The following is a 72,089-nucleotide window of genomic DNA, read 5'->3' as shown; positions in this document are numbered from 1 at the left end:
ATGTGGAGAAGGATGAAACAGGTGCAGCTGTTGCAAACGCGTCAGATGAAGAGGTTATTGACATCCCAGCCGGTTTTACTGAAGAGGAGTTCCATCACTACGTAGCTGTTGATTACGATCTACAAACAGCTGAAGACAGCACTGATGTTGAGATATGCTCCTAAATGCAGGCAACAATGGCTGATGATGGAACAGATGAAAAAATGAGCAGCGAGGCACATGCTAATGAAATTCAACAACCTCCTGTCACTTTTGCAAGAGCGCTGGAGAGTCTCAACACCGTGCAGGCCTATCTGGAGGCCACTGGATGTCAGTGCTATGACAGTTTTTACCGTCTGGCAGATGTAGACTATGGAACTCACAGACCCAAGAGTGTACAGAGGACTGATTACTTCAAGCCAGCCTAATGTCAGTTAACTGAGACTGTATACTGTACGTATAATAATAACCAGTACTGTACATACGTTTATCTGATGTCAAGCTTCTTTGGGTCACAACGGTTAAGTGCACACTCTGGTTAACTACATGCATTTCTTTGGTCCCAGACCCTTGCACTTAAGCGGATTGCATTGTATATGCTATTTAATCTTATCAACAATACATAATGCTAACTACAAAATTAAACCACACAAAACATACTGTACAGAGGAAATTTTATTTGTCATTTATATTCAGCTTTTTACAGGGAGGTCAACGCAAATGACTTTAAAATATGTGATGTCACCTCAGCAACTGCTATAGAAAACTTCCTTTAAGTGTCAATTTCTAGTTATATCAATAAATAATAGAAAAATAAGAAAACCTACAATGAGCACATAAAGCAAACCTGCCATACCATAACAGCACTGCCAGGATCCAAACAGCACCAACCCTACGTTTGAAAAGGCAGCAATACAAATATTTACATTAGGATCTAGAGCATTAATACATCTCCTATTGAGAAAACAGAACAAGCAGGACTGCCACATGTTCCTACACAGAGATTACATGCTAGCAGAATCCTGCACTTTGATCACAATACAGGATATAGACAGACCCTAATCAAACAGAACAAGGGACCATAAATTTAGAAAAGCATTTCTTCACAATTTACAAAGACATCAGAGTTGCACAGTTTCCAAAGGTGACTTAAAATGTTAAATTGGCATATTTTTCACATCCCACCCCCTTCAACGGGGACTTCCTTTGTGGGCCGGACAGATTGAGTTTTCAGTCACAGGCTTGGACTCAAGACCCCGCACTGCCTCTCTGTGTTTTTGCCACAGGCTGCTGCAGGTCCCAGGATGATGCGTCTGAGGTGAAGCTGGAGCCCTGAGGGTTAGGAATGGAGAGAGGGGACTGGCTAGAATCTGGGGAGGGTGAGAGTGCTGAGGGACTGACACCTCGATGCACTAATTTCCCGATAGTGCACCAATCGCTATTTCCAACTCTGTAAAAATAACAAGAGATGCTTGGAAGAAACGGGATGCAAATGAGCTACTCACAAAAACAGCGAGCAGCTCAATAGGGGGAGCCAATTGGTTTGACGAGCATGCACAAAACAGCCAATCACCAAGCATGGCTGCTCTGTGCATGCTTGATGGGAACCGCAAAAAAATCAAAACTATGTGGAAGTTAGGCAATCGCCTAAGTAATACCAAATTACCTGTTTTTGACCTGCATATATAGATATACACATATCCTAGTTTGTAATGTTATTAGTCCGCTAGTTTAACTGGTGACCAGGCAGCTGCCTAGGCATGACGTATTAATTATTTTAGCTAATATTTTAGCTAATATTAGTAAACTAGTAAAAAAGGCCCGTTTCTGACACAAATGAAACGGGCGCTAGCAAGGTTTTCCTCGGAGTGTGTATGTTTGGGAGAGTGTATGTGAGAGTGACTGTTTGAGAGTCAGAGTGAAAGTGTGAGTGTGTGAGAGAGAGAGTGAGTCTGGGTGTGAGTGTGTTTGTGAGAGAGTGTGTGTGTGAGAATGAGAGTGTGTGCAAGTGTGTATGTGAGACACTGTGAGAGAGAGAGAGTGTGTGTGTGTGGGCGAGAGAGAGAGTGTGTGTGAGACACAGATTCTCTGTGAGAGTGAGTGTATGAGACCAAGCGAGTGTGTGAGTGACTGTGTGGCACATAGAGAGTGAATGTGATACAGTGTGAGACAGAATGTGTGAGAGTCAGAAAGACATTGTATATGAGAGAGAGAGTGTGAGCCCTGCCCTCCCAATCCATGCCCATCTGTCCCCTGCCCCCTCCATTCATCCTTTTCCAGCAATTCCCCTCTCCCTGAGCCCTGCCCTCCCAATCCATGCCCATCCATGCTCCTCTGTCACCTGTCCCCTCCATTCATCCCTATCCAGCAATTCCCCTCTCTCCCTGAGGCCTGCCCTGCAATCCATATCCATATCCATCATGCCCATCTGTCCCCTCCATTCATCCCTATTCAGCAATTCCCCTCTCTCCCTGAGCCCTGCCCTCCCAATCCATGCCCATCCATGCTCCTCTGTCCCCTGCCCTCTCCATTCATCCCTTTCCAGCAATTCCCCTCTCTCCCTGAGCCGTGCCCTCCCAATCCATGTCCATCCATGTTCCTCTGTCACCTGCCCCTCCATTCATCCCTATCCAGCAATTCCCCTCTCTCCCTGAGGCCTGCCCTGCAATCCATATCCATCCATGCCCATCTGTCCCCTCCATTCATCCCTATCCAGCAATTCCCCTCTCTCCCTGAGTCCTGCCCTCCCAATCCATGCCCATCCATGCTCCTCTGTCCCCTGCCCCCTCCATTCATCCCTTTCCAGCAATTCCCCTCTCTCCCTGAGCCCTGCCCTCCCAATCCATGCCCATCCATGCTCCTCTGTCCCCTGCCGCCTCCATTCATCCTTTTCCAGCAAGTCCCCTCTCTCCCTTCCATGAGCCCCCCTCGCATCTATGCTCCTCTCTCTCCCATGTCTCAGCCTGGCCCGCCCTCTTCTCCCCCCCCTTCGCATCCATGCCCCCCCCCCTTCGCATCCATGCTGTCGTTTCTCCCCTGCCCTCCCGCTCCCATTGTTCTACTTTACTGGCCACCCTCTTCTCTCCCCCCAACATCCCTTTTTGTTTTTTTTCTTCTTTTTAAATTTACCTCTGTGGCGGTTCTGGCAGCGAAGCGTCAGGGAAGGAGGCGGTGCTCCCGACGTCTAGCTTTCCCTTCGCTGTGTTCCGCCTTCTTTTGACGTCATCCTTGACGTCAGAAGAAGGCGGAACATAGCGAAGGGAAGGCTAGACGTCGGGAGCGCCGCCTCCTTCCCTGACGCTTCGCTGCCGGATTTGTTTGGGTTTTTTTTTTCCGCCCTCGACGTCATGACGTTTGACGCGAGGGCGGGGCAGAGACGGCTGGCTGGCTTGAAGGCTTCACACCACGAATCCACGAACCCTTCAGCCTGGGAGTGACGTCAGATGGCTTCAGAACGTTGTCCTCAGAACGTTGAGGGTGCGTTTTATTATATTACATTACATTCTGAGCTAAGTTAGAGTAAAAGCCAGATTCCTCACATTCCATCCCGTCTGATAAGAAAAGAGACATGGCATGAGTAAACACAAGGAAGTCTGCATGGGAATAAGCTAACAAATGCATAACCATGCAGTGATTCTGGCATGCAGAATATGAGAGGGGGGGGTGTGGGTAGGGATATAGTAGAAAGACATGAGAGGGTCCATATGAAATATACTGAGAAGAAATAGAAAGCCCTATGCGGTCACTGCTCCAGGATGCCCAGGTTTGCCTTGAACAAAACTCTGCCAGAAAGGTGTTATTATATATTTAATTTCTCTAGCCCTTCCTTCCTACCACTTCCCACCCTCATGCCATGCTGCTTCTCCAGGGCTATCAGAAAAAAAGTGAGTAGTAGTAGTGATGACTGGGAGCAGGGGATGAAAGGGCTTGAGAAGGCAAAGAAAAAGTGGGTCTGGGGACTCCAAGGAGAAAAGCTGAGAGGAGGTGACTGGAGGCAAAGTATATTTAAAATCTTGATGCTCTCTCTCTTTCTCCAGCGCTCTCTCCCCTCCTCATGATGTTGGTTCCCCAGGGCTGGCTGGTGGAAAACAGAGAACACAAGAGGAGTGGCTGGGGGCAGGAGAGGATATGAGAAGAGGAGTTAGGCAGACTCCAAGAATAAAGAGTGAGAATAGGTATCTGGAGGAAAGGCAGATTTTTAAAAATCCCAATGTGCTCTCTCTCTCTCTCCTTTTCCAGCTCTTCTCACCACCATGCTGTCTCTCCCCCCCTTCACCAGCCTTCCCCATCCTGATGTTCACTCCTTCCCAACCCCCCCCCCACCATGTTCCGATGCTTCTCCAGCCCTTCCTTCCACCTTGCTCACTCCTCCAGCCCTGCCCTCCCACCAATGCTCTCTCCTCTAGCCTTTGCTCCCATTCTCCAATCCTGCTTCTCCTGCCCTTCTACTTCTGTAGCCCTCCCACCATACTGTCACCTCCAGCTCTCTACCTCCAATTCCGATTCTTCAGCCCTTCCCCCCACATGCTCTCTCCAGCCTTCCCCCCTTTATACTCCAGTGCTGTTTCTTCAGCTCTGCCCCCCATGCTCTCCTGCCTTCCCCAACAATCCCATACTGCTTCTCCAGCCCTTTATGCTCCCCGTGCTCTACTGACCTGAAGCTGGCTGCAGAGGAAGAGGTGGAGTCCCAGATGGTCCCGCAGCAGTGGCAGTGTTACACAACAGCAGCTTGCACGTTGCTTCTGAAGGAGAGTTCCAGGCAGTCCAGTGCAACAGTGCTGTATTACAGAGGCACCTGTAAGCTGCTGCTGAAGAGGGGGAGGACTGAATAGTCTTGTGACAGCACTCCCGGAAAAGTGGGGAGTCCTCAGAGATTTAACAGCCCGTATGTATTGTGGCAGCAGCAGCAAAGAGAGACAGATTACTGGCATTCGCCATGGTCCTTTGGAGGTGACGGAATAGAGGGAGCAGGAGCTGAATAGTGCAGTTTGACATGTACTAAGCCCATTTTTAGTGTGGCTGTTAAAAAGGGCTTTCTCCCATTTTTTTTAAATATATGGCCATGTGCTAATGTTAGCATTAGAATGTAGCCACTGAAAAAATTACTGTCACAAAATGCCTATCACCCACCTGGGGTTAATCCTGCAGCCACCTGGAGGGTCTGTCCCCAACAGTGCTCAGGCCTGCCTGCATCTGGGAGCGTGCTCTACACTGCACCCTCCTCCCACTGATTGGGTCCTGCTTGCCTCTGGGCTAGTCTCCCACTTTCAAGTTATTCCCCGGTGATTTCTAAGACACAGGGGCCACACTCCCAGGGTTCCCACTGTTCCTAGAAAGCACTCACAGACTCAAAACACAAACCACCAGGATTCTTAGTTGAAGATATCAGAGCTAATAAACTAATGAGTTTATTATCACAGAAATAGAACAGTGGACGATATAAAACAGGTGGAAAAACAACAAGCAATAATAGGTAACTGAATAAGGATCAATATTAAAACTATCTAAACATTTTGTCACTACCTGGGTAGTACCTGAGGAGCTTCAGAAAAATAACTGCTCACAGTTCTTGAACCGGGCCTCAGGGCAGAGATGCTTACCCTCTGCACTCCCTATCTGAGACTGGGGAAAATTCAGTATCTCCTGGCTAGATCTGAATTCCAGGGCCAATCAGAGCCCAGAGCACCAACTTTGAAAGTATCTGTCCAATGGCACTACAGGTTGGCTTCCCACAGGACTTAAACTGAAAAAGAAAACAGTCTTTTCTGCAACAGCTTCAAAACAGAAAACAAACATCACTTGCTGTCCAAACAAGAGAAATACACTGCATGAAAAGTTCACAGGCTTGAAACCCCCGTTTCACCACAATTACCATTGGAGCTCTTACCGCCTCCTAATATAAGAGGTGCTAAGGCACCCACAATATGGACGTGCTAACCAGTTAGCATGGCAGTGATTTCAGCACACTAGCTGATTAGTGTATCTACACCCATTCTCCGCCCCTGACATGCCCCCACCAAGTTTTTTTTTGTAAATAATCACTGCATGCTTAGCACAAGCAGATTACTACTACTTATTTCATAGCGCTACTAGACATGCACAGTGCTATGCACTAAACACGTATGAGACAGTCCATGCTCGACAGAGTTTACAATCTATTTGAGACAGACAGGAGTATTAGGGAATCACTTATTGTGGGAATCATTAAAACAGACGTGGGTACTGAACAGGTGAGTAGGAGTTAGAAGTTAAAAGCCTCAAAACGGTGGGCTTTTAGCCTAGATTTGAAGATGGTCAGATATAGAGCTTAACCTACTGATTCAGGAAGTCTATTCCAGGCATTCGGTGCAACAAGATAAAAGGAATGGAGTCTGGAGTTGGCAGTGGAGAAGGGTACAGATAAAAGAGACCTTGATGGATGGAGTTCCCAGGAGGGGTGTAAGGAGAGATAAGAATGGAGAGATGAGCAGCTGCAGAATGAATGCATTTGTAAATCATTAAGAGTAGTATCGAACTGTTTGTGGAAACAGATAGGGAGCCAATGAAGTAACAAGTAACTTGAGGAGAGGGCTAATGTAAGCATAGTGACACTTGCAGAATATAAATTGTGCAGTATAATTTTGAACAGATTGAAGGGGAGAGAGATGGTTTACTGGGAGACCTGTGAGAAACAAGTGGCAGTAATTTAAAGTGTGAGGTGCCGGTCTTGGCAATTGTGGGGCCCTGTGCAGACCAGAGCAGAGGAGAGAATAGTATCAAACATATAAAAGGCGAGTGTCGTACTCACTCGCAAATGTGCAGTAGAGACTTCCCTCTCTGCCCCGCCTCTGCATCAATACGTGATGAGGGGGGCGGGACAGAGCGTGAAGTCTCTACTGCGCATGCCGCGGACATACTCGCAACCGCTCTGCCCTCCCCCTCCCCGAGGTCACTGCTACCGCTCCCCCACCAGGAGTCGCCGCCACCGCCGCCCCTCCACCCGGCCCGAGCACTGTCTTTCTTATTGAACTTACATCGCACCACGCAGACGCAGCAGGCACATCAGCAAAGCTGCCGTTGGGACAGCCTTCCTTCTCTGCCTGTGTCCCGCCCTCGCCGTGTTACGTCACACGAGGGCGGGACACAGGCAGAGAAGGAAGCCCGTCCCGAAGGCAGCTTTGCTGATGTCCCTGCTGCGTCTGCGTGGTGCGATGTAAGTTCAATAACAGACAGTGCTCGGGCCGGGGGGGGGCGGAGCAGCAGCGACCTCGGGGGGGGGGGGCTCAGACCTCCCCCATTCCAAAACTAGCACGTTTACAGGGCTCAACGGCTAGTTATAAGAATAAACAAACTTGGGTAACATAGTGGATAAGAAGAGAGATGAAACAGTGGAGAGAGTGCAAGGGTCAATAGCCTGAAGATTCCTAAATGAATTGCTGGAGATTGGATGGATGAGATGAGGAGGGGAGGAGGAGGGTGATTAAGTGTGAAAGTTATCAGATGATGGTCAGAGAGGAGAAGAACCGAGGTGGAAAAATTGGAGAGTGAGCAGTAGCCATTCTGGTGAGTAGGGGCAGTGGAGCACAGCTGAAGATTGAATGAGGATGTTAAAGTGAAAAAAACTTAAGAGACATAAGAGTCAGAGGAGCCATTAGATTAAATGTTAAAATCCCCAAGAATGAGGAAAGGAGATGAAGGTTTGAGAAAGAAGGAAAGCCAGGAGTCAGTCATTGAGTAAGGAAGAAAGGGACTTATCAGGAGGTGGATAAATGACTGCTACCCGAAGAGATAATGGAATGACTAGATGGAGTGGATGGCAAAAGTAGCGCAGAACACTTTAACATATCTCTTGTTAAGCCATTTTTACTGCATTCGGTGCTTGTTAGTGCCTAACGCAGATTAGTGAAAGGGCCTCAAAGATAGAAGCATAAATCCTTTGAAATCAGGCCCCTTCTACGAGCAATAATAACCTTTCTGTTCTGGAACATTACTATTTTGCTTTGTTACTATTATGATGAACAGCATGGAATTGGGCTACATGTTGGGATTCTGCCAGATAATTATGACTTGGTTTGCCTATCTTGGAAACAGGATATTGGGCTAGATGGACCTTTGGTCTGAGCCAGTATGGCAGTTCCTCTTTTCTTATAAGCATGAAACCATGGAAATGTATATGAAATTACACACAGACAAGGGGAATTCCTGTCCTGAAGAGCTTGTAGTCTACATGGGTATCTGAGATAAGTGGAAAGAAACTGATTTACAAAGATTACAGCAAGTGTCAGTGACGCAGTGGCGTTCCTAGGCTGGCTGACATCCGGGGCGGATCGCTGATGCGCCCTCCGGGTGCAGCGCGACCCCCACCTGGCGAAATTACCTCCCCCCCGGGTGCATTTTTACCTGCTGGGGGGGGGGGGTGCCGCGTGCCTGTTGGCTCCGTCCGCTCGTTCCCTGGCTGCTGCTCCCTCTGCCCCGGAACAGGAAGTAACCTGTTCCACGCAGAGGGAGCAGCAGGGAGGGAACGAGCGGACTCGGAGCCAACAGGCGCACGGCACCCCCCCCCCCCAGCGGCTTGCACCCGTGGTGGACCACCTCCCCCTTGGTATGCCACTGCAGTGACAGGACCCAATGGGCTTTTTTTTGTTGTTCATATTTGTTCATATGAATAATGTGTTTTACTATGATTTTTATTGTTGTATACTATATGTTTGATTTGAATTGTAAGCTGCCCCAGTGCCCCTTGTTGGAGGAGGTAGATCAAGGGGCTCATTTTTGAAGCATAAAAACATCCAAAAAGTGGCGAAGCGGCAGATGGACATTTTTTTTGCCAAAACATCCAAATTGCTATTTTCAAAACCCATTTTAAAGACATTTTTCTATGCAGTTCATCCAAGTCACAAGGGGGCAGAATTTAGGCATTCCAAAAACTTAGATGTTTTTCTGCCATAATGAAACAAAGCAAAAATGTCCAGGGCTAAAAGTTAAGACGTTTTAATGTAGACCTGTTTCAATCACAACTAAGTCACAAAAAGGTGCCCTAAATGACCACTGGAGGGATTAAGGCATGACTCCCCCTTGAAGGAGTGGAACGCCTAATGCTACCCGAATACTGCTGAACAACAGGACAACCTCATGTTTTTGTGCCTACTGATGGACGTATACTTATGCACTCTACCTCTGCTTTTGGCTGGTTAGCCACACCTTATTACTGCACTGGACATTTGTGCCTTATCCAGTTTTACTGTTTACTAACGAAAGAAGGTTGCTGTTTACTAATGTAAGGACAGAATGCAGGACTATTAGACATATAGCTTGTAACAGTAGTTTGCAAGGCCTATACAAGACCAGCTTGCATGTAGCAACGCGACCTTGGAGGGTGCTGACACCCCCTGCATTCCTGAGCCGAACCTTATCTCCTGTGCTAGAAAGGAGCATTGTGTGTGTATGTGTGAAGAATAAGCTGCTAAGTTTCGTTTTTCTTGCCAGTATCATTTCAGTGTTATGACGTGAGTATGTACTGGGACTACAATTTTGTACTGTAAGAACTACAAATGTTCACTGCGCATGCCAGTGTGATGTGTAAGGGGCCAAATGCGCAGGCCCAGTAGGGAAGTATAAATGTAAGTGTCAGATGATTTATGACACACAGTGTCCCGAGACTACTCGGTGCTGTTCACTTGCTAGCAATAAAGTTGCCTTGTTTGGAACCAAAGTTTGCCTTTCGTCTCCTGATTTCCCACCTGTTTCATTGGCGACCCAGGTGGGACAGAAGTAGAAAGGGGAATCGGATTATATTCTTCCCCTCCCCCACTGCGGTCGAGTCGGGTTATCGATCCCCACCCGAGAAGGTGGTGAGTGGCCACCGCTGATTTCAGCGTCCATCTCCCGGAGGAGGGTCGATCAACTCCGCCTGACTGTAGAGGGGGCTGTGTGGTTCCGGCAAGGCACCTTTTCTATTTCAGAAAGAAGCGTACGACGGCGCAGCCTGCGACCCCGGCGGACAGGCGAGTATACTCTACGTAGTGACCGGCCCAGTAAGGACCGAAGAAGAGGCGTGATCACCCTCTTTTAGCCAGTGACTAATACGGACTATTGGTATACGACTAGGTCCCGAAACTCACTAGGCTCCGGCGACGAAACCGAGCGGCGAACGGGAGGGTTTCTTGTGGCGTATGAAAGTGTGTGGATGGGCTTGCAGTTCCAGGCCGGGCGACCGCGTCCTGGTCAGGCCGAGTGTTGACCCTTTTGTGTCTGGTGGAACGAGACCCCTTACTCCTCCACCGCCCCTTCCCCCTTTTGTCCGTCACCTGTCCTTTGGCACTCAGGTTAGGATGGGCGGGGGTGGGTCTTCACCGTTAGACTTAATGACGGAACACTTTAGCGAAGTGTTCGACCAAGATAAATGTAGCAGGGCCGGGATGATACAGAGATGTCAATTTATGTGGCCAGGGCTAGGAATTGCCGAATGGCCCCCGGGAGGGTCATTCGAGTATGAAAAAGTGGCGGCGGTCATGAATATTGTTATAGTTGAGGGAAACCCAGGCTGTCCCGAGGACATCCCATATATAGAAGCGTGGTTGGATGTAGTCCGGGACCCGCCGGCTTGGGCCCAACGGAAGGTAGAGAAGGCCGCCCTCATGGTGGTAAAGCAGAGAAAGGGCCGGAAAACTAAACTTAAGGCCCTGCCGACCCATGCCTTCGCTCTCCAAAGCTCGGCAACCGCTGCCGTTCAGAAGGCCGCAGGGACCGCCCCCATACGGCCTACCGCCCCTAGCGCTGAAGCCACTGAGACCACGCCCCCTGCTACCATTGGTAAGGTAGGAGCTACGCCCAGTACGACCAGCACACTTTCTAGAATGAAACCCCCAAAGGAAACCCTAGGGAAAGTTCAGGGGTTGCCCAAAAAGAAGCCTCCAAAGGCCCCGATACTTGCTACGGCGGAAGCATACGAAGACGACATCGCGCCACCACCGTATGCCCCGATATACCCCGACATCGCGAGCCTGGAGGAGGGCCCGGATAACGCTGAGGCTTCCGGGTCAGAGTCGGATGTCGGAGAGATGTCCCGTCCAGACTCACCTGAGTCACCTGGCCCCGCAACCATACGGAAGAGTAAACGGGTTGTGAAGAACATTACTCGGTTCCCCCAATCGAGTCCGCGCAATGCCCTCCCTTCAAGCAGGAAAGAGGGAGCCACTAACCTATTCCCAGTTCGACAATCTACCACCTATACCCCTAACCCGGCGGAAGGGGGGGGGCCAGCCCATTGAATCAACAGTTTATAGCCACGTTCCCTTCTCGAGCGCCGATTTGTATAACTGGAAATTGCATGGGCCGTCCTACGACCAGAAACCCGAGCAGTTGGTGGAGCTGGTGGAAGGCATTTTATACAGTTATAATCCGACTTGGGGAGACCTTAGGCAGTTGAGCGCCCACATCCTGACCACTGAAGAACGCCGCCTTTTACAACAAAATATGGAGCAAGCTGTCCGGGATGCGAACCCCACCCATGCCAACTTACAGAATCTAATAGAGACGGAGGCGCCCCTCGCTGCTCCTGCGTGGGACTACCGAACCGCTGAAGGCCAAACCCTTATCCGCCGATACCAGCAGGCGTACCTGGCCGCCTTAAAGAAGGGGAAACAGAAGGTTACCAATATGGGGAAAATTCACAGTGTAGTCCAACAAAAGGACGAGAGTCCGGGGGATTTTCTGGAACGGCTTATGGAGGCATTTAGAAGGCACAGCCCGATAAACCCCGAAGACCCCAGGAACCTCCCAACCGTAGTTATGAGTTTTGTTAGCCAGTCAGCACCGGATATACGAAGAAAGCTACAGAGAACGGAGGGGTTCGAAGGGATGAGCCTCAGCCAACTGAAAGCTATAGCGGATCGCGTATTCGGATATCGCGACCAGGAAGAGAAGACGGAGGCCCGAAAGGAATCGACCAGGCGGATGCGGGAGAAGGCAGATGTGTTGGCCACGGTGCTGGAAGAACGGATGAGGTCTAGACCAAAGGGGAGGGGCAGAAGAACAAGAGGAACGCGGTCCCCCATAGGACGTAACCAGTGTGCAAATTGTCGACAAGAAGGACACTGGTGGGCTGATTGTCCAGAGGAGATACGGGACAGCCCGAGAGAAGAGGAACCATGGGACCGGCAGAGAGAGGAGGAGACGAGCGACCGTACAGGGGCCCCCAGACGAGGCCGGGGAAGGGGCCGAAGAGATAGAGGACGGGATGACCGGAGGGAATGGCAGATGGCGGTGGACGCTACCCGAGACAGCACAGCATGAAGAAACCGGGAGGGCAGAGTCCCCACTGACCCTCTGGTGGAAATTCGGGTGGGGACAGAGTCTATGAAGGCCTTACTAGACACGGGGGCCCAGCGATCTGTTATCACCACCGCCATAGCCCCAGCCACGAAAGAAACTATACCAATTGTGGGAGCCTCCGGGAAATCCCTTGCGGCCCCCCTCCTCAAGGAGCGCCAAGTCCAGATCGGAGGGACGATGGTGTCTCATCAGTTCATACACATCCCTGGATGCCCAGTCCCCTTGATTGGTCGAGACCTGCTCTGTAAGCTCCAGGCCACCTTGAAGTTCAAGACCACGGGTGAAGTGGAAGCTCGCTTTGAAGATCGGCCAGTAACACTTATCTGTCCAGTAAGAGAAGAATGGAGACTACACGCTCCCTCAACTGTAGGACCTGGCGACTGCCGTTACGACCAGAATACCCCTTTTGCCCAGCAGAGGCGAGCCATAATGGATGAAGTGCCTGATGTATGGGCAGAAGTGAACCCCGGAGGACTGGCCGTTAACGCTATCCCCATCTGGATTGAGCTCAAACCGAATGCTCAAGTTGTCAACCAAGGACAATACCACGTCCCCTATGCTGCCCGGCATAGTATGCACACTCATCTACAGAAACTTCTTCAACAGGGGGTTCTTAAACCAATCAGATCCGCATGGAATACCCCATTGTTGCCCGTTAAGAAGCCAGGAACATCCGAATACAGACCCGTCCAGGACTTGAGGAAAGTCAACAACCAGGTAGCCGACATAGTCGCCCTCGTACCAAACCCCTACTCCATTTTAGCCCAAGTGCCATCCCAGACCAAGTGGTATAGTGTCATTGATCTGAAGGACGCCTTCTTCTCCATCCCCCTTGCTGCCGACAGCCAGAAGTTGTTTGCCTTCACATGGGAAGACTTACAGACGGGAACCAAGCAGCAATATACATGGACCCGGCTTCCTCAGGGGTTCAAGAACTCCCCCACCCTCTTTGGTGACCAGCTTGCCCAGGACCTGAAAACCTACCAAGACGAGTACGGGCCGGTCGTCCAATACGTGGATGACCTGTTGGTGGCCCGTGAAACGTACACGGACTGTGCAGAAGCTACCCTTTACCTCTTGAAAACCCTGGAAGCCCAGGGGTACCGGGCCAGCCGCAAAAAGGCCCAGATATGCGAGATCGAAGTCGAATACCTGGGTTTCCGCCTCCGAGAAGGAACCCGAAGGCTCGGTACCCCCCGAACCCAAGCTATCCGCAACCAACCCACTCCTGCAAATAAGAAGGAACTACGGGCACTCCTCGGAGCCGCTGGATATTGCCGCATTTGGATCATCAACTTTGCCATCCTGACCCACAGTTTGTATGCCAAACTGAAAGGACCTGAACTCGAGGGCCAAAATCTCCAGTGGGAGAAACACGAACTGAAAGCCCTTCAGGACCTCAAGGATGCCCTTGCGGCCCCACCAGCGCTCGGACTGCCAGATGTGACTAAGCCGTTCCACTTGTTCATCGACGAAAAGAAGGGATTGGCACTTGGAGTCCTCACCCAACTGGTCGGCACCTGGCAACGCCCTGTAGCATACCTCTCCAAGGGGATGGACAATGTGGCACGAGGATGGCCGGGCTGCCTCCGAAGCATTGCGGCGGCCTGTCTGCTGATACACGAGGCCAATAAACTCACGTTTGGCCAGACACTCTTTGTGACCACACCCCACACCATCCGCGGCCTACTCGAGAGCCACGGACCCAGATGGATGACCAACTCCCGATTGGTCAAATACCAAGCCCTCCTGTGCGAAAATCCGGAGGTGTGGATCCTGGACACAACCAACCTTAATCCTGCTACCCTCCTTCCGGCCCCTGAATCACCACTCCACGACTGTGAGGAGGTAATGGCCACTGTGCATTCTAGCAGACCTGACCTCAAGGACCAACCCTGGCAAGGGGGCATCACCCTGTTCACCGATGGAAGTAGCCAAGTAATAGAGGGAAGTCGAAGAGCTGGCTATGCTGTTGTATCTGAGGACCACGTGATCGAGGCTATGGCCCTGCCGCCCGGAACGTCAGCCCAGAAAGCGGAGCTGATCGCCCTCACCAAAGCCCTCCTGTGGGCTGAAGGGAAAGTTGTTAACATTTACACTGACTCCAAATACGCCTTCCTCACCCTCCAGGTGCATGGAGCCTTGTACAAGGAGAGGGGATTCCTGACAGCTGAGGGAAAAGGACTTGCAAATGCCACTGAGATTTGCCAACTGCTCGAGTCGGTGTGGAAGCCAAAGAAAGTAGCTGTAATGCATTGTAGGGCCCACACCGGCCGGACGGACCCTATTGCCCGCGGTAACCAACGAGCGGATGATGCCGCAAAAAGGGCAAGTCTGCTCCCTTGCTCTACTCACTCTTCTGATCCTGTACTCGTCGTCCATCTCCCTACAGAAATCCCCATCTACACCTCCCAAGAAACGGAATGGGCCCGACAAGAAGGCCTGGAGTCACGAAATGGCTGGTGGGTACTACAGGATGGGCGCATATGGATACCCGAAGCCTTGGCCTGGACGGTGGCCAAGGAGGCTCACGATCGCACCCACCTGGGCAGGGACGCCCTGGGGCGCCTACTCGAGAAAACTTACTACATCAACAAACTGTCCCTGTGGACCAAAAGTGCTTCCAGCCGATGCGCAACTTGTGCCCGGAACAACCCTCGAACGGGGCCCGGTCCTATGCCAGGACATGTTCTCCAAGGCACTAGCCCTTTCCAAGTCTGCCAGATTGACTTTACCCACATGCCCCCGGCCCGGGGCTACAAAACTATCCTCGTCGCCGTGTGTACCTACACCGGATGGATTGAAGCCCAGCCCACCAGAACGGAAATGGCTAAAGAAGTCACCTCCCTACTGCTTCATCAAATCTTACCCAGATACGGTCTCCCCAAGCAGATAAACTCCGACAACGGTCCTGCCTTTGCCAGTGAAGTAACTCAACAGCTCAGTACGAGACTGGGCCTCGATTGGAAGTTACATTGTGCCTGGAGACCCCAAAGCAGTGGAATAGTGGAGAGAGCTAACCGTTCCCTGAAGAACCAGCTAGCCAAGCTATGCCAAGAAGCCAAAGCCAAATGGCCCGATCTGCTTCCACTGGCCTTGCTACATCTTAGGTGTACCCTCAAGGCTACCGGCCTTACTCCTTACGAGATGATGTATGCTAGGCCACCACCACTACCCTCTTTTCCCGACTCCTTGCAGATACAGGGCGAGAGTTCCTTAGTGAGACAGATGAAAGCATTACACGAGGTAGTGCAAGACATCCAGCAATACACTGAAAGAGTAGCCCCCTTGGTTCTCACCAATCCCACACATCGGTTCAGGGTAGGAGATGAGGTCTGGGTAAAAGAGTGGGATGAATCTGACTGTCTAAAGCCCAAATGGAAGGGGCCCTCCCTTGTTCTCCTAACGACCCCAACCACTGTTAAAATTGCAGGAAGCTCGGTGTGGATACATTGGACCCGACTGAAACCTGCCGCTCCCACTAACAGCTCCCCGAAGCGTTGGACTGCTCATCACCATCCAGACGCTCCATTACGGCTGACCTTAAGAAAGACGTGAACCACCAGATTCATGCCTGCCCAGCAACAGGAACTCAGCTTCTGGACCCACTGCGTTTTTGGCTCCCTGTTTATCGCAGCCTTCATCGTGGGCCTCATTATCTTCTTGCTGCAAAAGCTCGGATACCTCCCACCAAATCTATAATGCTGAGCATCTTCCTTCTCCTGTGTGCAGTCCCGAGCTATCCTACCACCCTGAGCCTGAACTGCACTGAATGTTTGCGCCTGGTGCACCATCGTATAGAGGGAGGATATCACCTGGTTACCACCCTCATTCACCAGACGCAGCCCCCGGAAGGCGATTGCCGGCTTCTCCCGACTTGTGCCCTCATAACCCCGAATGGCCTCCAACAGTTCCACAGATGCCTCCAAGGCAATCTCACTATCTGCCATAGCCCTACCAAGCCAAGATACTACAATGTCACCCTCAGCGTAGGACTCCCTGCGTATGTGGCCGGACCTCCGGGAGTCGAGGGAGATGGCATTCTGTATTACATAAATTCCACTCGCATCCTTGTCGGTGGCATCCAAACGGTAGCAACCCTAACCTTCGACGTTTGTGTCGCCATGGACAAACACCCTTGGTCTCGCAAATGTGGCAGCCAGAGTTGGCGTAAGGCATATGTGAACGACCACAAGTATGTCTGCCCCTTCAGTCCAGACGTGAGATGCTGCTCTCCGTGGGTTTGGCTCCCATGTGCCGGTGACACTCGAGCCTCGGGCTGGGACCGAGTATGTGCTTATACGGGTGGAGGATATGCCGGATGCACCGGCCTGGGCGAGTTTCGTCGAGGTTCTGGTAACTATGTGTCCCTAGACTGGCCCATTCGAGGACACGATATGCCATGGAGAGGGACGTGGGGCCTTGGCATTGACGGAGGAGGAATGGATCCGTTGACATATATTACCATATATCAGAGCCTCGAAACAAAGCCTCCTACGCACTACCAGACTACTGTCGTCGGCTACCAAGAGGTATTCGATGAAATCGCTCGTGCTGAACAGACCGAGACTAAATTCCCTATTTCCCCAGAAGCCCGGAATATGTTCCTCAACTTGGCCGAAAACATTGCCCTCTCCCTGGGAATTGCCAACTGTTTCATCTGTGGAGGCACCGACATGGGTGAACAATGGCCCTGGGAAGCGAGAGAGATCCGACAGCAAACATGGGATGCACTCAACACCACTAACATTACCTTTCCCCAACGACCGAAGCCGTACGAATGGGCCCTAAGAACAAATATTATAGGTACCCTCTGCGCTAGTCGAGCGCCATCGAAGCGGTACTCTATACCAGTGGGAGATTCTGCTTGCACGGGGGTCCTTCAGTATAATGGAAGCCGGACGACCTGGTGGCAAACGGATAACCTGCCCGCCCCGGAGCCTATCTGGACAGAACCCACCTTGAACACGACATGGACATACGGAGGAAACGCCTCCCTCAAGTGGGTAGCCCCGGAGGGCTACTACTATATCTGCGGGCGCAGGGCCTACGAACAGCTCCCGGCCCGCTGGTACGGTACCTGTCTCTTGGGCACTGTTCGACCTAGCTTTTTCCTTCTGCCCCTGCGAGTTGGTGAAACTTTGGGTATCCCCCTATACGTGGAAAAGGGGCCAGATAACCCTGCCAGACGTAAACGGTCCTTTCTAGATACCAAGCCCAAAGTCCAAATTGGAGACTGGAAAGACAACGAGTGGCTGCCAGAACGCATCATTCATTACTATGGACCGGCCACGTGGGCTGAAGATGGTACATACGGGTACCGAACCCCTATCTATATGCTGAATCGCATTATTCGCCTACAGGCCGTGCTCGAAATCCTTACTAACGATTCGGCCTTTGCCCTCAATATCCTAGCCCGACAAAACACTAAGCTCATTACCGCAGTTTACCAAAATCGCTTGGCTCTTGACTACCTCCTAGCCCAGGAGGGCGGGGTGTGTGGCAAGTTTAACCTCAGTAATTGCTGCTTACAGATTGATGACCAGAGCCATGTCATCAAAGAGATAACTGACCGGATGGTCAAACTAGCCCACGTCCCCGTCCAGACCTGGAACAGCGCGTGGGACTGGACTTCCTCCCTAACCAGCTGGTTGCCAACCTCCGGGAGCCTGCAAGGCCTCCTTGTCATGGGTGGCCTGTTTTTGTTGTCCTGTTTACTAATTCCTTTATCTCTTCCCTTTGTTTTCAGGTGTCTCCGCTCCACCATGGAGAACATCGCTGACCGCCGGGCTGCTGCCCAGCTCATGGCTCTCCAGATGTACTCCCCCATTCCCCAGTCTGACGAAGCTTACGATGAAGCACCTTGTGGCTGATGTGCACTTTGAACCCCCTGAGTCACTTCATGGGCCATTACCCTTGTGCCAGCAGAAGACCGGCTACAAAGGGGGGGGGATTCCTCTAGGGACCCTCCGTCTCAACCCCGGCGAAGCAACCAACGGCTGCGCAAGGGCTTAGGGCTCGCTTGTTGCCTCCCTCGCTGACTATCCTTGTCCTTTCTTTCCTTTTCAGGGTTCATGGAGGTGATACTCTCCACCAGAATGGATGTTCAAGTATCAAAAGGGGGGAATGAAGGAGTGGAACGCCTAATGCTACCCGAATACTGCTGAACAACAGGACAACCTCATGTTTTTGTGCCTACTGATGGACGTATAGTTATGCACTCTACCTCTGCTTTTGGCTGGTTAGCCACACCTTATTACTGCACTGGACATTTGTGCCTTATCCAGTTTTACTGTTTACTAACGAAAGAAGGTTGCTGTTTACTAATGTAAGGACAGAATGCAGGACTATTAGACATATAGCTTGTAACAGTAGTTTGCAAGGCCTATACAAGACCAGCTTGCATGTAGCAACGCGACCTTGGAGGGTGCTGACACCCCCTGCATTCCTGAGCCGAACCTTATCTCCTGTGCTAGAAAGGAGCATTGTGTGTGTATGTGTGAAGAATAAGCTGCTAAGTTTCGTTTTTCTTGCCAGTATCATTTCAGTGTTATGACGTGAGTATGTACTGGGACTACAATTTTGTACTGTAAGAACTACAAATGTTCACTGCGCATGCCAGTGTGATGTGTAAGGGGCCAAATGCGCAGGCCCAGTAGGGAAGTATAAATGTAAGTGTCAGATGATTTATGACACACAGTGTCCCGAGACTACTCGGTGCTGTTCACTTGCTAGCAATAAAGTTGCCTTGTTTGGAACCAAAGTTTGCCTTTCGTCTCCTGATTTCCCACCTGTTTCACCCTTACTCCCCCAGTGGTCACTGACCCCTTCCCACCCCCAAAGATGTAAAAGAAACAGTACATACCAGCCTTTATGACAGCTTCAGATGTTATGACCAATCATATTAGAGCAACAAGCAGGTCAGAGCAGTTCACTGTAGGCCCATATCCCACTCTACCTGTTACACTTGTGGTGGAAAGTGTGAGACATCCAAAATGCACCAGAAACCTACTGTACCAACATATAGGTGGTATACAGTTGGGTACAGAAGGTTTTTGGTAGGTTTTGGAGGGCTCACCATACAATATAAGAGGTTAATGGTGAGATGAGGTACACATCTAATTTTATGTGAAGTTTACTGAAGTGGCCTCTAGAGTGCCCCCACCTACTAAGAATGCTGGTCTCTCATACATCTTAATGGCTTGTTTTTATGCATTTTTCCCTTGGACTTTTTTTGTTTTACACGAAAATGGTCCAAAAAGATAGACGCATCGAACACAAAAATGGGTAGCAAATGGCCATTTTCAAAACAAGAAGACATTTTTCTGGTTCGAAAACTAAAAATCAAGTGGCAAACATAGCGGTTTTCAAACCAGAAAATTGTCTTTTTGTTTTGAAAATGGCCATTTGCTACCCATTTTTGTGTTCGATGCGTCTATCTTTTTGGACCACTTTCGGGAAAAAACAAAAAAAGTCCAAGGGAAAAATACCCCTTGTATTTAAACGTCATATCAAAAATGCCCCTCAACATTGTAAAAGCCCCTGGCCTTGCAGGGTCTTTTTCTCCTAGGCTCAGCTCACAATCTGAAGGACCTCTGCTAACACACAACACCTCCACACTCGGTCAAACCAAAAAGATCCTCTTTATTGTAGTTCACACATTAACTGGTGTCACCCAAAATTCCCCCCCAAAATGCACGTAACATAGTTCTCCTGTGCCCCTAGAAAAGGTGTAATCCAGAGCAAGAGGAAACAAGAAGGAGTTTAGGGCTGAAACTTAGCTCCCTCAGCCAGTCAGTCAGTTAATCCCCCCCAGAGAAATTATCCCCCTCCTCAAACAGAAAAAATGCTCTGGGACAGTTCTCTTTTCCCTTTCTTTATAGTTCAGTCACTTATGATTTACGGTTCAAGGTTACAGTTTCCTTCAAGTGCAGTTCACCTTTTTCCCCCCAGCCAAGAACCTTAGCACTTTGGTTCCCTGCTGTAGCAACGCTCCCCCCTCTGCACAATAACAATCAGTCTGTGGTTACCCACACACTTCTCTCTCCAAATACAGTTCAAGACGCTTATCGTTACTCATTCAGTGTCCATTTGTTCCTCAGAATGCGGTGCAACCGCTTAGGAAGGCTGTAGGCTCTCCTCCCATTCCATCTCTCCTCTCCCTTCACCTAGGTTTACCATATGTCCGGATTTACCCGGACATGTCCTCTTTTTGAGGACATGTCCGGGCGTCCGGACGGGTTTTGCCAGTCCACCCGTTTGTCCGGATTTCTGGACAAGGGCAGGCGGCGGGTCTATCCTAGCCTCCCCTTCCCTTACTTACTATCTACTGCCCTGGTGGTCCAGTGACCTCTTCGGGGCAGGAAAGAGCCCCCTCTTTCCTGCCCAGAGCACTGCCCTTGCCCTGCATCCTGTTGTTGTGACTGTCTCGGGATTCAAAATGGCCGCCGAGAGTTGAAGTGAGACTTCAACTCTCGGTGGCCATTTTGAATCCCGAGACCGTCACAGCAACAGGATGCAGGGCAAGGACAAAACTCTGGCCAGGAAAGAGGGGGCTCTTTCCTGCCCCGAAGAGGTCACTAGACCACCAGGGCAGTAGATAGTAAGTAAGGGGAGGGGAGGTGATGGGGGGGCAGGGGAGGGGAATATGTGACAGGGGGTGGGGCGAGGATGCGAAAGGGGTGTGGGCCATGTGTCCTCTTTTTGAGAGGACAAAATATGGTAACCCTACCTTCACCACAGATATCCTTCAAACCTCTGTCCCTCAAAGTCTTGAGGAATGCAGCCTTCTCCTCCTCACAGGTGACAGGGATTTTATATTGATTCTTTATCCAAGGGAACTGGCCCTTCTGGCTCACGCTCCTCCTGCTGGCCAGTGGTGAGATTTACTTTCTCTCTCTGCCCCTGCTGAGACCTGCTCCCGGATAAAGAGTCCCTGGCTGATTTTGACTCCCGTCCTCATCCCTGATGGATTCTGGGTAGGGTAGTTCTGGCTCCTGAAGCTTCTGGGGTGGCATAAGGGATCTGGTCTTATTACTTATTACTTCCTGAGCCCCTACGTCTTGCCCCATCCTTGGCCACCTTTAAATCTAGACTGAAAGCCCACCTCTTTAACTTTGCTTTTGACTCGTAACCACTTGTAACCACTCACCTCCACCTACCCTCCTCTCTTCCTTCCCGTCCACATTAATTGATTTGATTTGCTTACTTTATTTATTTTTTGTCTATTAGATTGTAAGCTCTTTGAGCAGGGACTGTCTTTCTTCTATGTTTGTGCAGCGCTGCGTATGCCTTGTAGCGCTATAGAAATGCTAAATAGTAGTAGTAGTAGTAATTACATAATGTAATACATGGACATAAAGTGAAAATTCAGGTGTATTTGTTTACCAGCCTGTGCTTTAGCCTCCATTTCACACCTCTGTCCTGCTAGGGCAGAGCCCCTTTCCCTTCTAGTTGTCTCTCATGTGCCAGTTAGCTGAGTCTAGACACCGAAGCTGGGTCAGAACAGCGGGCAGAAGCCCTACTGAGCCATTAAGCCAGTTTGGGACAGAAGCAAGTGGTTGGGAGTATTGCAGCTTTAAGTGGTGTGGTCTGATTGTGTGTGGGTGTGAACAACAGCAGCATTTTTCCACTTCAGCAGTAAGAGGAGAAGCTTGCCTAGGAATGGCTTGTTACAGTTCTTTGAAGCCCTTCTTCTTCGAATATGAAACAGATAAAGTTGTAATTTTCAAAAGCCCTCATCTAGGCATTCTGAAATGGATTATACAAGTAGGAGTGTTTATCTGTATTTGGTAAGTTCCATTTATTATTAAAATGTTATTACTGTATAGTTATATGTCAACACACGCACACAGGAAGCCGTACAAAGCAACTATTCTGACTGTTGTATTAATAAATGTGTGTTTTGAACTGCAAGTACATTTTTGTTTTTGGTGTGCCAGCATGAACTTAATTATCTGGGTTATGCCAGAAAAATATAACCAGTAAACGATATTTGGATTTAAATCACAGTTGCAGCTCTTTTCTTCTATGTATCCACAGGGAGCTGAGTTATGTTTGTGATATCAAAAAAGAAACTGGAAAATGTATAAAATGTCCTGACCTGGGGCGCAGGCTAAAATCCCTGTAGTTAAAAGACTGGGGTGTAGATTTGGATTTTACATGTATTGTGAATCTTTCCAAACAGAGCTCAGGGGGAGTTACATATTCAGGTACTGTTGTGATACTGCTGTGCCTTTAACAGCTAAAGCGGCTCTATGGAACTTGTTTGGTGGTGAAAAGATGCAAAATCTCAAAGATTATTATTATTACATTTGTATCCCACATTATCCCACCTTTTTGCAGGCTCAGTGTGGCTTACAATTCATCGTGGATACTGGAAATAGAAAAGAATGTGCATTTGGTTTTACAGCGAGTTTTGGGTACATGATGGTGAAATACATAATATTAGAAATAGAAAAGAGTATACATTTGTTTTAGCAGACGTTTTGGTTACATGATGGTAAAATACATGATAGTGTTAAAGCCATAGACGTTAGGTGCATGATAGTGTGAAAGCAGAAGACATTAAAGAACATTCCTGGGTAACTTAAAGAAAGTAGAGTTACGTGTGTTGTTCTTTATGATATATTTTGTCGAAGAGATAAGTTTTCAGGAGTTTGCGGAAATTGGTCATTTCGTAGATCGATTTCAGGTTAGAGGCAAAAAGCAAATTATCGAGAAATGAATAGAGAATGAAACAAAAAATATTATGATGCCTCTGTATCTCTCCATGGTGTGACCACAACTTGAGTACTATGTGCAATTCTGGTTGCTGCATCTCTAGTGGAATTTAAAAAGGTACAGAGAAGGATGACCCTAATGATTAAATGACTCATATCAGGAAAGGCAGAAGAGAAGAGATGGCTGAGGGGAGATATGATAGAGGTCTACAAAATCCTGAGTGGATTGGAATGGGTAACTGTTAACTCTTTCAAAAAGTACAAAGACTAGGGGACATGACCAGTGGCTTTCCTTGCCTGTGGGGCGGGTCACCGCTGTGCCCCCCCCCCCCCGGCACGTCACCCTCCTCCGAAGTGCATCACCAGACCTTTTCTCCCAGCAAGGGGGTGCTTGGAGCAAGCGCATGGCTGTCAGCTCTGCTGGTCCCCTTCCCCAGGACAGGATGCAACGTTAGAGGGGGCAGGGGACCGGCAGAGCTGACAACCATACGCCTGCTCCGTTCACCCCCTTGCTGTCTACACCCAGGGCGGACCGCCCCCACTGCCCCACCCTTGGTATGCTACTGGACATGACATGAAGGGGCCCTTTTTATTTATTTGGATTTTGCTCACGCCTTTTTCAGTAGTAGCTCAAGGTGAGTTATATTCAGGTAGGGCAGATATTTCTCTGTCCCAGGAGGGCTCACAGTCTATGTTTGTACCTGAGGGACAATGGAGGGTTAAGTGACTTGCCCAAGATCACAAGGAGCAGCAGTGGGATTTGAACCGGCCACCTCTGGATTGCAAGACCGGTGCTCTAACCATTAGGCCACTCCTCCACTTTTATCAAACTGTGGTAAAAAGTGGCCTTAGCACGTGCTTACATGGGTCATTCCCGTGCACTAAGGCCATTTTTACTGCATGGGTAAAATGGCCAATATTTCGAGTTTTTTAATTAACGGTCTCACACTAATGTTCCCATTTACTGTGGCCATTAGTGTGTGAGCTTGTACCACCACCTATTTTGTAGACAGTAAGGGCTCACTTGCTAACCACACACTGATCAGTTAGTGCATGGCAATGTTGCTGCGCTAACCAATTAGCCTATACCCCAATACTAAAAAATCAAATGTACTTTTTTTTTTAAAGAGCACCAGTGCCAAAAGTTTCTGGTGCTCCATGGTAAGGCATTTTAAGCTGCAGTAAGCATGCGTTGGCTTACTAAAAGAACCCCAAAGTTACTAAGTAGTGCATTTAAAACAAGTCAGAGAAAATGTTTTTTACTCAATGCATAGTTAAGCTATGGAACTCGTTGCTGGAGGATGTGATAAAAAGTAGCTAGGTTCTTACAAGGTTTGAACAAATTCCTGGAGGAAAAGTCCATAAACCGTTATTAGGGTAGATCTGAGGAAAGGACTGCTTATCCCTGGAAGTTGGTAGCATGGAATCTTGACACATTTTAGGATCCTGCCAGACCTGGATTGGCCACTGGTGTGGGCTAAATAGACCTTTGGTCTGACCCAGTATGGCAATTCTTATGTTCTTAGGTTAAATCCTGCTAGTGCAGAGTCTGGCCGTGCAAGAGCTTTAGACAATTTAGTTGGTGTTATAAAACAAAATTGTAAAAGTAACAGTAGCAGCATTCCACCAAATAGGTGCATTTCCTAGTTTATCTAAGGGAAAGTTTAGACCTGGCAATCTGCTCCTCTCATGAGCTCCAGTCTTCCCAAGAAAATGACTTGGTAATTCCATCCTTTAGACAGATACATATACCATTTTCAGTGTTATCGGGCAGATCTCTGGAATGCCTTCCCACACTATTTACACTCAGACATGAGAAATTCAGGATGGGATTGATCTTTCCAGAGATGCCTTGGATTAATCAAGTTCCTCTCATGCCAAAAGACCTGCCTGCCTCAGTTTGAATGACTGGCGGCAGAGGACACTTTTGGAGTATGTTGTCTACCATACTCTGAGATATATAAAAGTGCTTTTTCCTCCCATTATCCTTTCTCAAAATTGTAATTTCTCTGCATTTTTCTTCTTCCATAAGCTGATAAACTGTAAACCACTGAGATGGCTCCCCGACAGGCAGGATATCATATACTCAATAAACCTAGAAACTTGCATCCATCACCAGTGCATTTTCACCAGGCCTAAAGAAGGGCGACCAAAATGATTAAGGAGATGGAACTCCTCTCATATGAGGAAAGGTTTAAGAGATTAGGGCTCTTCGGGCTTTGAAAAAAGGCAGCCAAGGGAAGACATGATAGAGGTCTACAAAATCCTGAATGGTGTAGAATGGGTAAACATGAATCAGTTGTTTATTCCTTAAAAAAGTACAAAGACTAGGGAACACTCAATGAAGTTACGTGGAAATACTTTTAAAACAAATAGGAGGAAATATTTTTTCACTCAAGGAATAGTTAAGCTATAATTAGTGTATCTGGTTTTAAAAAAGGTTTGGACAAGTTCCTGGAGGAAATGCCCATAGTCTGCTATTGAGAAAGACATTTGGGAAGCCACTGCTGTCCCTGGGATTGATAGTATGGAATGTTGCTACTATTTGGGGTTCCGCCGCTTTGCCTGTTTTTGAAAGGCAGTGTATAAATACCAACATAAACATACTTGTGACCTGGATTGGCCACTATTGGAAGCAGGATGCTGGGCTAGATGGACTATCAGTCTGCCCTAGTATGGCTATTCTTTTTAACCTCCAATTGTTGTGAAACTTTTCCCAAAACAAATTTGAGCCAGATTGTCTAAAATGCTTGGACATTGGGAGACAGGTATTTTTCTAATAGGTGCCTTGGGTCATAGAAATGCACCTAAAAACTATCAGGCTTATTTTCGAAAGAAAAAGGCGCCCATCTTCTGACACAAATCGGGAGATGAGCATCCTTCTCTCAGGGTCGCCCAAATCAGCATAATCAAAAGCCAATTTTGGGAGCCCTCAACTGCTTTCCGTTGCGGGGACGACCAAAGTTCACGGGGGCGTGTCAGCAGCTTAGCGAAGGCAGGACTGGGGTGTGCCTAACACATGGGCATCCTCGGCCAATAATGGAAAAAAGAAGGATGTCCCTGATGAGCACTTGGCCGACTTTACTTGGTCCATTTTTTCTTGCGACCAAGCCTCAAAAAAGTGCCTGAACTGACCAGATGACCACCGGTGGGAATCGGGGATCACCTCCCCTTACTCCCCCAGTAGTCACCAACCCCCTCCCACCCAAAAAAAAACTTAAAATGTTTTTTTGCCAGCCTCAAATGTCATACCCAGCTCCATGACAGCAGTACGCAGGTCCCTGGAGCAGTTTTAGTGGGTGCAGTGCACTTCAGGCAGGCGGACCCTGGCCCATCCCCCCCCCCACTTGTGGTGGTAAATGTGAGCCCTTCAAAACCCACCACAAACCCACTGTACCCACATGTAGTTGCCCCCCTTCATCCCTTAGGGCTATGGTAGTATTGTACAGTTGTGGGGAGTGGATTTGGTGGGGGGGGGGGGGGGGTTGGGGGGCTCAGCACCCAAGGTAAGGGAGCTATGCACCTGGGAGCAATTTCTGAAGTCTACTGCAGTGCCCCCTAGGGTGCCCGGTTGGTGTCCTGGCATGTGATGGGGACCAGTGCACTACGGATGCTGGCTCCTTCCACGACCAAATGGCTTGGATTTGGTCGTTTCTGAGATGGACGTCCTCGGTTTCCATTATGGCCGAAAACCGGGGACAACCATCTCTAAGGTCGACCTAAATGTGGAGATTTGGGCGTCCCCGACCGTATTATCGAAACGAAAGATGGATGCCCATCTTGTTTCGATAATACAGGTTTCCCCGACCCTTCACTTGGGCGCCTCGTTCGATTATGCCCCTCCACGTGTCTCCCTCTCTGATTATTTATTTATTAGAATTTATTTACCGCCTTTTTGAAGGAATTCACTGAAGACGGTGTACAGTAAGAATAGATAAATCTGTGTTCTCATTTCATTGCCCCACTGCTCAAGGATTCAGTGCAGTACTTTTGTGCTGCACAGAGTTATGGTTGTACTTACATTATTAATTAAGCTACATTTGTTTAGGTAAATGGGGTTAGAAGATAATTGCAAGTTGACAAAATGCCAGCCCCGTCAGTGTATATGCACATGGTCCCGGATATCATGGAAACATTTTAAAGGCTTCAGGCTTATAGCAGCATGCAAAGCAAGATTAGGGCTCCGGATCCTAGTTATGCCCTGGTGCTGTTCGTAAATTGATAATTCTAAGGTCCATAAGGAAAGGAAACACAGAAAATCCATCCATGAAGAAACCAAAAACTAGTTAATTCTGATCCTAGTGGCCTGGCATCATGAAACAACCCTTAGTGAAAAGGGTGAAAAAGATGATTTCTCCCCCCCCCCCCCCCTTTTTTGGATAGTAATAACAAGGTTTTTGGGACAGTCTGAGACCCCCAGGCTGATGTCCGGTCGCAGAGCTGATATTTATTTGGTTCTACTGTAAAGAGATTATCAAGTCCAGCTGCTTTACATGGGATTTCAGTGAAACATCTCTTGATTTGCATGAAGCTGTTGTGTTTAGTAGATCTGCACTGATTACACATAATTTTGGACATGGATATATTATTGAAACTGGTGTTTTTCTACAACATTCGAGCAGCGATTATAATACATAAAGATTTTCCTATAGCAAATACAGTGTTCTGGAGCATATTTGGATAAAGTCTGCCATTGAACAAGCCATTTTTGTGTATACCTTCCTTGATTTGTACCTGTCTTTTTCAGGGCACAGACCGTATAAGTCTGCCCAGCACTAGCTCCGCCTCCCACCACCAGCTCTGGCACAGACCATATAAGTCTGCCCAGCACTATCCCCGCCTCCCAACCACCAGCCCCGCCTCCCACCACCGTCTCTGGCACAGACTGTATAAGTCTGCCCAGCACTATCCCTGCCTCCCAACCACCAGCCCCGCCTCCCACCAGGCATAATGCTGGCAGTGCCCAAAAAACACTGACCGCTGCCGGCTGAGTATTTATCCAATAGTTTGCACCGGCTGTTTTGGTAAGTGGCTGAACAGGGGTAAAACGGCTCACACACATTTTACTCCCCCTGACCTAAGACACCCATGGGAATATTTATTTTGAGTAGACATACTGTGGAGATCTACCATACTTTAAACCACCTTGAGGAGGGACAGAGCAGTCTGCCTGGATAAATGCTTTTGCAAACCATCCTCCCAACTTGTATGGAAAAGTGCTCAGTCCCTCTGCTCTTTCACTGCCATCATGGCTTTATTTTAATTTTAAACGTGTGTGGTCATCCTTTTTTTCTTTTTTCCATCTAGCATCATTCTGTTCAAAGAGAAACGCTATCAAGATAAGGATTCTGTGATTAGTTCGGTCCATACTAAAGTTAAAGGTGTGGCGCAGACAGATTCCAGGATTTGGGACACAGCTGAATACACTTTGCCTTTGCAGGTAAGAATCACCTGGGGCCTTCGGACTAAGAAAGGATCCTGGTAGTGGTTACTGGTTGGTTTAGTTAATTCTGCTGGGAAACCAGACCACCAGCCCCCCCCCCCCCCACCTCTTCAGAGGATGAACTCAGTATTAGGGTTACCATATAAACAGGTTTCCCTGGACATGTCCTCCTCCTTTCGAGGGCACTGTCGAGCGTCTGGCCAGTTTTTTTATTTTGAGAGTTTGGTTTCCAGACAACTAGGAACCCCATGTGACTGCAGGCACACACGTACGCACCAGTGAGGTCACGGTCACCTGATCTACTGGCGCATGCATGGTGTGCCTGAGCAGAGTTGGCTCATGGCATGCGCGTCAAAATCCTCCATCCGACTCCCTCGTGCCCTGCACGCAGCCCGGCCAGCAACTGCAAGGACCCAGCAGGTCAGGAGGAGCCATCTCTCTCACTTGATATCGTTTTGTTTTTTTGTTGTCGGACCGGCACTCAACCTACTCCGTGGCCGCACACAATCCTGCTATGTTGCTCTATTTGGCTGCTGCATGGCACCCCCACCCCCCCATACACACACAGCCCCTTCCTCCAGCAAAACACACCTGGACAAGGAGGCTGGTGCTGGCTGAGCCTGAGAGAGAAGAAGGGAAGGCAGCAAGCAAGTGGCACCTGAGCCTGACACTGTTGGGCCAGCCCTTGTGAATCCTGCAGCACTCAAGGTCAAAGAGGAGAAGTGAGGAATCTTTTTTTGGAGGGGATGGAGAAGAGAGTGAGGGGGCTGTAAAAAAAGGTGTATGGAGTGTGGGTGCAGGGACTGGGGCTGGACAAAAAGATTTGTGACGTACATGGAGAGGGAAGGGAAATGGGAGAAATACAGCACATGGATAGAGGGGGAAGGAGAGGACATGCTGCTCATTGATTGGAGGGACAGGAAAGGGGAACATGCTGCTCATGGATATTTGCTTTTTCGGAAATGTACATATTTTGTATTTAGCAGAATACGGAAGAAAGTGCATTTCTGTTACTTTTACCAGTATTTTTACTGCTTATGGAATCTGGCTTTCTTGGGGGTCAAGGTCAGTGGCGTACCAAGGGGGGGCGGTGGGGGCAGTCTGCCCCGGGTGCACGCCGCTGTTCCGGGGCAGAGGGAGCATGGAAACGAACGAAGCTGACCGGCGCACGGCACCCCCCCCACCCCAGCAGCGTGAACCGGGGGGGGTGTCCTTTCGCTGGGGGGGGGGCGCTGCACCCAGGGGGCGGGGCGCATCGGTGATCCACCCCGGGTATCAGCACCCCTAGGAATGCCTCTGGTCAAGGTGACTTTGTGGCAGGGGGCAGGGCTGAAGAATGGTGTGGGGCGGGGCAGCATTTTATTTTTTTTTGTGGCCTCTTTTTTTGTCTCCGCAAATATGGTAACTCTACTCAGTATGAAACTGACTGACTTTCAAAAAGTACTTTCACTTTCCATTTGATTCTGGCTCTCTGGAAACTATGCACGTTCTGTTATTGTTTATCAGAACTTTTGACCTTGTGGTTTCCTCCTATTTTTTGGTCTTCCTGCTGAATCAGAAGCAGCCCCTTTAGGGTTGTGTGACATCATGAGTCCTCATTTGCAAGGACCAGGGAGAAGATTTCCTTATTTTATATCCTTTCCCATCTTAGCCCAGCTAATGCATTTACAAGGCTGCAAACATGAGTCCTAACTCAGGCTACTAGATGTGGGGGTCCAACTCCCTCCTCTCAGGCTCTGTGAATGATTTCTCTGCAGCAGCTCTAGCCCTGGCTGTCTCGGAAAATGGAAACCTGGCTCTAGAATCAAATCCTGGTCTCTGGCATGACAGGTCACAGCACTCTTGACGGAGCCACACTGGGCCAGCCCACATTTGAATTTCATCTAACCTGGCTAATAAATGTCAGTTTTTGTATTTATATTGGGATTTTATTAGCTGTATATAGGAAGAGGATGGAAGGATGTTGGAGGTCGTTCCTGTTGTATAATTCTATTTGCTTTATATATTTTACGATATTGCAAATCGTTTTGGGTGTAGCAATAGGCATGATAAATAAAAAAATGAGAATCATGAATGCAATGTCATTTAGAGGAAAAGGTGAAGTTCAAATACCTCTTCTGCCACAGGGACATTTCTAGAGAAAACCCACACACACACATTAGCCCTGGGAACCTAGGAGTCAGGCTTTAAAAACTGGTAAAGGTTCGTAGTTACTAAGATGTGCTACTGTTAAGACGTGTTATTTTACCAGAGGAAGGCAACAAGAACGATACGGGGGCTTGCACCAAAAGACATATGAGAAGCAACTGGAAGACCTAAACATGTATACCATAGAGGAGAGGAGGGACAGGGGCAGTGCTTTTTTTGTAGAAAAAAAGGTGCCGGTACTCATTATGGGCGGGGTCACCACATATGGCTCCACCCCTATGATAGCCACACCCACATTAACCACACCCCCTATACCAGCCATGGCGCATATAAACAGACATCATTGAAAATATTACAGTACTATAGGAGAAAAAAATAACGTGATTTGCTAAGTAGTAGCAGAAAATAAGACAGCCAATGTAAATTCTCAAATTGGACATATTACAAACACTAAAATGAAAATAAAATGATTTTTTTCTACCTTTCTTGTCTGGTGACTGTTTTTCTTTCCATATTGGTCCCAGTCTGTGATTATCCTTTCCTTTGTTTTCGCTTAACTCTTCTGTGCCATTTGTCATTTTTTGTCTCCTTTTTCTTTGCTTTCTTCAATATTTTTCAGGCTCTCTCTCTGTCCAGATTTAATTCATTCTTACTATCCATTCTTTAATTTCCTTCATCTACCCGTGGCTTTTCATCTTTTCCTCACCCTTGTTCTCCCATGCCCCTTCCTCTTATTCTCCAATCTTTCTCTATTCCCCTTTTCCATCCAGCAGCTCTGCTTTCTCTCCCCATCCTTCCAGTGTCTCCCCTATTTCTTTCTGCATTCTTCCATCCAGCGTCTTCCCTCTTTCTCTCCCTATCCTTCCGTTTTCCCTCTCTCTCTCCCCATCCTTCCGTTTTTCCCTCTCTCTCTCTCCCCATCCTTCCATCTGTTTTCCCCCTCTCTCTCCCCATCCTTCCATCTGTTTTCCCTCTCTCTTTCCCCATCCTTCCATCTGTTTTTCCCTCTCTCCCCAATCCTTCCATCTGTGTTTTTCCCTCTCTCTCCCCATCCTTCCATCTGTTTTTCCCCTCTCCCCGATACTTCCATCTCTTTTTCCCTCTCTCTCCCCATCCTTCCATCTGTTTTCCCCTCTCTCTCCCCAATCCTTCCCTCTGTTTTTTCCCTCTTTCTCTCTCCCCCCAATCCTTCCCTCTGTTGTTTTCCCTCTTTCTCTCTCTCCCCATCCTTCCATCTGTTTTCCCCTCTCTCCCCAATCCTTCCATCTGTTTTTCCCCTCTCTCCCCAATCCTTCCATCTGTTTTTCCCTCTCTCTCCCCATCCTTCCATCTGTTTTTCCCTCTCTCCCCTGTTTTCCCTCTCTCTCCCCAATCCTTCCCTCTGTTGTTTTCCCTCTTTCTCTCTCTCCCCAATCCTTCCCTCTGTTGTTTTCCCTCTTTCTCTCTCTCCCCAATCCTTCCCTCTGTTGGTTTCCCTCTCTCCCCAACCCTTCCCTCTGTTGTTTTCCCTCTCTCTCTCTCCCCAATCCTTCCCTCTGTTGTTTTCCCTCTCTCCCCAACCCTTCCCTCTGTTGTTTTCCCTCTCTCTCTCTCCCCAATCCTTCCCTCTGTTGTTTTCCCTCTCTCTCTCTCTCTCCCCAATCCTTCCCTCTGTTGTTTTCCCTCTTTCTCTCTCTCCCCAATCCTTCCCTCTGTTGGTTTCCCTCTTTCTCTCTCTCCCTAATCCTTCCTCTGTTGGTTTCCCTCTTTCTCTCCCCCTCCCCCAATCCTTCCCTGTGTTGGTTTCCCTCTTTCTCTCTCTCCCCCCAATCCTTCCTCTGTTGGTTTCCCTCTTTCTCTCTCCCCCCCCCAATCCTTCCCTGTGTTGGTTTCCCTCTTTCTCTCTCTCCCCAATCCTTCCCTCTGTTGTTTTCCCTCTATCTCTCTCTCCCCAATCCTTCCCTCTGTTGTTTTCCCTCTTTCTCTCTCTCCCCAATCCTGCCCTCTGTTGTTTTCCCTCTTTCTCTCTCTCCCCAATCCTTCCCTCTGTTGGTTTCCCTCTTTCTCTCTCTCTCCAATCCTTCCTTTGTTGGTTTCCCTCTTTCTCTCTCTCCCCCCCCCCCCAATCCTTCCCTGTGTTGGTTTCCCTCTTTCTCTCTCTCCCAATCCTTCCCTCTGTTGTTTTCCCTCTATCTCTCTCTCCCCAATCCTTCCCTCTGTTGTTTTCCCTCTTTCTCTCTCTCCCCAATCCTGCCCTCTGTTGTTTTCCCTCTTTCTCTCTCTCCCCAATCCTTCCCTCTGTTGGTTTCCCTCTTTCTCTCTCTCTCCAATCCTTCCTTTGTTGGTTTCCCTCTTTCTCTCTCTCCCCAATCCTTCCCTCTGTTGTTTTCCCTCTTTCTCTCTCTCCCCCCCCCCAATCCTTCCCTGTGTTGGTTTCCCTCTTTCTCTCTCTTCCCCCAATCCGTCCTCTGTTGGTTTCCCTCTTTCTCTCTCCCCCCCCCCCAATCCTTCCCTGTGTTGGTTTCCCTCTTTCTCTCTCTTCCCCCAATCCTTCCTCTGTTGGTTTCCCTCTTTCTCTCTCCCCCCCCAATCCTTCCCTGTGTTGTTTTCCCTCTTTCTCTCTCTCCCCAATCCTTCCCTCTGTTGTTTTCCCTCTTTCTCTCTCCCCCCAATCCTTCCCTCTGTTGGTTTCCCTCTTTCTCTCTCTCCCCAATCCCTCCCTCTGTTGTTTTCCCTCTTTCTCTCTCTCCCCAATCCTTCCCTCTGTTGGTTTCCCTCTTTCTCTCTCTCCCCAATCCCTCCCTCTGTTGTTTTCCCTCTTTCTCTCTCTCCCCAATCCCTCCCTCTGTTGTTTTCCCTCTTTCTCTCTCTCCCCAATCCTTCCCTCTGTTGGTTTCCCTCTTTCTCTCCCCAATCCTTCCCTCTGTTGGTTTCCCTCTTTCTCTCCCCCCCCCCCCCAATCCTTCCCTCTGTTGTTTTCCCTCTCCCTGCCAAGTTTGGCGCGAACGGCGCGAAGACGCGACGCACGCGGCACCAGCCCCTATTTCCGGCCGCTGCTGCTTCTCCTGTTGAGCAGCAGCGGCCGCTACACAAAAAGAAGATTAAAAACAAAAAATTGAAACCTGACTGAAACACGGCACCCCGGCACTGTAGACAGCCATTAGGCATTGGCTGTTGCCCCACAGCCGCTCCTCCTCTTGCCTCTACGTCACTGCCCCTGGAGGAAGACCCCGGAGGAGCGCAGTGACGTAGAGGCAAGAGGAGGAGTGGCTGCGGGGCAACAGCCAATGCCTAATGGCTGTCTACAGTGCCGGGGTGCCGCGTTTCAGCCAGGTTTGAAGTTTTTTAATCTTTGTGTAGCGGCCACTGCTGCTCAACAGGAGAAGCAGCAGCAGCCGGAAATGGGGGCTGGCACTGCGTCCGTCACGGGGCGGGGGGAGCAAAAAAAAAAGGTGCCGGTACGCCGTACCGTTGCGTACCGGCACAAAAAAAGCACTGGACAGGGGAGATATGATACAGACGTTTAAATATTTGAAAGATATTAATATAGAAACAAACATTTTCAAGAGAAGCGAAAATGGTAAAACTAGAGGACATGAATTGAGGTTGCAGGGTGGTAGACTTAAGAGTAATGTCAAAAAATTCTTTTTCACGGAGAGGGTGGTTGATGCCTAGAATGCCCTCCCGAGGGAGATGGTGGAGAAAAATACTGTGGTGGAATTCAAAAGGGCTTGGGATGAACTCAGAGAATCTCTAGTTTAGAAAATGAATGATATGCAACCCTTTAAATGTTGTTTTTTCATATGTGCCTGCATGTCAAGTGGTGCTTAGATGGCAACTCTGACTGCATCAACTAAAGGCCGGTGCTGGGCTGTCTTGTTCGGTGAGAGTCCAACATATAGTGTGAACTGGTCACCCTTCCAAGACCTGGCCAGGGCTGACCCTGCTTAGCTTCCTCTTCACCTTTCACAAATGTTCACCAGGCTTCTTATAACTAAAGGTTTTATTAGTTGCCACTTAACATAATCTTCATGGCTTATTCCTTCTTGAACTTAAACATTTCTTCTTCAATTCAAACATTTCTTCTTTAACTCAACCATAACCAAAAAGGCATTTACTCAGAGTCTTCTAATTAAACCCTTTTCAGACTTAAAGCAGTTCCTCAAACTTTCACAGTTCAAACAGCCAAACAAAAGCATTTACTTTTCTTTCTCAGAAGGTAGTGCAGCTGCCCCTCTTTTCAGCAGAGTGTTTCACAAGTCCACAGAGTTCAGCCAGTACCTTCAAGGGGATCTTCCTCCTGTAGCTGCCAGGTCTCCAGCTCCTCTCCTCTCTTTCACCACTCAGGCAGGTATAAGGTGGATAATTAGCTTCTCCACCCCTTCAGGCTCTTCCCCCTGATTCCAGGCAGGACCCAGCCCACAACCACATACACCTGTTTCCAGCCCAGGACTCTCCTTGGTCCTAGCAACCTCCATCTGGACATTCCCCTACTGGCTCCCTCTAGTGGCTCAACCTGGACATTTTCCCCCACTTCTATGGGAACAGCGCCATCTAGTGGCCTACCCAGGATAGGACAGCCCCTTATTCTTCACAATTGTGATCCGGTTTAGGATAGGCTGAAGAGAGCTTCGACGGAAACTCCAATTATTTGGAATGTGAGGACAGTGCCGGGCTGACTTTTATGGTCTGTGTCCTGCAAATGACAAGATGGATTTGGATAGGCTGGAGTGAGATTTGATGGCAACTCCATTAGTTGGAACATAAGGGCAGAGATGGGCGGACTTCTATGTCCCAGAAACACCAAAGAAAGACCATGATTAAGTATAGATTATCACGTTCGTTGTAGATTTAATCGTAGATTAATAATGAATATGACTGTTGGGCAGACTGAATGGACTGTTTATGTTTTATCTGCCGTCACTCACAGGGCTGCCGAGAGACTGAGCCGGGCCCTGGGCAAGGCCGCCCCTGGGGCCCCCGCCACCGCTGTCCCCCCAGATCCGCCGCCGCCGCTCCCCCCCAATCCCTACCACTGTCACCTCCCTCTCCTGCTTCCTGGCCGCCGGCGCTACAGTCCTCGGTCTCACCTGCCTGCCCTCGGCTCCATCAATAGCCCCCCTCCATCTGCCACCATGACAGGGGCCCCTGCATTCAAATTGGTAGCTCCTCACCTCCGTGTGAAAGCGGCAGATCGCATCCCTTCGGGCCTTCCCTCACTGTGTCTCGGCCCTCATCACTTCCTGTTTCCACGAGGGCAGGGCACAGTGAGGGAGGGCCCGAAGGGAGGCGATCTGCCGCTTTCACACGGAGGCCCGGGGAATTTTGTCCCCCCTGCCCACCCCCTCGGCGGCCCTGCTCACTTACCATGTTACCACAAACTTGCGCTATTTTACTGCAGGTCCCATTCAATGAGACCTTGTTACTAATAACTGGGGTTAGCAGTAACATAATACATCTTAACAGGAGCCCATGTTAGTAACTATGCCCCTAAGTGAAGATAAAAAGAACTCAAAATCCAGGAAGTCCAAATGAGTTCAGTGGAATTTTCATGACTCCATTGAGACAGACACCTGCCGTAAGTTCATTCATGTTTAGGTATCATGTGTAAAGGTCAAGGATTGCACTAATGTGCATTTTTGTGGCTAGCTCTCCCTGTGCTAATATGTATGGAAGGCAAGTTCACGAGACACTTCTCAACCTCCTTCAGAAAGAACAAGACTAGTGCTACAGTTGTTTCTCCTTTCTGGAGCACTACACACTCTGGCACAACGTTCACAGAACAAGTTCCCCAAGTCAATAGCTGCAGTCTTTTCTGATGCAATACCATTTGTTTTGCAAACAAGACTAAAAGATTTGTTATAAATATAGACATTGTCTGCATACAGGCCATACAAAATAATTTCCAGTTGCAGTATTCCTGTCCTAAAGTCTGAGCAAGGGGGGGGGGGGTATAAAAATTTTTGAAGGTCACCTAGGAGGACTAGATAGAGGGATAGATCTGAATATTCAGACCCGCAATTCTTACATTCTAGTCCAGCACAGCAGTATGAAACGTTGAGTTGACAAATGGTTAATGTGAGTCCATAATCTGACATTGCCTTTTTTTTTCTCTGCAGGGAGTGTCTGCCTTCTTTGTTATAACAAACGTTATAACAACGGAAAACCAAACTCAAGGTGTATGCCCCGAGGTAACTTTTTATTTTACCTTTCACTCTGATGGCAGACGTGTTCACTGGGGCTTAGAGGAATTCATTTTTCCTGTACCAAATGGCAGCAGCTAGGAAAGTCCAGACTCCAGGCACATGTAGTAAATGTGGTTTAGAGGTCGAACTTAACACTTATACTTATTTATCTGTTTGGATTTAGCTCAAGTCTATATTAGGTATTCCTCTGACCCCAGAAAGTTTACATGTTTTTGGTAAATAGGTCCCGGTGCATAAAATGGGGCCTGTGATAAATAACACACTTTAATGTGGTAGGATACTTTGGTAAAACAGCTCTGAGTTTCTACCTGAGGCAACGAAGGTGTAGTGACTTGCCCCAAGATCACAAGGAGAGTCAGTGGGAGAAACAGGATTTGAAGCTAGTTTCCCTGATTCTCAGCTTGCTGCACTAACTACTAGGCTGCTCCTCCACTTCTAGTATATGTCCCACACAAGCTGTCCTGTCACTGAAACGGTACGAGAGCATGCAGAGCAGGAGTGGTGAATGACTCTTGAACATAGAAAGACTGAGCCGACCTGGGCCTTTTACCACAAACACACAATTTGCCATGTCAGGGCTTGTGCCTGGTGGTAGTACAGCGCTCTGATGAGGCTGGGCGTTTCCCAGACAAACAGAGAGGAGAAACAGGATGTCAAACAGAAACAGTGCGGGGAGGGGGAAGAATCCACAGAATTTGCAAAAAGAAGAGAAAAAAAATTGAAAGAATTAGACTAGCTAATAAGGAAAAACTACAGGCTAAACCATGGATACCATGGGGAGATAGGATGAGTAACTTCAGAAACCTCAAGTACATCAAAATCTCACAGAGGAATGGAGTGGAGGAGTGGCCTAGTGGTTAGGGTGGTGGACTTTGGTCCTGGGGAACTGAGTTCGATTCCCACTTCAGGCACAGGCAGTCTGGGCAAGTCACTTAACCCTCCATTGCCCCAGGTACAAATAAATACCTGTATACAATATGTAAGTTGCATTGAGGGCTGCCCCTGCTCTTTGTATTATCCTTAGAGCCTCTACTGTGTGCACTCCGTGAGGAAGATAAAATTTGAGGTGTTCCCATGGGGACTCGGTGTATCAAGGTGCTGGCATACGCGGATGATCTACTGTTGACCCTGACGGGTCCAGGGCGGTCTGTAAAAGAACTGTTACACAAAATTACACAGTATGGGAAGCTTTCTGGGTTTAAATTAAATGTGTCCAAGTCTATTGCAATGGGAATTGGAGCAGATGAGGGGAAAGACTGGGGGGACAGGTTACCTTTTCAGCAAGTGAAGGGCCACATAAAATACCTGGGCGTGGTGGTTCCGGCGGACATCAATAACTTGTATGATTTTAATATCAACAGGCTTTTGAGAGAGACAGAAGCTAGCCTGAAGGCGTGGGCCGGGCTCCCCCTTTCATTGTTAGGCCGCATTGCCTTATTTAATATGATCATAGCACCCAGGTGGTTGTATGTATTGCAAATGTTGCCATTGTATATAAATAACAAGCATGAACGAAAGTTGAGGACCTTGATGCAGAAATTCCTCTGGCGGGGCAAAAAAGCTCGTCTCGCATTTAGCACGCTCTGCGTGCCAGTGGAACATGGTGGACTGGGGCTGATGAACATAAGGTATTTAAACATAGCTAGTGGCATGAGGACAATCAATGACTGGTTCCGAGGCACAACAGACTTCACAGACACTCCACTGGAACTCGAATTCACCAAGGGGATCCATTTTAGTAATTATCTACACTCGGCTGGGACGCAGATGCCTCGTGTCTTGAAACGGACAAAGATTATGCCATGTGCGGTGGCAGTCTGGAAATGGATCTGTAAACTCCACAACTTTTCTTCGAAAGTGACACCATACCTACCAATCTGCGGCAATGCAGCATTTGCTCCGGGACAGTTATACGCGGTGTTCCACAGGTGGAAGAGACGAGGGATGGAATACTTAATGCAAGTAATCACTAGAGAAGGACGCATGAAGTCATTTATTGAAATGCAAACAAAATATGGAATACAACAAAATGAAAAATTCTTTTATGAACAATTGAAGCATTACGTGACGTCACTACCTTGGGAGTCCTTGGCAGAAGATGCACAAGAAGAATTATCATCGGCATTTTCCCTGGGAGCTCAACAGAAAGTGCCCTTATCTTACCATCACCGTCATATAAAAGATACAGCAGAAGAGCCGGATTACCTGCGTTTGGCACGACTGTGGACAACAGATCTTCATACCGAAATTAGTGCAACCCAGATTAAGTCCCATGTTCTGTCAATAAGACGAATCACATTCCAGTCTATACATTGGGAATTACAATACAAGTTCGTGCTGCGCGCGCATGTGCCCCCCAAGCGAGCATTTTATATGGGTCTCTCTCCCTGGGGGGAGTGCCCGAAATGTAGAGCAGAAGGAGCAAACTTGGGGCACATGTTTTGGCAGTGCAGAGAAGTGGAGAGATTTTGGAAAGAAATCATCAAATATGTAAATTCTCTTTGGAAACAATGTTGGACTTATAACTCAACCCTTTTGTTTGGTCATCTAATAATAGGCCGGCCAGCAGGAAAAGGCTTCACATCATTTGTTCAACGAGCTATTATTGTGGGCAAACAAGTCATACTAACAGAGTGGCTATCGATGAGAGGCCCGACACTTCAGCAGTAGAGGACACGTATGATATGGATGTTACGCATGGAAAGAATGAGCGTGCCTGACGTCAACTCACAAGTGGGAATACAATTTCAACAGCGGTGGACCCCATTCTGGAACACTCTAACCCATCAGCAAGAAGTTATCTTCTGAACTTACAATAGCATACAATAGTATTTTGAGACTGAACGTTAACTAAAGGAACTGTTTGTGGGAGGGGGGGGGAAGGGTGGGAGGGTGGGGGGGAGAAAAAAGAAACGGATGGTTAACAGTTGGTTAAGAGATGTATTTAGTGATTATATGGTTCTGTTCACCAATAAAAATGATTTAAACATATGTAAGTTGCATTGAGCCTGCCATGAGTGGGAAAGCGCGGGGTATAAATGTAACAAAAAAAAAAAAGAGTTAAGAAGTTGTGATCACCTTCAGCATTGCCATTTCCACCGATAAGCAAGAAAACTGGGCATTGCAATGTAGAAAGACGAGCTCAAGGAAGTTATTACTAATAAACATGTCAGTGCCAGGTGAATATTCTCTACTATGTGTGGAGAAAGAGAAGATTCTCAAGTACCTACAAGTATAATCAGAGACCAAGAAAACATAGCGTAGAGCTCTAGAAATTGTCCCAATTATATTGGGCACCACTGGCTTGATTAAAAAGAATTTCCAAGCATAGCTTGATATGTTTTGTTTATACATATTCCACTTTAGGAACTCCAGAAGGAGGTGCTCTCTGGCACAATGCAAATATTGACGTAAGATTATCTCCATTGTACCCTGGCATAGGGGTGAGGTTCATTCTTGTCTTGGCATGCGCCAAGACTAACTCATTTGGAAACATTACCCTGACAGAACACAAAAATGCACCAGATAAACACAGAGAATCCTTAGCTGCAAAGATTGTCTGGGATCTCTGGCATTAAACGTTGGAGATGGTGCTTAAAAGACGCTTTATTTGCTGCTTAGACAAAGGGACCCGACACGGTCCGTGTCTTGGTGTCACAAAACGCCTGCCTCAAGGGTCACAATGGTGTTCAAGAGAATATACTGAAGAAAGTAGCCTGAAGGCATCCGCTCAAGAGAAAATACTGGACAACCAGCATTACCCGAAGGAGTTCACTCAATGTCTAGTATTTTCTCTCAAGCGGATGCCTTCGGGCTGCTTTGTTTGTTCAGTATATTCTCTTGAACACCATTGTGACCCCTGAGGCAAGCGTTTTGTGACACTGAAACACGGACCGTGTCGGGTCCGTTTGCTAAGCAGTGCTGGATTGTCCTTTGGTCAGCCTCTACTCTTTTTTTGATTAGACGATTTGACGTAGAGGTTTTTCCTGTTTGCTGTTCCTGTTCTCTGGTATTAAAACAGGAAGTAATTTGGGCAGACTAGGTGTGTTTTAAGCTCTTTATCTGCCCTTATGTCCTATGGTTCTGTATCTGTGATGATAGTGAATACAGCAAACTAAATGAAACAGAAAACAAAAACTAACCCCCTCATTCTATAGGGTTTTCTAGGTTGCTTCAATTTAAGCACTATTTCGGCACTTAAATTTACAGAATACCTTCATTTATGTGTGTACACTTATGTGAGTAAATGGCAGCAGTGCACCTAACTGCTATTCTGAATTTACACGCTTAAATGACTTAATGCATATATTTTAGGGACATTCACAGGGGAGGTGCATGGAAGCCTAGGTGGGGACAACATTTACACACTTACCCCTGGATTCTATAAAGGTGGCCCAAATTTGAATGCCCAAATTTGTGTGCGATCCTGAGTTGTACGTGCAGCTGAATTAATGCGTCATTAACACTGAATAATTGGCTGCTAACAATCAATTAGTGGTGTTAATTGGCACTATGATGGGGTGTATAGGACACTACTTCTCACCCTTAAAAGAAGTCCTTTTCTAATTAGACTGGGCCACCTTAAGAAAGCATGATCCCGTCCTGGGAGGAAAAAAGCTGGGAGGGGCGGAGACACAACAAGGAAGTTTAAAAGACAGGTCCAGGCAGAAGTTAAGGAGGCCCAGGGGAGGAAAGATGTGAATTTCTACAATGTGGTGCTAAATCGCCATTTCATAACTGGACCTGGCTGAGGTAAACCATTGTACTTCTTGCATTGAACTCTGCAAGTTTGTTTTGTGGTCTGGTAGAAGCCAGACCTGGACCTCGGGAAGGAGCATGACGACTGTGTTTGGGGCGTGGCAACCCCAACAGCCGTGGACTGTGTTTGGACTGCCACCAGAGGCCTGTCTAGACTCTGTGTTGGACTGCAGAGAGTTTTCCACCCTATTTCTCAGGCCCTGTGAAGTAACAGGCCCAAGAATCTACTATAATAATTTGCACCTCCAACGTTCTGAAGCTGACCGTGACACACTTGAAGTGAAGCGTTCGTAAGATTTGTCTGTCTGTCACCATCTCTCTCTGTCCTGCCCTTACGTCAAAACATGATGACGTCGAGAGCGGAACAGTGAGAGGGAAGGACACGCTGCAGAGTTGCCAGGCAAAAGAATGTGACGTCACACGCATGAGGGTGTCGTCGTCCCTCCCTTCCTCCCTCCCTTCCAGTTTCAGGCCCCCTCCCTCCGATTTTTAAAAGTCATCTTCACTTACCAAGTCAGGGTTACGGCGACTGGCAGCAGCGGTAAAACGCGTGCAGGCTCGGCCCTTCTCTCTCTCTCAGCTGTGGTCACGCCCTCATTTCCTGTTTCCACAAGGGCGGGACCACAGCTGAGAAAGAGAGAGAAGGGCAGAGCCTGCACGCGTTTTACCGCTGCTGCCGTCCGCTGTAACCCTGACTTGGTAAGTGAAGATGACTTTTAAAAATCGGAGGGAGGGGGCCTTGAACTGGAAGGGAGGGATGACGACCCTGGAACTGGGAGGGAGGAGGGAGGGAGGGAGGGGGGACCCTGAAACTCGGAGGGAGGGAGGGGGACGACGAACCTGGAACTCGGAGGGAGGGGACGACCCTGGAGCTCGGAGAGGGGGGGGGGGATGACCCTGGAACTCGGAGGGAGGGAGGGGGACGACCCTGGACGGAGGGGGGACGACCCTGGAACATGGAGGGAGGTGGGACACCGGAACAGGGAGGGGGGGACACTGGAAATGGGAGGGGGGCCCTGGCACACACTCTCAATGTCACACACAGACTCTCTCTCTCACAGACACACTCGCACCCAGTCTCACTGTCTCTCTGTCACACACACACACTCGCACATTCACTCTCTCTCACACAGTCACTCTCACACACACTCTCTCAAACATACACACTCCAAGGAAAACCTTGCTAGTGCCCGTTTAATTTCTTTGACAGACGGGCCTTTTTTACTAGTCTTTTAAATAAATACCTTTGTTTGTGTTGTCACCTTTTGTCTGGTTATATTATTTCACCAGTCACACCCAACCATTAAGATTTTGGAGGTATGGTTGAATAATAAATTAACATTCTTACACAAAGATTTTCCTTTCTGTTGCGTAATTTGCATTGAATTAAAAATATTTCGATCAAGATCATTTCCGACTTATTGTCCAGGCTTTAATTTTGAGTTTGCTTGATTATTGTAATATTGTCTATTTGGGAGCTTCCAAACATATAATGAAGAAACTTTTCACTATACAGAATGTAGCATTATGTTTAATCTTCTCTTTAAAAAAGTTTGACAGTGTATCCTGCTGTTATGTGAAGCTTTATTGGCTCCTGTGCAAGCTAGGGTCCCGTTTAAACGTTCTTGTCTTGTGTACAAAATCGTATACGGTCTGTCCCCACTTTACTTATTGAACCACCTTGTTTTTACAGATAAATCTAGAGTTACCAGAACATCAGAACTTGTTACCTTTCCTTCTCTAAAAAATATGAGAACTAGATTAATAGACACTCTTTATTCATATCAAGTGGTTCGCTTGGACAAGGCTATTAAAGATCTCTTGACGTCCAAAATCTCCTATAACCGGTTTCATAAACTGATCAAAACTTACTTCTTTAAAAAATTTGTCTTAAATCATGTTGAATAGAATATGTAGTTTAGGGATATTTTGTCTCTGTTAGGTTATAGTTTGTTATTCCTGGAAATGTCCAGTCTTCTTTAATGTGTTATCTGCATTGAACTGAAAGGTATGTGGCGGAATTAAAAAAAAAAAAACTGTCTATGCACGATTCTATAAAACACCATGCCTAAATTCTCTTGCTTACAACCCGGGAGGGGGTGTGGCCACGGGAGGGGCATGAACAGGTCATGGGCATTCCCAAAAGTTACATGCAATGTGTGAGGAACCCCTGAGGGTCAGGGAAGAAGGGATCTAGGAGAGGAGCAAGATGAGTAGGTTTCATACCTGGGATTCCAACTACAATCCCAGGATCCTAGGGGCTGGTAAGCCACGCCCCCATGAAGGCATAAGTTTCCCAAGAGCCAGAGAAGGGAAGAGGACTACAGTTCCCAAGAACCCCTGCAAAGCCCTGGGGGCAAGCAAAGGGTGCAGCAAGGGAACTACATGTCCCAGGATCCCGAGGGAGAGGAGGGGGATTGGCTGAGGAGGAATAATCAGGAGGGTGAGGACCAGCTGGGGACCATAAAGGGAGAGGAGCCCATGGAATGGAAGGTGAAGAAAGAGGTCGGAGAGGAGATCCAAGCCAAAGATGACTGGGGAAGTGAACCCATGGAGATTGCTGCTCTAGCTCAGGTACAAGGGAAGAAGTTGAAAGGCTTCATAACAAACCTTCTTCAAGGCTGTGGAAAGCTTGGAGGAAAAGTTAAGCTGCTGTTCCACTCAAGGGGAAGAGAGGTGCCGTGCTGTAAAGCAGTGAATGAGTTCAGCTGTGGCCAGAAGTCAGACACATCTGGAGAAACAGGTAGTGACTTGAACTGTGTCCAGGAACCTGGCCATGTTGGGGAAGCAATGAGTGATTTGAACTATGTCCAGAAGTCATGCCATGCTGGGGAGGCAGTGAGTGATTTAAACTGTGTCCAGAAGTCATGCCATGCTGGGGAAGCAGTGAGTGATTTGAACTGTGTCCAGAAGTCATGCCATGCTGGGGAAGCAGTGAGTGATTTGAACTGTGTCCAGAAGTCATGCCATGCTAGGAAGCAGTGAGTGATTTAAACTGTGTCCAGAAGTGGTGCCATGCTGGGGAAACAGTGAGTGACTTGAACTGTGTTCAAAACACTGCCATGCTGGTGAAAAAGTGAGTGATTTAAAACTGTGTCCAGGAATTAGGCCATGCTGGGGAAGCAGTGAACGATTTAAACTGTATCCAGAAACTGTGGCTGGGGGGGGAAGGAACAAGGGGTGATATGTGCTGTAACCAAGGACTCTCTGAGCCCATACGCCAGGCCCCCTCCCTGCCCATCTTCAAAGCCTTCACCTAACCACCATACTTCTATTCAGGAAATCTAGACTGCTCCAACTTGACATTTCACCCATTAGATTGTAAGCTCTTTTGAGCAGGGACTGTCCTTTTTTGTTAAACTGTACAGCGCTGTGTAACCCTAGTAGCGCTCTAGAAATGTTAAGTAGTAGTAGTAGACTGTGTCTGAAAGAGGAAATGTCTTGGCCTTGCTGATGGAATAAAGCGGTTTTAGGCATATTTTTGGAGTCTGCTTCTGGGAGTGCTGTGTCCAGGGAAGGGCCCTTCCAGGGTCAGCCGAGTTCATACCTGCAGGAAGGCCTGAAGGTGGGGGGCCTGCTGACAAATGTTACAGAATTGGGGAATGCGTGTCCAACTCCACACTAAGATTTACACTTGGTTTCAGTAGGCATAAGTCCTGGCGTCTGAATCAGCGCTATGTGCTACTCTATAAAGGGCGCTCAACAATCACATTTCATACTCTTCTATTGTGCTCGTTCCCCAACAGCCGAAGATTGGGAGAATGTATATCAATCAATAGCAGATGCAGTATTGAAATTTCCTAATCTTTTAATTTGGGGTGACTTTAACTTCTATCTTGATGACGACACAAAACAGAGTTCTCTAAGATTCTCGATATCCTTAGAAAATATTGAAGTGACACAATATGACAGAGGGCCAGCTCATATGATGGACCATACCCTGGGTCTAGTAATGACTAACTCTTTGAATCTGTTTAGTTGTACTGATCCACTGACAGTGCCAGGCAGTCAGTAGGACTAGTCCACAGGCAGGAAATGTCAGTGTCTGGAAACAGGCACAGCTCAGGAAGAGAAACAAGGCAGACTGCAGATAGCCTGATCAGAAGACAGCTCAGGTCAAGACAAGACAAGACAGGCAGCAGTCAGTGTGGTTAAAAGTTAGCCCAGTTCAAGGCAGACAGTAGGCAGCATGATCAGAAATCAGCTCAGGTCAAAGCAGGCAGCAGATAGTGTGATCAGAACTCAGCAAGGGTCAGGGCAGGCAGCAGGCAGTGTGGTCAGAAGTCAGCTCAGGTCGAGGCAGGCAGCAGACAGCGTGGTCAGAAGCAGGGGCGTAGCTATCATGGGGCCACGGGGGCATTGGCCCCCATAGATTTGGACCTGGACCCCCCTGCCGCAACCCTCTCGACCCCCCCTTCCTGCCACTAACCCTCTCCTGCTGCATACCTTTGCTGGCGGGGGACCCCAACCCCGCCAGCCAAAGTCCTCTTCTTGGCCGTGCGGCATTGCTTGCTGAATGATCTGATCAAGTTTCTGTTCGTGCGTCTGACGTCCTGCATGTCAGACACACACACAGAAACAGATTCAAACTTGATCAGATCAGATCATTCGGCAACGCCGTGTGGTCGAGAAGAGGACTTCGACTGATGGGGGTTGGGGTCCCCCGCCAGCAAAGGTACGCGATGGGAGAGGGTTGGCGGCAGGAAGGGGGGGGGTCGAGACGATTGCGGCGGGGGGGTCAGCAATGCTGCGCGGCCGAGAAGAGGACTTCGGCTGGTGGGGTTGGGGTCCCCCGCCAGCAAAGGTATGTGGCGGGAGAGGGTTGGCAGGAAGGGGGGTTGAGAGGGTTGTGGCGGTGGCAGGGGGGGGGGGGTCAGCAACACTGTGCGTCCGAGAACAGGACTTCGGCTGGCAGGGGTTGGGGTTCCCCGCCAGCAAAGGTACGCAGCGGGAGAGGGTTGGTGGTGGGAAGGGAGGTCGAGAGGGTTGCGACGGGGGGGGGGGGGGGTGAAAGTTGGTGGCGGGTGGGGGGGGTCGGTGGTGTCGAGGGGGGGCTAAAATGTGCCCCCTCACCTCGGGCTCTGGACCCCCTCCCGTCAAAGTCTGGCTACGCCCCTAGTCAGAAGTCAGCATGGTTAGAAGTCAGCTCAGGTCAAGGCAGGCAGCATACAGCATGGTCAGAAGTAACTCAGGTCAAAGCAGTCAGACAAACAAAAGCGCACTCACAGAAGCAGCCAAAAGCAGTTGCCGAAGTTCCGAGGAAGCCGTGGAGCTGGCAGAAGAAAGAACACGTAGCTGACATCATGACAGAACAACACTGTCAAAAATGCGGGGGCGGAGCCCTCTCCCAGTGCTATGGAGATGCGCATGGGAAGGAAAGGAAGCCGCTCCACAACATCCCCCTGCCAGAGTGCGCCACCAGGAGCAAAGGACTCCGCATCTCCATCCCGCCAGTCACTGGTGCCGCCCACTGTCAGTCAACCCCAGAACCGCTCCCAACGCGCCCCCAGGTATGAGGGCATGACACTAGCATATGCTTACATTACAACATGATATGATTACTGTAACATTATCTATGCTGGCATCATGAAAACTAAACTAAAACGTTTACAAACTATTCAGAACACAGCCGCTCATATTATCTGTCGAGCCTCAAAATATGATAGGGCCATTCCTCTTTTATGACGTCTTCACTGGATTCCTATAGACTTCAGAATGAAATTTAAAGTTCTCATTAGGACACATAAGGCGCTTTATACTGCAACCCCATCTTACAACCCTAACTATTCCATACACACCGACACGGACGCTCCGTTCACTAACAGACAATAGATTAGTTATACTTCTACCTTCAAGGGCTAGATGGGAATCGACCCATACATCAGCATTCTTCTTTTTATCTCCAGCATTATGGAACTCTCTACCACAGTCAATTAGATTAGAACAATCATACTCTCTTTTCTGTATGGCTTTGAAAACTCACTTTTACCAAACAGCCTTTGCTATTTAAAACTACAGTAGGAAGACCAGACACGTGCCTAGAGAGCTTTAGACTGCTGCAAGGAGATGTTAATATTAGGTAATTACGTATGACTGTTATGAGAGTTGAGTGTTTATGATGCTGTCTTCGGTATGGAAGTTTTGTTTGTTTGTTCTTTCATATCATTCAGTGGAATTCCTAGTTTAAATTACTGTACAGTTTTGCCTTGTAAAATGTTCTGACTTGTTATGCAATAAGTGACGGTATAGTAAATAAGCGATAACAATCCCAGAGTGTCTTTTATAGAATAGCGTTGAGTGCTGATTTTTCCCAGCAACCAAATTTGGGTGACATTACTGAATCTAGCCCTTAGTTTGCAGAATACTGTAAGTTACACATGTAAGTGGCACACTTAGGTGCTTGAATTTACGTGAGTCACAGATCTGTCATAAATATACACACCCAGGGCCGTGCCGATGCGGTAAGCGAGGTAAGCGCCGCAGGGGGGCGCCCACCTCTGGAGGGCGCCGCCGCGGTGCTTACCCTCGCCCCGCCGAGGACTTTAAATCTTTTGGCACCAGAGAGGGGGGTGCCGCCGCTCCAGCTGCTCTTCATCCTGGCACCCCCCCCTCCCGCACCAGCCCTTTAAATTTATTTGCCGAGCGAGCGCAGCACCTCGTGTGCAAGTAAAAGAAGCGGATCCGATCATCTCATTGGGCCTTCCCTCACTGTCCCGCCCTCCTCTGATGCAACTTCCTATTGCCTCTAGGGCGGGACAGTGAAGGAAGGCCCAATGAGATGATCGGATTCGCTTCTTTTACTTGCACACGAGGTGCTGCACTCGCTATCGCGTCGGCAATTTCTTTTTAAAGACGGGTGGCAGGGAGAAGACGAGGCAGGGTGAGGGTGGGGGACAGATGGGGTGACCGTGAAGGTGGGGGAGGACTCGGATAGCAGAAGGGACTGGGTGGGAGACAGATGGGGTGAGGGGGACTCGGATGGGCAGAAGGTACTGGGTGGGAGCCAGATGGGGTGAGGGGGACTCGGATGGGCAGAAGGGACTGGGTGGGAGACAGATGGGGTGAGGGTGGGGGCACTTGGATAGCAGAAGGGACTGGGTGGGAGACAGATGGGGTGAGGGGGACTCGGATGGGCAGAAGGGACTGGGTGGGAGACAGATGGGGTGAGGGTGGGGGGCACTTGGATAGCAGAAGGGACTGGGTGGGAGACAGATGGGGTGAGGGGGATGGGCAGAAGGGACTGGGTGGGAGACAGATGGGAGAAGGGGCATGGAGCTGGAACTGGGGTCTGAAAAGTGAGCAGGAGGGAGAATGGGGTCATGCCTGGGGCAGGGGTGGATGGGAGAATCAATGGATCTGGAACTAGGGGCAGCCGCAGGTGGGAACTGGGAGCCGAAAAGAGGGGGCAGTGAGAGAGGGGGGATAGATCCTGGATGGAATGGGGAGTGAGAGGGAGGGCTGGCTATGGATGGAGGAGGGAAGGGCAGAGAGGGACAAGGATGGACACGGGGGCCCAGGGAGAGGACAAATTGCTGGAAATGGAGGGGAGGGGAGAGAGGAGGATTGCTGGCTATGGATGGAGGAGGGAAGGGCAGAGAGGGACAAGAATGGACATGGATGGGAGGGCAGGACCCAGGGAGAGAGGAGAAATTGCTGGAAATGGATATAGAGCAAGAAATGAAGAAGAAAGGAGAAAAGTAAAGAAATAAATGGAAAGGAAGCCCTGGAAATGGAGTTAAGAGGACAGATAGCAGCAGAATCAGATACTGGACCAGCATGATTGAAAAACGAAAGTCACCAGACAACAAAGGTAGAAAAAAATTATTTTATTTTCATTTTAGCGTTTGGAATATGTCCACTGAGAATTTACATCTGCTATCTTATTTTGCAATGTATAGCAATTTGTTTCTAAGAATATTGCTGACAATTCCTTTCAGTGTGGCAAGTGGTGAGCGATCATTTTCATGGGGGGGGTGATCATTTTCACGGGGGGGGGGGGGCGCCAACTGATAGTCTGCAGGGGGGCACCAGAGACCCTAGGCATGGCCCTGTACACACCTAAATATAGGCACATTGATGCAGGTACCTGCTAGTATTTTATGAGAACACTTACATGGGTAAATGTGTATGGTTGGTCCACAGTTATACCAGGTCTATAGTTGATCTACAGTTGGTCCACAGTTACACTAGGTCTATAGTTGATCCACAGTTATACCAGGTCTTTAGTTGATCCACATTTACACCAAGTGTATGGTTGGTCCACAGTTATACTGGGTCTATGGTTGGTCCATAGTTGTACCAGGTCTTTGGTTGGTCCACAGTTATACCAGGTCTATAGTTGGTGTATCTGCAGGCACCTAAATGTTAGGTGCACTGATGCTATGTTACGCTAGTATTCTATGATAAAATACGGGTGTCTAGAGGATCTCACCATGCTGCATCGGGCACCTGAAAAGAGGCACCCACTTATAGAATTGTCCCAAGATAGTAAATGTAGGGATACAAAAATTCTGTGCTAGACTTTCCAAAGCAGAGCTGCTATACCAATAAGTATCCTATCTACCAGTATTTAACAGCACTATGCAGATGGTGCCATTGGAAATTCTTACAGACCATCTCAGCACAATCCAGATAGTGCCAAGCGGAGCATGAGCATTCTGCCGAACTGTTCCGATAGCTGGCAAAATTTAGCCACTGTCCATAAAGCTATGTGGTTTAATTGAGGCCACTCTCCATCCAGATAGATTTAAATGCTGTGGCCATTGTTTATAAACACACTAACCATGACACTGGAATATTATCGCACCTGTATGTATGTGCTACAGGTAACTCTTCTTTAGTACCTTCTCCAGTGCAATCAAACATATACATTTATCTCACTTTGGATTAATCATCCCAGAAAAGCCTAATTACAAGATAAGCTAAGGGAAAGGTATTAAGGGAAGTGGTGTTTTCACTATTTATACAATAAATATACTTTTGCTTTGGGGTGTTTCATTGATTTTTATTGGTTAAAACCTAAAATCAGAAGACCTATCTATTGTTAACTTTTTTTTTATTTTCTAAAATTGTTTTACATTTTACTTTATCTTATACAATATTTTTTTTCAGTATCCAACCCCACGAACAATTTGCTCTACAGACAAAGTTTGTGAAAAGGGTTACATAGTCCCACGGAGCAATGGTAAGTACTTTTTCTTGACAGTTTTGTCTGAGGCCCTGCCAGAAACAGATCTATTTCTTCACGAACTTATCTCAATGTAATCCGTTGGGTTGGTCGTAAGCCCTTTGGCCCTGGCCGAGGCCAGCAGGGTGCCGGCCCAGGCCAAGGGGAGACTGACCCACTACCACACACCTCAGCTACACAATACCCCTAAGCTACCCCTCCCCGCAGTCCCTCAGGAAGAAGGGAACTAGGCATACAGGCGGGCCTTGCGGCCAAACTGGAACCCACGCACACAGAGCCACTCGTGCGGGCCTCACGGCCGAACGGGAACCCAGACACACAGGGAGGGGTGAAAGAACCCAGAGGGCCCCCCGGGACCCCAAGATGCCAGACACGCGTTGAACACCAGCAATAGGGCAGAGGGAGAAACAAAAAACCAGAGCGGGCCATGCCCACCCAGGGGACAAGCGCAGGACAGGGAACTAACACAGCAGCCCCCAAAAGGGTTAGGATGCCCACAGGCAGAAGCCAGAGGAACCAGACACAAAAAGGGAGGCAGAAAGCCTATGCCTTACTCCCATAGCAGACAGAGGCAGAGATACAGCACACAAAGGGTTAAGCTGCAGGGCCAGCACACGAGGGGGAGAGAGAGAGCTCCTATAACAACAACAAGCCAACAAGCCGAGAGAAAGCTCCCCGCGGAGGGGAAGCACAGCCCCTCCAAACAACACACCGAAAGAGACAGGGACACAGCACACACAGAACACAAAGGGTTACTCACTGCACACGGGGAGAGAAATCCTTCAAACAAACAAAGGGGATAACGCTCTCACTCAGCCCAGAGCCCCAGAGGCTGAGCAACCCCCACTAAACAAACGAGCAGCTACAGAGCTACGCACACCGACACAGCAGCAGCTAACCCAGAGGGAAGGAAAAGAAAACTCTAACACAAACACAGATCGTTGTCAGAACTCAGAGTACGTTCTGAGAGCAAACTATCAGGCTTTCCAGTTACCACCAAGCGTAAGTAACGCAAAAGCAGAGGAACTCTTCAGCTGCAGGCTAAAGTACTATCCCCTGACGTCAGCACAAACCCTGGCAGCCAATCAGAAGAGACGTCCCCCCCTCCCCCTCAGCCAAACCGGCAGAATCATAACACTCAACCTACACCTTCCCAATTGTAGAGGAATTAAATACAAGACCTACTACGCATCCAGTTTCTCCTTTTTGGGCAGCCAGCTCTGGAATGCTCTACCTAGACCAATCCGATTAATTATCAACTACTTGCCCTTTAGAAAAATGCTGAAAGCTCAACTCTTTAAGCAAGTCTATCCTAATGTCCCAACCTAATCTCACCAACCTCCACTCTCAATTCTGTTCTGACTTAGATGACGACCTCATCATTGGTTTTATTTACCCCACCTCCCCATTCCCCCTCTACTCATCCCATCCTTTCCTTCTCCATCTCCCCTTTATTTTATCCCTCCTTACCCCTTTTCTCCCAAATGATACTATCCTATCCTGTCTACCCTCTCTTATCCTAATCATGCATTATGAAGCTCAACTTATCATACACTATCAAGCTCAACTATAATGTTTTGAAATTTCTATTATATGACTTTGTATTTCAATTTACTATGTAAGCCACATTGAGCCTGCATTATGTGGGAAAGCGCGGGGTACAAATGTAATAAATAAATAAATATTGAGCTAAGGAGGTATCGTCAAGGTCGCATGAGCACCAAGTCACAAGAGCTCCTGGTTATTTTTATCCTGGATCTCTCAGGCCAGTTGCTTTAGCTCTTTCTGTCTCTGGCTACCATTAATCTAGTGTAAATCCAGTGCACATGGATTTAAATACTCCAGAAGCAGATTTGCAGCCATCTCTGGGATAGAATAGGCCAAAAAAAAAAAGGATTACAATCACCATTGCCCATTTAGATAGACAGAGATGAAGTGATTTGCAAGGCTGCATTTGAACGGACTCCCAGGATTCCATGTGACACCTAAAAGGGTCAAGGGTCATGGATTTGATATACCACCTTTCTGTGGTGTAACCAAAGTGGTTCACATATATTATATGCAGGTACTTTTTCTGTCTGTAGTGAGCTCACAATCTATTAAGGCCAGCTACTAAAACAGAGCTTCTCAACCCAATAAAGTTCTGGTCATTTTTAATAAGGGAATCTTGAAAACTACTAGAAAATCCAGGCCAGGACAGGCTTTTCATTTCCTCCAATGTTTACATCTTATAGGAATTCAGACAGGAAAGTGCATAAAATATAATGCAACCGTCAGAACCTGTGAAATCTCGGCCTGGTGCCCAGTAGAATCGGAGAGACGAGCCCCAGAGTAAGTACGAAGGTTCCCATCTCCTAAATATCTGTGCTAGGGGTAAAAGATTCTGGTTTTCTATAATACCTCTAACATCGTCCTAGTGGTGCACACTTGGGTGGGGGTGGGGGGTAGTTCTATAATCACCTGTATTAGCTAAACGTTCACAAATATTTCTCACTCAAGAAACCTTACAGAATTTTCAGGAAAAGTATTTACACACATTTATACCTGTTAATTTGGGGAGATACTTTTTCTGAGTAAAAATATTGGACACCTAGTATGAGAATAGTTCCAGGAACACCTCCCCCTAAATCTGGTAAATGTACGGTTGCCTGTTGGGCTTACAGTCTTATAAAGTCCATTTCCATATGCAAATGGCTTTGTAAATTGCCCTCTTTGTAATTCATTTACTATGGTTTATGGTTTATTAATTTGTATTCCACGTAGACCAAGGTGGGGTGGTCAGTCATACATTTGGTGGTTGAGATTGTTAGAAGCTGAGAGTTTGAATAAAGTTAATCTACAGTTTGATACAAGCTACGGTACTACCTCTCTTATGTTCTAGTGTGTTGTGTTATTGGGAGATAGCATGTTACCTTGACTGTCATTGTTTGCACAGAGAATAAAAACATGAAATGGAAAGTGAGAGAGTGCACTTTGGGTATCAGAATTCTTAACATGCCAGTTGGGGGAAAAATAAAACCCCAAAAAGTGTCTTTTTATTGAACAATTGAAGGTACAGCTGCTTTTCACAATGCTTTGCTCTGATATGTTAAAAGCAGGCCGTGCTGTATCAGTAACAGATACTATTTGTAGATGATGGTCTTGAAGTGGACAATTTTCCAACTCCCTGATGAGCTAGTGGGACAAGTGCTTTATACCTGCTGGTCTGCAAGCTAATTTTAAAAGGGACACTTTCTACAGTGTTTAAAAATGTGACTTACAAGATCTGGGGACTAGGCACTTGCTACTGGTGAGAGTAAAACCTGCAGGGAAAAATCAGATCTGCATGTTCATTGTCAGCAGTGCGTTTTTTTCTAGCAAAAAAGGTGTCGGTACTCAAATGCTAGGCCACCCTTCATTGGTGGGGTAATCACTGAGGGAGCCACCCCGCAATAGCCAGGCCCCCTGCAACCAGTCACAGAACCTATGACAAGGCAGAATTGCTGTGTAGAGCCTGAGCTCTTTCATTAAAACCTGGGGTCCATTAGTCAATTTTAGCAGACAATGGAAAAGGTGCCGATACTCAGTACCCCCTTAAAAAAAAAGCCCTGATTGTCAGGGTCCCTCCAGTCCCTAAGAACAACCCTGAAACCCAATCTGACTGGGTGTGTCCTGAGGACTGGGTTGAGAACCCCTGGCATAGACTGAATTTAAGAAAAGCACATAAATGGCACAGTATCCACTGCATGAATGCTTAATGCTCGAACTGCTAAAATCCCCCAGTACCACTTATTGTAAGTGAGCTATACTGGAACTCACCTCTGTGTCCACTTAAAAAGAACAGAAGAGCATCAGTAATAATGGAATGTTGCTGCTATCTGGGTTTCTGCCAGGTACCTGTGAACTGGATTGGCCACTGTTGGTCTGACCCGGTATGGCTATTCGTATATTCTAATAATCAATTAGCAGCATTATTAAGCCACTTAAATGCCAGTGTGTCACTACATAAGTGAAAGACCTCACACTATTGGTGCTATTTGGCTCTAAAAGCAGTCTGCCGTTTTAAAGTGTATTGTGTCCAGAATATAACTCTAAATGTGTCCTGGAATAACTGTTTCTATGTTGCCCAAATCATACATATAAGCTAAGCAATGTGCTCCCAACAAATCACTCTATTTATTGTATTGAAAATGCTATGATTAGGCACTTGTCTGAAGTGAACTGAAGAGTGGCTTAATGCTCTCTCCTCTTGGGAAACTTTGGGTGTTGTCTCTAATTCTATAAAGTGGCATCTTTTTCCGGGAAAGAATGGCTTCTTTCTTCTTAAAGGTTGCAATGATTTCATGAGTAGAAAAAGTGGCTTCTTTTTGTATATTGAAGGAGAAATGTGGTGTTTCCCGTGTTTCCATAAGTATGCAGGCTTCTCACAGTATGAGCTTTGTAACAGTGCAAAGAGCACAGCACTTGTATTTCATGCCAGAATCTTCAGGCTGTTATCAGAATATTCTTCTATTGATTCAACAAAGACAGAGGCCAATGTAATAAGTCATCTGTTAGAGGCATACATCAAAGCTCAGTCCATAGTAGCAGCGATTCACAAGATCAAGCCAGGGCCCTTTTTACCACGGCAGGTTAAATAAAAGGCTGAAAATCGACATGGTCATACAGTAAAATTGCATTTACCACATGGTCTTGTGTATGTAGGGGGGGGGGGGAGCACTTACTGCCACTCATTGAGGTGGCGGTCGGGGCTCCTGAGGTAACTCAGCAGTAACTGAGCAGCACACGGCGCTGCCCGATTAGCACCGTGCTAATAATTACAGAGAAAAAATTTCTGCAGCACTGGAAATGGCGTGAGCCTTCTCCCTGTGCCGAGGGCGGATGCTCTAGTTCAGTGATGGCGAACCTTTCAGAGACAGCAACCCAAACAGCAACCCAAAATCTAATTATTTATTGCAAAGTGCCATTCCCCCTCCCCCTCGTTCCCCCTCCCTCTCCCCCTCCACCTCCCCCCCAGTTCCAGGGTCCCCCTCCCTCCCAGTTCAGCAAGATCCCCCCTCCCTCTGAGTTCCACAGGGTCCCCTCTCCCTCCCAGTTCCAGGGCCAGGATCCCCCCTCCCCTCTCCCTCCCAGTTCCAGGGCCAGGATCCCCTCTCCCTCCCTCCCACCCAGTTCCAGGGTTGTCGTGGGAGGAACCAGAATGCTGCTCATTCAATGACTCTCTCCTATCAGCATTTTCCTACTACTGTGGTAGCCAATCTTTGTGCCCTACAAACGGAACAGTGTTTTATTTAATCCTGCAGTGCTGTCATAGTGAAAACACACCAGCAACCCTACATGGAGGCTGGTCTGACAAGGAAAACCAATGGCATCAAAGACAAAAGCTTTTCCTGAGCAGCCTGCCCTCCCTCCGTCCGAGTACCAGGGCCCCCCTCCGAAATTTAAAAGTCATACCTGGTCGGGGTTAAGGCGGCGTCAGTGGCAGCAGTGAAAAGCATGCTGACTCGGCGTGCCTTCAGCCTTCTGTCTCTCAAGCTCTGTGGTCCCTTCCTTGCGGAAACAGGAAATGAGGGCAGGACCAGAGCTTGAGAGACAGAAGGGAAGGCTGAAGGCGCACCGAGTCAGCACGCTTTTCACTACTGCTTCTGCCACCGACGCCACCTTAACCCCAACGAGGTATGACTTTTACATTTCGGAGGTGGGCCCTGGTGCTCGGAGGTCGGGGCAGGGGGGTGGAACTGGCTGAGGCGATGGCACGCATGCCAACAGAGAGGGCTCTGCGTGCCCTCTCTGGCACGCGTGCCATAGGTTCGCCATCACTGCTCTAGTTGTACTCAGTCAGGTTCAAGCCAGTCAGCAGGTCACGGCTCAGCAGATGTTGAGGTTGCTAGGCCACATGGCTTCCACAGTGCATGTTCCTCCCTTGACACGTCTACACATGAGAACCGCCCAGTGAACTGTAGCTTCCCAGTGGTGTCAGGCCTCTGGGAACCTAGCAGATGTCATCCAAGTAACACCAGACTTGGTTAAATCCCTCCTTTGATGGACAATTCAATGCAATTTGACTGTGGGACTTCCATTCCAAATTGCTCAGTCCCAGAAGGTACTGATGATGGATGCATCTAACCTGGAGTGGGGAGCTCATTTAGATGGGCTTCACACCCAGGGTGCTTGGTCAGCTCAACAAACAGATCTTCAGATCAACCTCCTGGAGTTGGGCTTTCAGAGATTGGCTGTTCAACCAAATTATGTCTATTCAAATGGACAATCAGGTTGTAATATATTACACCAACATGCGGAGGTACCAGATCATACCCTCTGTGTCAGGAGGATGTAGGGATAAGGCAATGGGCCATCTAGAATGGGATAGTTCTCAGAGCCACATACCTGGTGGGCAAATCCAACACCCTGGGTCAGGGGCGGACTGAAGGTGGACTGGGCCCCCAGGCACTGAGAGTGGTCTGGGCCCCCTGCCCAGCTGCTGTCTGACACATCCCCTGCCACTGCAGCTGACGCCCCTGCTGCCCCAGTCCTACTTGAGGGGTCCTGGTGGTCTGGTGGCCTCTGTGGGGGAGGCATGTTCTTTCCTGCCTGGTGCGCTGCTGCTATTCCCTAGCGCTGCCGTGTTTTCAAAATGGCGGCTGAGACTTCCCATGTTAGTCTCATGGGTCTCAACAGTCTAGTGAGATTTTCGCAGGGATTCTCAACCACCATTTGTAAAATATGATGGTGTCAGGTGGGGGGGAGGGAATAGCAGCAGTCCAGTGGGCTGGACAGGAAAGAGCATGTTCCCCTCCTGCAGAGGCCATTAGATCAGCAGCGGCACGCCGGGCATCTGGGCAGAGCCTCTGGGCCCTCGGGCACTGCCTAGTTGCCTGAATAGTCAGTCTGCCCCTGCCCTGGCTGACAGACTGAGCAGGATCATGCAACCCCACAAGTGGTCGCTCAGCATGTGTAGCCTGAGAGATCTTCCAGGAGTGGGGCACTCCCTCGGTGGATCTCTTTGCCACTCCACTCAACCAATGAAACTCAAGCAAGACTGAGGAACCATGATTCTGATTGCCCTTTATTGACCTCGGCAGATCTGGTTCCCTCTTCTTCTGGAGTTATCCTCTGAATAACCTTGAAGATTGGAGTATTTTCCAACTCTCATCACGCAGAACGAAGGATCTCTTCTGCATCCCAGCCTCCAGTCCATGTCCCTCATAGCCTGGATGTTGAGAGCCTAGAATTTGCTTCCTTGAATCTTCTTGAGGGTGTCTCCAGAGTCTTGCTAGCTTCCGGGAAGGGTTCCACTAAGAGGTGTTATTCTTTCAAATAGAGGAGGTTTGTCATCTGGTGTGAAGGCAGAGCCCTAGATTTTGTGTCATGCCCAACACAGACCCTGCTTGAATTCCTTCTACACCTTTCCGAGTCTGGTCTGAAGACCAACTCTGTAAGGGTTCACCTCAGTGCAATTAGTGCTCTCCATCACCATGTAGAAGGTAAGCCCATCTCTGGACAGCCTCTAGTTGTTTGCTTCATGAGAGGTATGCTATTGACAAAGCTCCCTATCAAACCTCCGCTTGTGTCTTAGGACCTCAGGGTCGTCCTCACCCTGTTGATGAAAGTTCCACTTGAGCTGCTTGATTCCTGTCATCTGAAGTTCTTGACCTGGAAGGTCTTGTTTTTGGTAGCTGTTACTTCAGCCCACAGGGTCAGTGAGCCTCAGGCCCTTGTAGTGGATCCCCTTACACTAAATTTCATCACAACAGAGTAGTTCTCCACACACACCCTAAGTTCCTTCATAAGGCTGTGTCAGAGTTCCATCTGAACCAGTCAATTATTCTTCCAATATTCTTTTCCACACATCATGCCCATCCTGGTGAAAGCGCACTGCACACCTTTGACTGCAAGCAAACATTGGTCTTTTACTTGGAATGGACTGGGGCCTACAAGCAGTCCACCCAGCTTTTTTTTTTTTTTTTATCCCATCAGGATGGGGATTACATAGGGAAGCACACAATCTCCAATTGGTTGGCAGATTGCATTTCTTTCATTTACAGCCAAGCTGGCTGACTCTTGAGGGTCATGTCAAGGCTCATACTGTCAGAGCCATGTCTGTGTTGGTAGCCCACTTGAGGGCAGCCTCTATAGAAGAAATTTGCAGGGCTGCAACGTGATCTTGAGTCCACACATTCATATCTCACTATTGCCTTGAGCGAAATGCCCGACACAATGGTTGTTTTGGACAGACAGTTCTGCAGAATTTGTTTGGGGTCTACAATCCAACTCTACCCTCCTAGGCCCGTTTTGTTCTGTTCCAGGCTGCACTCTCACCCTAAGTGTATATAGTTTCAGATTGATTAATATTTTGAACTTGTCGTTGTGAGTTCCAGTTGTCCTACTATTGCTGTTTTCAGTGAGCCTGGTAGCTAGGGATTTCCACATATGAGTATGACATGGCTTGCTTGTCTGCAGAGAAAACGAAGGTGCTTACCTGTAGCAGATGTTGTCCGAGGACAGATTTCTCACATACCCTCCCACCTCCCCTTGGAGTTGTTTTTGTATAGCTGTTATACTATACTGCTGGTCCCGCACTCTCACAGTGGGCAGGAAGGCACTCGTGCATGCACAGTGGGGATGTTGGCATATGGCTCTTAAAGATGTATGTGACAATGATGACATCACCCACATGTGAGAATGACTGGCCTGCTGTCTTCGGAGAATAAGGTACAGGTAAGTATCTTAGCTACCTGGAGTGGCCACAGTTGGAAGGATACTGGGCTTGATGGACCTTTGGTCTGTCGCAGTATGGCAATGCTTATGTTCTTATCCCGTGATTAAACCACAATTCATTCTTTGATATCTAGTGATTAAATCACAATTAAATCTGTGAAAAACTTATCTAGTGATATATCATTTGCTATATCAGCAATATCATGTGTCCAGGTCTTCTGCTCTGTTCAGCACATATGCAAACTGTGTGGCTCTGGGTTTCTCAGCTCTGTGAAGGCCAAAAACCACAAATGTCTTGTGGATTTCCTTTCTTGAATCAAGTTGGCGGTTTTTGTAAGTGAACATAGATGGATTTCTTGTCCTTGTTTACCCTGATGGTCTGCCTTGGCTTCTCTATATCCCACAGCCTAGTCTATACCTCCCATCTAGATTACTCCTATCCAATAAGTCTGGGCAGTACAATAGCCATTTATTTTCTGGATCTATCAAGAGGATGAGCTATGATAGTGATTTAATTTTTTTATAGACACCATTCTGGGTTCCACTGCACAAAATGGATTATTTCATTTGCAGGAAAAGTTCTAGAACTCAAATTGAAGTTTCTTATCCATCTGGGTGTGACCACCCCATGGAGGTGAAATATGCAGACTGGGATGAGAGAGGGAGGGAGGCTGGCAGGGAAGGGCTGTGAGAGTTCCCTTCAGATTAGATTAGAGAAGTCCTATTGTCACTTTCGGAAACTTTTGAAAACTTTTTTCTTTATAAACTGTATTGAACAGAACTTATGATAATAGAGAAGGAGTAGAAGGTTAGGTTTAACTGTATTTCATCTGTAGATCATCTGTCCTTCTTTGTCATTTTTGGTTTGCTGGACTTTTCTATCAATGATTGGAGTTCGTATTTGTTTGTATGTATGAGTTGTATTTTTTAAATGTAAACCGGTCTGTTCTGCAGTTGCAATAAGAAACGGTATATAAAATGGATAAATGATAATGATGTCCTCAGTCAGCCACCTTTATCACTGGGTAATCATATTGGGGCAGTGAGGTAGAGGAGGAAATGGGCATAAAAAAATGTTAGTTCTTCAACTTTGTAACCTCTTTCTTCTAGACCTGCTGTCCTGAGCAGTGCCGAAAACTTCACAGTATTTATAAAGAATAATATTCACTTCCCAGCATTCAACTATACAACGTAGGTACAAGAAAAGACCTGTCACTTTCCTAAGCATTTTAACATTTTTATGCGTCCTAAACTTTGCATTGTTTTTTTCTTTTTCCAGAAGAAATATTTTGCCACAATTCAATGTCTCCTGTAAGTTCAACAAAATCACAGATCCGCAATGCCCAATTTTTCGCTTAGGAGACATTGTCGAAGAAGCGGGAGAGAGCTTTTTGAAAATGGCAGTTGAGGTTTGTAATAAATAAAACCTTATATTTTGACTTCTATGTTTCAAAAAAAACAAAAACATTTGTTAATATTCTTATCACAATTACAGCCCACATTTCATTCATTGTCATGCATAAGAGCTCTGTCAGTATTTTCCTCTGGGAAAAGTGTACGTACGTATAATTGAAACATGACAGGTAAGCTGGTGGCTCAGTGTTCTTTGCAGAAAGGCAGAATAAAAACAGAAATATATTTGGGGCAAAGGGGTCCCTTTTCAATTCCTAGTTGGATCTTCTGTGCCCTGGGTCAGTCTAGGGGGGAAGGGGTGGAGTCATGGCGATTGTTAAGGTTGCCACCTAGTGGCAGTATTTAGAGTATGAGCAAGAAATCCACCAGAGTGGATAAAGAACAACAATGTCCCACGGATAATCTCAGGAGCAAAAGAGGAGTGGGAACAGAGCCAAGCTCTTCAATAAACAGACCCGGAGACATTCAAGAATGCGAAGTATAATTTATTAAATGAAGACTCTACAAGGTACCCTGTTTCTGCACTGTAAATGCCTTCTTCCTCAGGAGTCTTTATACTTTATCATAAAGAGTTAGCGGACAAAGCATGCAGAGTAGAGTTGCTTGTGAGTGAATGTGCTGGTCTTAAAAAAGACCTTTGGGGTACAATAAAGGATGTGAAAGACTCCCATCCTAAGGACTGTTGCTGCCTACTAGGAATCGTGAGAGGGTGAGTCTGTATAGGGGGGAAATCTCTAGTTGTGAGTGAAGGCTCCTGGTTTCTGGATCCCAGCACTCATTCCAAGTGAAAGTAAAAGAAACATGGGAAGTAGCACACACAGAAAAAAAAAAAAACAAATATCGATTTAGCACTAATTTTAAACTTGTCCTAGCTATTGTAACATTCATGCATCTTTTGTGAACATTCATGCATTCACTTAGCTTTCTCTTCATTTGCTACATTACAATAAGGATTCAAGCTAGGAGAGAGACTCAGAAATGTAAGACAGTGTCTGCCTGGTAAAGGTAACTGGAGTCTTGTCTAGTTGTATTAAAATAGATCATTACACCTGTCTCATATGAGTCTGCTGAGAGTGGCTAAATGCCTGGAGGGACTTCCATAGTACCTTCTTATGGGGAGGAAGGGGAGGGTACAAAACAGCATCCCCCAGATTCTAAAAATGGCACACAAATTTCTGTATGCAAAATTTCGCACTATCCTGAGATGTATGCGTAACTAAATTGGCTAACAAGCCAATCAGCATAAATAATTGGTCCTTGGAATCTTGGGCGAGTCATTAACACTTCATCTCCCGATTTGTGTCGGAAGATGGCCGGTGATCTCTTTCGAAAATCAGGCCGTTAGTTTTACTAAAAGCAAAGTGGATTGAATTGTAGAGCAATAAAGTTGTTGTTAACAATAGTTGCATTCATTGTAGTTACAGTACTTTTACTTTTTACTCAAAAAGTATTATATAAGGCAATAACTTCTTCCTTTCACATAAGTACGTTTTGCAATGTGTTCTTCACTGTACTTTTTACTTATGTATTAGAACATGGAACAACACTGGTCTCAAGTGCAAACAGGTAAGCCCCTCCAGAAATAGGAAAATACCGACCACACTGTTTACTAAGCCACGCGACAATGCCAACACAGCCCATTCAAAGAGAATAGGCTGTGTTGGCATTAGCGCACCGCAGCCACCACTGAAAAATGTATGAGCTAAATCCTAAAAAATAAACAAATATAACACCTGTGGCTCAGAGTGCAAAGATCACTCCAAAATGCCAGTCTCCCTGTAATGTGCTCTTATGTAGTGCTTCTGTAGACTACCTCAGTCTACCTGTATTTCCCTCATGTATTACCTGTATGGGTTCAACTTGTAAAAAATGGAAAAACGAGGGAAAAGACCTCAGAAAGTTGTGGCCCCCAGTAACACAGCTGGAAGATTCCAAACGTAATGGTCACAGTCCTTTTTCTTTAATCATCGGTCAGAACCCCCCCCCCCCCCCCGATCCAACCTGCACATATTGTGGTAACACTTTAAATTGATCTTGTTTTTCTTATTTGCTTCAGTGTACAAACATAACATTTGATTGAGAATTAAACCTTATCCACCACATTGCTACAATCAAAATGTTGTAAATTCAACTTAGCTGACTGAGCTTGACTACATACAACATCCCAGGCAGGCATCCAGACCCGAGGGACCCGTTTCACCGTGGGGCTTCTTCAGGGAATAGAGGACACCAAAATCCTGAATTTCAGTTTGCTGCTCAACAGTAGCGCTCCACGAAGGCTGCAAACTGTGACTCCTGCACGTTGAACCCATACAGATATCAGGCTCGCTTTCCTTGTATGGCACCCTGACATAATAGACCATACAAAAAAAAAACCTCCCCAAAAAACCCAACGAAACAGACTAAAACCAAAACAGACCATGACAAAAAAAAACCCTCCCCAAAAAAACCCCAAGACAACATAGACTCTACACCTCTCAAATATTTGAAAGGTATTAATCCGCAAACGAACCTTTTCCGGAGATACGAAGGCGGTAGAACGAGAGGACATGAAATGAGATTGAAGGGGGGCAGACTCAAGAAAAATGTCAGGAAGTATTTCTTCACGGAGAGAGTGGTGGATGCTTGGAATGCCCTCCCCTGGGAAGTGGTGGAGATGAAAACAGTAACGGAATTCAAACATGCGTGGGATAAACATAAAGGAATCCTGTTCAGAAGGAATGGCTCCTCAGGCAGGGCCGTGCCTAGGGTCTCTGGCGCCCCCCTGCAGACTATCAGTTGGCGCCCCCCCCCCCCCCGTGAAAATGATCACCCCCCCCCCCCCATGAAAATGATCGCTCACCACTTGCCACACTGAAAGGAATTGTCAGCAATATTCTTAGAAACAAATTGCTATACATTGCAAAATAAGATAGCAGATGTAAATTCTCAAGGTGGACATATTCCAAACACTAAAATTAAAATAAAATGATTTTTTTCTACCTTTGTTGTTTGGTGACTTTCTTTTTCTGATCATGCTGGCCCAGTATCTGATTCTGCTGCTATCTGTCCTCTTAACTCCGTTTCCAGGGCTTCCTTTCCATTTATTTCTTTACTTTTCTCCTTTCTTCTTCATTTCTTGCTCTATATCCATTTCCAGCAATTTCTCCTCTCTCCCTGGGTCCTGCCCTCCCATCCATGTCCATTCTTGTCCCTCTCTGCCCTTCCCTCCTCCATCCATAGCCAGCAATCCTCCTCTCTCCCCTCCCCTCCATTTCCAGCAATTTGTCCTCTCCCTGGGCCCCCATGTCCATCCTTGTCCCTCTCTGCCCTTCCCTCCTCCATCCATAGCCAGCAATCCTCTCTCCCCTCCCCTTCCAGCAATTTGTCCTCTCCATGGGCCCTGCCCTCCCATCCATGCCTCTCTGCCCTCCCATCCATTCAGGGTCTGCCCTCCCTCTCACTCCCCATTCCATCCAGGATCTATCCCCCCTCTCTCACTGCCCCCTCTTTTCGGCTCCCAGTTCCCACCTGCGGCTGCCCCTAGTTCCAGATCCATTGATTCTCCCATCCACCCCTGCCCCAGGCTTGACCCCATTCTCCCTCCTGCTCACTTTTCAGACCCCAGTTCCAGCTCCATGCCCCTTCTCCCATCTGTCTCCCACCCAGTCCTTTCTGCCCATCCGAGTCCCCCTCACCCCATCTGTCTCCCACCCAGTCCCTTCTGCTATCCAAGTGCCCCCCACCCTCACCCCATCTGTCTCCCACCCAGTCCCTTCTGCCCATCCGAGTCCCCCTCACCCCATCTGTCTCCCACCCAGTCCCTTCTGCTATCCAAGTGCCCCCCACCCTCACCCCATCTGTCTCCCACCCAGTCCCTTCTGCCCATCCGAGTCCCCCTCACCCCATCTGTCTCCCACCCAGTCCCTTCTGCCCATCCGAGTCCCCCTCACCCCATCTGTCTCCCACCCAGTCCCTTCTGCTATCCAAGTGCCCCCCACCCTCACCCCATCTGTCTCTCACCCAGTCCCTTCTGCCCATCCGAGTCCCCCCCCCACCTTCACGGTCACCCCATCTGTCCCCCACCCTCACCCTGCCTCGTCTTCTCCCTGCCACCCGTCTTTAAAAAGAAATTGCCAATGCCGACGCGATAGCGAGCGCAGCACCTCGTGTGCAAGTAAAAGAAGCGAATCCGATCATCTCATTGGGCCTTCCTTCACTGTCCCGCCCTAGAGGAAATAGGAAGTTGCGTCAGAGGAGGGCGGGACAGTGAGGGAAGGCCCAATGAGATGATCGGATCCGCTTCTTTTACTTGCACACAAGGTGCTGCGCTCGCTCGGCAAATAAATTTAAAGGGCTGGTGCGGGAGGGGGGGTTCCAGAATCATGAAGAGCAGCGGGAGCGGCGGCACCCCCTCTCTGGTGCCAAAAGATTTAAAGTCCTCGGCGGGGCGAGGGTAAGCACCGCGGCGGCGCCCTCCAGAGGTGGGCGCCCCCCTGCGGCGCTTACCTCGCTTACCGCATCGGCACGGCCCTGTCCTCAGGAGCTTAACCGAGATTGGATAGCAGAGCCGGTAGTGGGAGGCGGGGCTGGAGGTTGGGAGGCGGGGATAGTGCTGGGCAGACTTATACGGTCTGTGCCAGAGCCGGTGGTGGGAGGCAGGGATAGTGCTGGGCAGACCTATACGGTCTGTGCCAGAGCCGGTGGTGGGAGGCAGGGATAGTGCTGGGCAGACTTATACAGCCTGTGCCAGAGCCGGTCGTGGGAGGCGGGACTGGAGGTTGGGAGGCAGGGATAGTGCTGGGCAGACTTATACGGTCTGTGCCAGAGCCAGTGGTTGGGAGGCGGGGCTGGTGGTTGGGAGGCGGGGATAGTGCTGGGCAGACTTATATGGTCTGTGCCCTGAAGAGCACAGGTACAAATCAAAGTAGGGTATACACAAAAAGTAGCACATATGAGTTGTCTTGTTGGGCAGACTGGATGGACTGTGCAGGTCTTTTTTCTGCCGTCATCTACTATGTTACTATGTTACAAAACAGGGCAGGGAAACCTCCTTAATCAAGCTGGATTATCTTGTCAAGCAGATTTATGATTCTCACTAGATACCAAGTGTGGATAGTGAAGTCAAGCCGTAGGCAGGTGCCAGGACTTTCAAGTGACAAGCCGTGGACTTTCTCAGTAATTTATGGCTCCTCCACTTCTTTGTACCCTTCAAATTTGTACCATTCAAAAATACATCTATTTCATCAGGCCCTTTTGTCGGGAATCTATTTTGACAGGGACTTTTATGTCGGGAACTTTTTTTGTTTGGAGCTTTTTTTGTCTGGTTTCTTTTGACCAGGTGCCGTTGTGTATATACAGGCTTCAAGCGAGTTTCCTCTTAGCTTTTGTTACCTAGGTATTTCTCATGTAGTACCTCCATAGACTTTCACCCTGTAGTGTGCTCTCATGTAGTGCCTGCATAGACTGCCTCGGTGGTCACTTTCTTCACAGCAGGCACAATTTTGAAGTACCACATCTTTGACCCAGCCATCTAATTTCCTGGAAAGGCAATAACATTCCACTGAAAAACATTTGTAAGCAAACCCTGATACAAAAGTCACAGTGGGTTTTCACACCTGGCAGCCAAATGCAAGAGTGAGGTGAAATTCCACAGTAACATAGTAGATGATGGCAGATAAACACCCATCCAGTCTGCCCAACAAGACAAACCCATTACATAAGGTATGATGCAGTACTCCATATGCACACTCCATCTTGATTTGCCCCTGCCATTTTCAGGGCATAGACCATAGAAGTCTGCCCTGCGCTGTCCTTGCTCTAAAACTTCTGAAGTTGTCGTTGAAGCCCCTGAAAAGCTCCACTCCAGCCCATCCAAATCTATTCAGCCATGATCAGGGCACAAACTGTAGAAATCTGCGCAGCACTGGCCTTGTTCTTCAACTTCTGAAGCTGAATCTGTCCAGCCACGATCAGAGCACAGACCATAGAAGTCTGCCCAGTACTGACTTTTAGTGTTACCACCTGATCTCCGCTAAGCTTCTTTGGACCCACTCCTTCTAAACAGGATTCCTTTGTGTTTATCCGATGCATTTTTTTTTAAAATTCTGTTACCATTTTCATCTCCACCACCTCCCACAGGAGGGCAATCCAAGTATCTACCACCCTCTCGGTGAAGAAATACTTCCTGACATTATTCCTGAGTCAGTCCCCCTTCAACCTCAGTTCATGTCCTCTAGTTCTACCACCTTCCCATCTCTGGAAAAAGTTTGTTTGTGGATTAATACCTTTCAAATATTTGAATGTCTGTATCATATCACCAAGGTATACATGTTCAGGTCATCAAGTCTCTCCTCATACGTCTTGCTATGCAAACCCCATATAATTTTTGTCGCTTTTCTTTGAACTGCTTCAAGTCTTTTTACATCCTTAGCAAGATACAGCTGTCACTCCCCTCACCTTTTTTCTGTGGTCTCCAGCAGCATTCTGTTTACTTCCTGGAAACCCAGCACTTCTTTATACCTCTGCAAGAGGTTGCTGGCTGATGTCAGCACTTTCTTGTTTGGTATTTAAAGAAGTTCCTGTCTCCCAGCCAGTGCCTTTACAACAGTTCTCCTAGAGTCATCTAGTGTGTATTGCAGCCTTGTTCCAATTTGTCTCCTGTTCTTGCCTGTGTCTTGTTCTAGTCCTGCTCCTGGGGGCCTACCCAGCCCTCTGTTTGGCTAGTTAGTGTCAACTCAGCTGTGGCCCAAAGGCTCACTATGGGTGGTTACAGATTGCAAAGGCCATGAGCTCGGGCAAGTCACCCATCTTGCAGCTGCTCCAGCAGCTGGTAGTGGCATGAACCAGCTCCAGCATCTCCAGGATCTCGCTCAGGATGTCCAGCAGCAAACAAACTCAACTTTAGCAGATTACAGAAACCCTTCAGCGGGTCTGTTTTCACTTTGTGGCAATGCAACCACAGGTCCTCCGTGTCTGAAACTTACCTCCAGGATCTGCTTCATCGGTGTCACCCTCCAGCTTATTCAGTGTTTCAGCCTCAACTGTTGGCACCACCTTGCTGTGCTGGGAAACCCCAAGGCATGCTGAGCATTTATTAACCAGTGTTTGATGAACTTTGAACTACAGCCCTGTAGCTTTCCTTCGGATTGAGTCAAAGATTACCTTTATTGTCTCTCTCCTTTCTGGGCAAATACTGACTTGGGCCTCTCCCCATGTGGGAGCAGAATGACCTGCTTATGTCCAACTTGGCTGTTCCTTGCACGCTTCTGACAAGTATTTGATGAACCAGTGCATTTTTCTTCAGCAGCTTCCAAGCTCCTGCATCTTCAAGAAGGGGCCCTATGGGCCAGTATGCCATTCAGTTTCAGACCCTGGTGTCTAAACTGGAATCAGGAGTCTCAGGTGGCTGTCTTTTGGCAGGGCTGGCGGGCCACATTCAGAATGAACTGGTGGGATGGAATCTCCCCACCAGTTTGGATGACTTGGTTTCCCTATGCATCAAGGTGGACATCTGCTTTCAAGAGAGGGCTAAGGAACGTGAAGATAAATGCCACTCTATGCGGCCAATGCCCTAGTTGCAGGATCTCACAGACTCAGATGCCAGCTTCTCCTGCACCCCTGGAGGAAGAAGTCCCCATGCAAATAGGACATTCTTGACTTTCATAGGAAAAGAAAAGGCATCAGAGAGCGCTAAATCTTTGTCTATACTGTGTGGACCTGGGTCATTATGCCAAGCGATGTCCCAGGAAACCAGGAACATTTCCAGACCTAGGAGTTGTGGGGGAGATGTCCTTAGGTCCTTCCCTAGTTGTTCTGACCTCCCTCTGTACTCTCCCTGTCACCCTTCTATGGAACAATAAATGGATCTTAGTCCAAGCTCTCCTTGATTCTGGCACAGCTGGGAACTTTGTGGACGAACCACTGGTACGCCACTGTGACATTTCGGTGAATCCCTTCAGAGAATCCCTTTGCATTCCTTGGTCTATAGAGACCCACTGCTAGGGCATCTGCAGGCTATTACTCAACCTTTTTCCTTTCAGACAGGTTCTCAGCATCAAGAGATGACACTCCAAAGATCTGTCCATCAGGTCATTTTGGGGCTTCCCTGGTTACAGAAATTTGAGTTTCATATTGACTGGCACTACTGGTGACATTCTAGCCTAGGGTCCCACTTGTTATCAGTCTTGCTTAACATCTGTTCAACCTCAGCTAACCCTGTCCACGTTGGATTCACCCCAGGGCAAGCCTTCCATCTTGGAATCCCAACCCAACATGGACCCTGCAAAGATCCTTGCTGTCTCTCAGATCATTGTACCCCTGGAGAGAACTCCATACCCAATGCGGTCAAGGAAACGGACCTTGCCCGGGACATGCAACTTCAAATCTATAGGATACTCAGGATATTCCAGATGTCAGAAGGATAAGGGGGATATTACATGGAAACCTACTATCAGTGTTCATGCCCCTGCACTTATAAGACATTGTCAACATCTTTATTCCCTCAACGTGAACCCACGGGTCTGGGGAAGGAGTACTGTCACACTGCTCACCTGTTCTCTCTGGTCTCCAGCAGCATTCCATGCCAAAAAGGGATCTGTTTACATCCTGAAAACCCAGTATTTACTTTATAGCTTTGCAAGAGGGCACCGATATAATCACTTCTTGTTTGGTAGAATTTAAGGAAGTTTCTGTCTCCAAGCCAGTGCCTTTGCAACAGGTCCCCTAGAGTTGTCTAGTGTGTGTTGCAGCCTTGTTCCAGTTCGTCTCCTGTTCCTGCCTGTGTCTTGTTCTAGCCCTGCTCCTTGTTCCAGCCTTGCTCTAGCCCTGTCTTCCAGCTCCAGCCTTGCCTAGTTGTGGCCTAGACAGCCCCTCAGGTTGGCTAGGTAGCGTCAACTCAGCTGTGGTCCATAGGCTCACCTTGGGTTGTGAATACAGCCTCCAACACAATACTCTGTGTGGCCTCACCACTGACTTGTACAGTGGCATCAACACCTCCTTTCTTCTGCTAGTTATACCCTTTCTGTGCAGCCTAGCATCCTTCTGGCCATGGCCAATGCCTTGTTGCATTGTTTCGTCACCTTGAGATTCTCAGACACCATCACCTCAAGGTTACTCTCCTGATCCGAGCTTACCAATCTCTCCCCCTCCTACATGGTACATCGCTTTTGGAATTCTGCACCTCAAGTGCATCACTCTGCACTTCTTTGCATTAAATTTTAACTGCCAGACCCTTGACCATTCTCCAACGTTTTGAGATCCCTTCTCATGGTTTCTACTCCCTCCAGGGTATCGCTCTACTGGCAATCTTTGTGTCATCCACAAAAGGCAAACTTTTCCTTCTAACCCTTCAGCAATGTCTTTCACAAATATATTAAACAGAATCAGCCCCAGCACCGACCCCTGAGGCACTCCACTGCTCACCTTCCTTTCCTCCAAGCAGGTTCTATTTACCACCACACTCTGTCACCAGCATTGTGAACAAATATTTCTATTATACAAATTTCAGGACATTAAAGCCAAAGCTAAGGGATGGGTGCTTTCTTGTGGAAAAAAAATCTAACTGACCTGCAGTCCTTTAACGCTGTTTCAGCCCTTCACATTCCCATTCTAAGCAATAGTCACACTGCCAGAAAACACTTTGTAACTTTCACATGGTTTACACCAGAGGTGGCTTGAGATACACAATAGACTGTATGTATTGAGCTGCTTGCCCCATCTCACTAAGTATCAGAACAAGATTGCATAAGAAGAAACATTGTTTCACACAATGGCCACATTGTTTTCTGCTATTCTAGACTCTAGCTAGACTCTTGAATGTAAAAGGAAACAACATATCACCACAGTGCACATGTGCAGCTTTCAGAAGTAGCTGTGGACAGTGGTTGTGGTCATGGACTCTTTGTGCTGACTGTGAATGCAAATGAAGGCTCATGACATCATAGTCAAATGAAAGCCAGTTCCAACTGAGCTGGAAACCCATTGTGGCAGGAGGAAACTAATGGGTGAAGAAAAAGCAACCGTTCACTGCTGTAGCAAAGGCAGAGATCATTTTTTATTCAGTTAGTAGGATTTAATTACCACCTTTTAAAGAAATTCACCCTAGCAAATATATCCAGACCATAGGTAATAAACATTACAACGGTAGACTATTCCAATAATAATACACATTATATAAAATAGTGTGTCACTTAATACACATTAAAACTTACAAATAGCAAAGGGGACAAGCAGATGTGGACCATACAACAGATAAGACAGAGTAACTGGAGTTTCAATAGATGATAAGGGTGATTACCTTGAGGAAAGATTACACATGCAGTCACAAAAGTGTATGAAAATGATCTCAGAGTACATGTGGTAAGGAATTTCTGCTGCAGTATGGAGGTGTGGTAGCCGTGTTAGTCCACTCTTAAAGGTTATCAATAGAAATGAAACAAAATAAAACATGGAAAAGAAAATAAGATGATACCTTTTTTATTGGACATAACTTAATACATTTCTTGATTAGCTTTTGAAGGTTGCCCTTCTTCGTCAGATCGGAAATAAATGTGTTAGCAGATAGTATATATAAAAGAAACATCAAAGCATTACTTTGACAGTCTGACAGAGTGGGAGGGTGGGGGTATGCATGGGGACATCAAAGCATATCATTGATATTCTAACAGGATGGGTGTTGGTAGGTGAGAGGAGGGTAATAAACAGAGAAATACAACTTTATGGTTTATAATGGGTTAGAAAACCCAGATCCTTGTTAAGTCCTGGTCTGTTGGGTGTTAAAATATTCAATCTGCAGTATGTGCAGCCCGTGTTAGTCCTTGTGTGTGTAACTAGTTAGTTAGTTATGTCTTCCATTAAAGACTTGGGTGAAAAGCAGGGCTTTCACAGGCTTGCATGAGGCTGAAGTCTTGCCCTGAAATATCTTGCATGCATGTCTCAGTGCAGGTGTGTTTTTGTCTCTAGGGTGGAATTATGGGCATACAGATTAATTGGGACTGTAACCTGGATAAACTGTTCTATCACTGCAGACCGAAATACAGCTTCGGCGACTGGATGACAAAAAAGCCGTCGAGGCTGTGCAACCCCTTCTATAACTTCAGGTAACACAATACAAATGTGTCATAATCAATTTATATCTGTTAACTGGATTTTCTAACCCAAACGCTATTTTACGTTGCATTTCTTTATTTTTAAAATGTTTACCCTGCCTTGGATTAAGTGGCTTACAGCAAAATATACATAAAATAATCATCACAAATAAATTAAAA

At 47.8% G+C, this 72,089-nt stretch overlaps 1 protein-coding gene across 1 annotated transcript; it reads left to right on the top strand.

Moving 5' to 3' along the window:
* Nucleotides 1-21,942: 21,942 nt before the first annotated feature.
* LOC115459058 (P2X purinoceptor 7-like) lies at nt 21,943-71,930 on the top strand. Its single transcript, XM_030188922.1, has 8 exons — nt 21,943-22,082; nt 28,320-28,452; nt 36,702-36,773; nt 50,658-50,730; nt 52,968-53,064; nt 60,541-60,621; nt 60,710-60,839; nt 71,785-71,930. The coding sequence occupies exons 1-8, from the start codon at nt 21,955-21,957 to the stop codon at nt 71,923-71,925; spliced, it is 855 nt and encodes a 284-aa protein (XP_030044782.1). The 5' UTR covers nt 21,943-21,954; the 3' UTR covers nt 71,926-71,930.
* Nucleotides 71,931-72,089: the final 159 nt, after the last annotated feature.

This window comes from Microcaecilia unicolor, unplaced genomic scaffold (assembly GCF_901765095.1).
Source record: "Microcaecilia unicolor unplaced genomic scaffold, aMicUni1.1, whole genome shotgun sequence".
Lineage (NCBI taxonomy): Eukaryota > Metazoa > Chordata > Amphibia > Gymnophiona > Siphonopidae > Microcaecilia > Microcaecilia unicolor.
Note: the sequence above shows the minus strand (reverse complement) of the source record. Positions and strands in the feature narration are given on the sequence as shown.

Bases quoted from the DNA above. Each gene is read 5' to 3' on its own strand.
- LOC115459058 (XM_030188922.1), top strand. From the start codon at position 21,955: ATGGCTTGTTACAGTTCTTTGAAGCCCTTCTTCTTCGAATATGAAACA. The intron at 22,083-28,319 runs GTAAGTTCCATT...TTTTCCATCTAG, and splicing joins GGAGTGTTTATCTGTATTTG to CATCATTCTGTTCAAAGAGA. The intron at 60,840-71,784 runs GTTTGTAATAAA...TTTTGTCTCTAG, and splicing joins TTTTGAAAATGGCAGTTGAG to GGTGGAATTATGGGCATACA.